The 72089-nt window shown below is 42.1% G+C and overlaps 2 protein-coding genes across 4 annotated transcripts in view; both read left to right on the top strand.

The window, feature by feature from the left end:
• The first annotated feature begins 17827 nt into the window (after positions 1 to 17827).
• Positions 17828 to 65584, top strand: dop1b (DOP1 leucine zipper like protein B). Of its 3 annotated transcripts, none has more exons than XM_080753424.1 (38): positions 17828 to 17995; positions 22005 to 22183; positions 24373 to 24554; positions 25406 to 25576; positions 26162 to 26351; positions 27324 to 27422; positions 27608 to 27737; positions 29601 to 29710; positions 30047 to 30158; positions 33047 to 33167; positions 34209 to 34328; positions 35356 to 35464; positions 36044 to 36277; positions 37047 to 37363; positions 39688 to 39947; positions 40396 to 40664; positions 41573 to 41725; positions 43527 to 43627; positions 45237 to 45427; positions 47475 to 49098; positions 49233 to 49332; positions 50026 to 50217; positions 51158 to 51280; positions 51514 to 51648; positions 52482 to 52537; positions 52878 to 52982; positions 53541 to 53610; positions 57263 to 57422; positions 57867 to 57949; positions 58637 to 58746; positions 59578 to 59727; positions 59952 to 60013; positions 61284 to 61412; positions 61499 to 61635; positions 62353 to 62408; positions 62528 to 62671; positions 63207 to 63339; positions 64296 to 65584. In XM_080753424.1, the coding sequence occupies exons 2-38, from the start codon at positions 22046 to 22048 to the stop codon at positions 64563 to 64565; spliced, it is 6846 nt and encodes a 2281-aa protein (XP_080609550.1). In that variant the 5' UTR covers positions 17828 to 17995; positions 22005 to 22045; the 3' UTR covers positions 64566 to 65584. The 3 variants fall into 3 exon arrangements, with proteins under 3 accessions (XP_080609550.1, XP_080609549.1, XP_080609548.1); XM_080753423.1 differs by having other exon boundaries at positions 21978 to 22183; XM_080753422.1 differs by lacking the exon at positions 17828 to 17995 and having other exon boundaries at positions 22022 to 22183; positions 57263 to 57410.
• A 3837-nt stretch (positions 65585 to 69421) lies between these two features.
• Positions 69422 to 72089, top strand: part of morc3a (MORC family CW-type zinc finger 3a) — a 19228-nt gene continuing 16560 nt past the window's right edge. Inside the window, exons 1-2 of the mRNA XM_080753225.1 lie at positions 69422 to 69516; positions 71826 to 71898. Coding sequence (XP_080609351.1) covers positions 69481 to 69516; positions 71826 to 71898 — 109 coding nt within the window. The 5' untranslated portion in view covers positions 69422 to 69480. The remainder of the gene's footprint in view (positions 69517 to 71825; positions 71899 to 72089) is intronic.

The following is a 72089-nucleotide window of genomic DNA, read 5'->3' as shown; positions in this document are numbered from 1 at the left end:
CCCATATAAAACCATGCGATCTCACTTAACCCTTAAGTTCTGTTCAGATTCACTACACCTTCGTTCTGTTCGGGTCATTTTGACCCGGTGGATATTTGGTTTAAAAAAAACAACACTAATATACATTTTAACTTAACAAATCATCATGATACATTGACTTTGACTCAATACCAAACAATTCATATGATATATTTGGTAAATGTTTGCATTTCTGCTTTGCTATATCACATTAAACACTGAAAGAGCTAGGCGTTTTTACTGATTTAGCTGAAATCCATGTAAAAAAAATACTTAATTTAATACTGGGCAATATTGCTCATGCTTATAGGAAGGGGGGGAGGGATCGGAATGGGGCTTCGGAAGGGGGGTGTTAGAAGTGGGGGTGACTGTGTGTCTGTGTTTTGGCATAATACTGTGTATTTCTGTGCTTCCGGGTCAAAATGACCCGAACAGCACTTAAGGTTCAAAAAATATGAGGGGGGTGTAGCATGGGTGTAGTGCAAAAATATATTTTTTTACATGTTCATCTCAGAAGAATCTTTAAGGCCAGTGAGTTTCAGGTGGAAACATTTTTAACTTCTGCCTTTTTTTTCCAAATGAAAATGTAAAACGGGTCAAAATGACCCGAACAGCACTTAAGGGTTAAATCAGATGTCACTGGAATAAAATCACTCACCGGTTTCCTATTAATATGCTAACGGAATGTTATTTCCACGCCAACAGGGATGATAATATGGATGAAGGATGCGTTGCTTAAACCGGTCCAGCTCTTCCTCTTTATTATACGGCTGAATGTCAGACTGAGTGTGTCAAACGGCAGCCTTTTACTAGGCTACAACACCCCACAACACGCCTGCCTCTTCTCCTTATATAGCCCCGATTTGGACTTGGCCGTACGACGGAGTCGATCGCCGGAAAGTAGCGGATCGACAAGCTCACAGTGAAGGGGCGATGGGACGCGCTGTGAGCTTGTACGTCTGCTCTGTCTGGCGCGCGACGCAGTACGATGGAATATACACCTGTCCTACACACTGTGGCGTATGCGTAATAAGACGCCCACTGGGAATTGTTCTAATTATATTGGAAAGCATTGTTTTTGCCCTGCATATATTAAGCCAACTAAATTTTAAAGTATGACACTGTCCTGGCAGGCCTTTCCAGAATGCAACTTAAAATGCAACATGACAGGACAGACATAGTTTATGTGATGTGTTTTGCTTTGTCCTGGCTTACACCTGGCTGCATCTCACAACCTCATAATTGTACACAAACTTTGTGTGTGTGTGTGTGTGTGTGTGTGTGTGTGTGTGTGTGTGTGTGGGGGGGGGGTGTGCGTGTGTGTGCGTGTGTGTGTGTGTGTGTGTGTGTGTGTGTGTGTGTGTATGTGTGTGTGTGTGTGTGTGTGTGTGTGTGTGTGTGTGTGTGTGTGTGTGTGATTAATTCACATTGATCACCTATTACTTGACTCTGCATCTGATGATTTATAGGGTCTATGCTTCAGACTGGAATATGAAAGCAACAATTAAAAATCAGTCAACCAGCCATCATTGTCAATTATCTAGTTTGCTTTATAGGCTATTAGAATAGATTTAAAGTTTTCAGACTGGCCTATTTTCTGCTAGGCTAATTTTCTGCAAAACATCCTCATGTATGCACTGCGCAACTGATCACAAAGGGAATCGGAGTGGCAATATAGTTTTTCTTTTTTTGGAGGATGGCAATAGAGTAAATTTCCATTCGCTCCCCTAGTGAGGTCTAGCTTGGAAATTTCCACTTCATGAAGACCTACATATCCCAGAAAGCCTCACGTCTTTGTGACGTATTGACTTCGCGACACGCTGCTGCTGCGTCATTGCTGCGCGAGCACAGGGGGAATAATCTTTTATACTCTATGGGAATAATCGGAATAATAAACGGACCTCTATGATAATAAACAATGGCAGCATTCAGAGTCAGACTGGGACTGCACGTAATTAAATATGTTTATATTGTAACCGTTATGGATTGTGCATGGTATTCTTCATGTGCAGATTGTGCCGTTTTATCGTACTGAGCATTGTGTTATTTCCCTTTGAAAGGTTAACCAAACCTTGAACTTGAAGTTGACATTACCAACCCCTTCATTTCAGTACGGAGTAAGGGAAAGTCAGCTGGACCAATCTGGGAACTAAATCATTTCCAATATCTTTCTTCACAAATGTGTTCATAAAGGTGTCTAATATCACCTCTGAACTTTCTCAATCACAACTCCCTCTGGAAACTTTGTGGGAGCCAATCAAAATTGGGGGTATCCCGAGGGCCTGTGATTAAAGGGGGGAAATTAAAATATTGTCAATATGATTGTATGATATGAGGTGTGTAATTAGGATATTTTGTGGCTGCTGAATCCATTCCAACCATTAGTTATCAGTAAAAATTACTCCTTGGCCATAAAATAGGCCACACTTACTTTTGTATGTCCATGAGACATATAATATTTGCAATAAAAAAATGGTTGGAGTAGGGTTTGAATTCATGAAAACTATTCAAGATCAGGTGGGTAAGCACACATCATGACACACAAGATAACATGATGCAATCTGACAAGCAACACTCAAACACAGGGTTTAAAACATAGGGACTACCAGGACACAGGTGAACTTGAATGACATGATTGGCTAAGCCTTAGCCAATTAGGCCTATTGTATGGCCAAGGAGTCATTTTAACTGAAAACAAATGGTTGGAATGGATTCAGCAGCCCCAAAATACCCTAATTGCACACCTCATATGCTCATATTGGCCATTTTAAATTTTTTCCCCTTTAATCTCAGGCTCAGGGTATCCCGATACCCCCAACTTTGATTGGCTCCCACAATGTTTCCAGAGGGAATTGTGATTGAGGAAGTTCAGAGGTGATAATAGACACCTTGATGAACACATTTGTGAAGAAAGATATTGGAAATGATTTAGTTCCCAGAGTGGTCCAGCATGAGGCTAACTTTCCCTATGTGCTGCGATCGATCACCTTCTTTTTGCCAGACCCATGAAATGGGTAGGCCTACATAAGCAAATGTCGGTCTGTCTGTCCGGGTTTTCTATATAAAGGGTATATATGATGATGACATGATGATGACATGCCTACAAAAGGCATGATGTCATAAATGATGATGACAGACAGGGGGTCTGGCACAAACAGGTTGACCTGGTCTAGTTTTTTTACAGAATGTTATGTTACAAAATTATGTTAATTATATACTACTAGAAGCTGGGCCGCCCTTCGGGCAGCCCAGCGTCTAGTCGGCGTCCTGGCCAACTCGGAACAATGTAAATAGGGAATGAATACCCCGCCCTTTAATGCAAACTAGGGATGGTCCGATCAGGTTTTTTGGAACCGATAAGCGAGCACCGATCACAAAAGTTTGATCACCCGATACCGATCAATCACCGATCCGATCAAGTTATTATTTATATTTTCTAAATGTTAATGTTTTAACTTTAATTCATTCATTCACTCATGAATTCATTTATAATATATTTGCCTTATAGTTATTTACCAGCATTACTATGTATTTATTATCATAGCAGTAACTAATTATTCCTTCAGCACTGTGGAAATCAATACCCCAAAATGGCCTCAAGTGGGCATACTGAACGGCTGGTTGATCGGATGCACCGATCCGATCGGATCGGTGAATTTACCTTTTGATCTAAACCACCGATTATCGCCGATCACGCTTTGATCGGCCCGATCCGATCCATTGCCGATTGATCGGTAACATCTCTAATGCAAACCCCATTATACCTTTTTTCATAGGACCCGTTTTGACCATCTGTCTGCCTGTGTCCATTTACATTTATGCCCATATATGGAGATATCTGTATCTGTCTGTCTGTCGGCGTCCATCCATTTAATGTCCATATATGGAGATCACTACAGTTATAGTTCTGGGTCCATTGTATGCCCATATATGCCCATATATGGAGATATCTGTCTATCTGCGTCCATTTTATGCCCATATATGGAGATCTCTGTATCTGTCTGTCTGTGTCCCTTTTATATATGGAGATCTTTGTGATTCTGCATCCATTGTATGCCCATATATGCCATATATGGAGATATCTGTTTATCTGCGTCCATTTTATGCCCATATATGAGATCTCTGTCGCTTTTTCAAACAGATGGTCAAAACGGGTCCTGATGACAACAGGTATAATGGGGTTTGCATTAAAGGGGGAACCGGCACTGTGTCTGCAACACAGTCGGAGGCACAGACAGATACAGAGATCTCCATAATGGGCATAAAGGGACACAGACAAACAGATGGAGGAGGAGACAAACTTAATGCAAACCCCATTATACCTGTTGTCATAGGACCCGTTTTGACCATCTGTTTGCCTGTGTCCATTTATGCCCATATATGGAGATATCTGTATCTGTCTGTCTGCGTCCACTTTATGCCCATATATGGAGATCTTTGACCATCTGTTTGCCTGTGTCCATTTATGCCCATATATGGAGATATCTGTATCTGTCTGTCTGCATCCATTTTATGCCCATATATGGAGATCTATGCAGACACAGTGCCAGTTCCGGAAAATCCTGATGTCAGACATCAGAATCCGAACCTTTCGTGCTGGTGCCGAATTTGAAATAGGGAATGAATGCCCCACCCTTTAATGCAAACCCCATGAATACCCCACCCTTTAATGCAAATCCCAATATACCTGTTGTCATAGGACCCGTTTTGACCATCTGTTTGTCTTTGTCCACTTATGCCCATATATGAAGATCTCTGCACACACAGTACCGGTTGCGGAAAACTCTGATGTCAGACATCAGCTCCGCATACGGGCATTCATTTTATTCCCATATATGGAGAACGCGCGTGCCGGTGGGACGAACGGTTCTCGAGATACGCGGATTACATACATACATACACACTCACAGAGATTTTTTGTTGATTTTTTATGATGTGATGTCACAATGAGTCAGCGCTTGCGCCGATTTCCTCCGGAACAGCCTGATGTCAACAATCAGCAATAAGGAGATTCCGAACGTTTCGCGCCGGTTAGGGAAAACCGCGCGTCGGGTCGGGTCGAGGCCAGGCACTGCACTCGCGTGCCGAATCTGAAGCCGGTGGGACGAACGGTTCTCGAGATACGCGGATTACAGACAGACACACACGCAGACAGACACGCAGAGACTTCTCGCATTTATAGATAGATTATATACATACTATATAAAAAAAAGTGCTTGTTGAAGCTAGTAGCCACCTATTGTTGCGACCGTCAGGGAGCAGTTTACTATGAAAACCTCCACCGGCCGTCCGTCCGTCCGTCCGTCCGTCCGTCCGTCACACCTTTGTGACCATCAACAAACGTCACACCTTTGTTGATGTTTAAATCGAAGAGTCTTGGTCAAATACTTCTGTTGGTTTCTGCACTGATCATTTATACAATTCAGCTGTGTTTGCTCGTGTCATCATGATGAGGTCATAAATCAGCCATGCCCAAATATAGATTTTACGGGTTTACATGCTTACTCAGTTATTCGTTATGTGAAAGTCCTATGACGTCTATGATATCTGACATCATCATACATACATTCCCTTTTATGCCCATAAATGGAGATCCCCTCTGTAGAACCAGCCACTGACATCACTGTAATGTCAGGGGAACCAAATCCCTTTTATGCCCATATATGGAGATCCCTGTGATGCCAGGGGAACCAAATCCCTTTTATGCCCATATATGGAGATATGGAGATCCCCGTGTTGCCAGGGTAACCAAATCCATTTTATGCCCATATATGGAGATCCCTGTGATGCCAGGGGAACCAAATCCCTTTTACGCCCATATATGGAGATCCCTTATGTCATCAATATTAAGCCCATATCTGTGAATATCTTTGGGTACCAGATGTCTCCATATATGGTTAAATGGTCCGATATACATCACTGGCCAGAAGACCAAGAAATGGTGCAACCTCGCCCTTTGCTTTTCTCCCTATAGGCATCTTACTGGTAGGTAGTTTAATGAGGAATGCAGTATGGTGGTAGGTAGGTAGTTATGGCCTTTGATGTAAGATTTTCACTTTCTAGGATAACTATATTTGCTATTCCCAGATGATGCCCTTTTAGGGTACCCCTCATGCCCATATATGGAGATCCCCAGGTTTTACTAATTAACATAAGTTTTATGCCCATATATGGAGATCATTGTCCCAATGTCATCAGATATATGGGCATAAATGGACACAGGCAAACTAGATGGGCTGTATGGATATCCAGATGTGTGATGTAAGTGTTTTATTCCAAATGTGGCACCCCACAGACATATTTCCAGAAACAAAATCCCTTTCATGCCCATATATGGAGATTTCTGATGTCATCAATCCCAGGCCCTGTAAAAAACATGGTTGCTATGGTATGAGCAACTTATGTCTCCATATATGGAGATTCAACTTCAATGAGTAACCATGGCAAACTGTCAACTGCCTGTATGTCTTGATAATTGGTAAAACAAACTTTTGGCCTATTTGGGGGAGTCTTACTGGTATAGTGATCTCATCTGCTTTGCTTAGCAAAATATATATGTTTTAGCATTTCTTTTTTGTTCTCTACAGGTGCGACAGCCGGCCTGCAACCAAGCTTGTTAAAGGAGTTTAGTTCACCCCCAAAATGACTTTTTTTTCCATTGATTACTCACGCCATGGAGACTTCCTAACATTCCTAAGACAATAATTTGATTACAATAAATTGACCCCCATTGAAAATCAATACAATGAAGAATTATTAAAAATAAATGACATTTCCTGTCCTATCAATGAAGGCATAAAAGCCCCAAAACAAATCTAAAAGAAAATAAAAATATATATATATTATGGAAAAACACCAGCCCACGTATTAGGAGGGTATTATCAATCAATCAACTTTATTTAGAAGACACAGGGTCCATTAAAAACGAGACACATAAAAACACATAAAATAAAATAAAAATAAAAACTGTACAGAATCATAAATAAAACATCATCTATACACAAGACAATCATACCAGTGTTCCCAGAAAGGAGACTGGTACCTGGTAGTACTGAGGCAGGGGTTGATCAACAACCCAATAATAGAGTTTTGCGACTCATTCAAACGACACATAAATCTATACATTAAATTCCTCCGAAGAGCTTGAAAAGTGCTTATACCCAGGTTACAGAACAGCTCACTAGCACTGCTCCACCTAGGTTTTCTCAGAAGTATACGTAAACAGTCATTATAGGCAACCTGAAGTTTATGCATGCTTGCCTTCTTGAACTTAACCCACAGGGGGGCGGTATACAAAGGAGTACAATATGCTCTAAAGAGGTTAGCTTTCACATTAACAGAGCAGAAATGAAATTTCCTCCCCAACATGTTAGCTTGAGCATATAATGCTCGTCGCTGCCTATACAGATCATCATCATCCGTCAACTGGTCATTTATGACATGTCCCAAATACTTGGCTTTGCTACATACAGGTAACACTTGGCCTGCCAGGTAGAAAGATGGAAAGGAAAGATTTTTATCATCCCTCGTCCTACAGGTCATGACAACACTCTTCTTAGCGTTATATTTGACATCAAAAGATAAACCATACGCTGTACAAACATCGAGCAACTGTTGAAACCCAGCACTACTGGGAGATATTACTGCCAGGTCATCCGCGTACATAAAATGATTAATTAGGGTGTCCCCAATCTTACAACCTGTTTTACACTTATTTAAAGACACAGAGAGATCGTTCATATATAAATTGAACAGGGCTGGCGAAATTAATCCCCCCTGGCGGACGCCATTGCTAACAGAGAAGGGAGCAGAGACCCCACTACCCCATCTGACCTGCATACTCTGGTTAGCATACCAGTATGACAAGATGCGAATTATGCTATCAGGAACACCCTTTTCTTTAAGCTTTAAAAACAGTTTATGATGATTGACTCTGTCAAAGGCCCGAGACGCGTCAACCAACCCCACTAGAACAGAGGAATTCTGACTTTTATATTTTTCAATGACTTCTTTCAGAGCATACACACAGAGATCAGTACCATGTTTTGCCTTAAACCCATACTGATTGTCAGTAGTATCAAAAAAAGAAGAAAGTCGATCAATAAAACTCTTTCAAGGACCTTGGACATTACACTAGCAAGAGCAATAGGTCTGTAATTGTCCAAGCTCCCAACCTTGCCAGCTTTGTCTTTGATAACAGGCACCAGGGTAACAGACAGCAAGGAATTTGGCAGTACCCCGTGTGTCAAAAGACCAGTAAAACATATAGCCAGAAGAACAGCTACCTTTGGACTGGCACGTTTAAGATGCTCAGCAGTGATATTATCAGAGCCACTGGCTTTGTTATCCTTTAACTGTTCAATAGCTTTACGGACCTCATTAGTTGAGACACCAGTGGCAGAGCTATTGGTAATCTTGTCAATTTTATATGTGTCACTTTTGACACAATTAAAAGCATGTGAGTAGTGCTCCCTCCATAGCTCTGCTATATTATTCTCCCCAGAAACACCCTCCATGTTGCAAGGTAATACAGCATTATTTCTGTTCAGAGTTCTCACCTCCTTCCAGAACCCAGTTACATTATTGCCAAGGAGCTTAGCTGCCATGGAATCTGCTCTCATACTAGCTTCATGCTTACTAATGTAACGCACCGCTGATTTATATTGCATGTTGGCCATCTTTTTATGGTCCAGGATTGGTCCCTGTCTGGGGCGACCAGCCAGGACCCACGCCTTATGGGCCTGCTTAGCTTCTGTATGGTGAGCTGCCACATACTTATTCCACCCTGGCTTAACCTTTGTCTTACTTTTGTTTTTAATATACAAGGAACTACTGGCCTCATACAAAGCCCCCACTATACAGTCATAGAAGGTACAGAGGTCCTTGCTATGAGTATTAACTTTACAATTCACATCCGAACAAAAAATTGCATCATAGGGCAACAGTAGATCATTGAACAGCTCATTAGTTCTCCCAAAATAAGACAGAATATCATTATTTGAAAGTTTGGACCAATCTAGTTTAGTTTTAACAGCACTATTAACCTCTTTGGTCATTTCAGGAAGTCTGTCAACATCAAGCACCAATACCACAGGGACATGGTCAGACATGGATGCCTCATAGATTATTTCCATAGATTTTAAATTAGCATGCGCATCAGCAGTACAAATGCAATGATCAAGCCATGAAGTTGTGTGCCATGCTTCACTTATGTAAGTGTAACTCTCTGCAGGTAACAATAACTGACTAGATAATAAGAGTCCACATAAAACATAATGGGTGTTCTTGATTGCAAACGAATGGGCATAAACATTATGTTGTGATGTCATGGGAGCCACTCTAACAGAATCCCTTTTATGCCCATATATGGAGATCCCTGATGTCATCAATATTAAGCCCATAACGGGACTTCGTATGGAGGAAGACAGCCCATATCTGTGCGGCTGGTTCAGAAAGGGATCTCCATGTATGGGCATAAAAGGGATGTACGATATACTATCTCCATATATGGGTAACTGGTCCGATTCACTGGCCAGATGGCCAAGAATTGGCACGACCTCGGTCGCATGTCACCCTGAGGCGTTGTACTAGTAAATCTAGATGGTTAAAATTGAGTGGGAAGTTACAATGGGTGTGTATGGGGAGGGGTCCTAGAGGAGGAGGGCCTGGTAACATTTACATCAAATATCTAAATATTGAATCAAGCTAATTAAAAACTGTTCAGGGTGTTAATAAAAGCCAGATTAGACGATAAAATGACCAAAAGTTTTTTTTTTTTAATATCCCTTTAATGGCATAACGTTTTTAGTTTTAGCTTTTGTAGGTTTAGGTTATCATGAGAATGTAGGCTAATCTATGATCGGCAATTTTAAACAAACCTGTCCCACAACAACCTAGCTCCAGCCCCTGAATCGCTAGCCTTGCCCATTAAAAGAAACTATTCTGACGAAATGTAAATGTCAGGCTTGTCCAAACTCTCAGGAATAGAGGGGGAAATTCCCAGTGGAACAGATGGATCACTCCTTAAAAGCTGCATTTCATGCTGTGCTGCATTCCATTTGTCTTCTCTTGTCCTGCCTCACAATTTGCAGATGATCTCTTAGCTGTAATAATATGTCAGATTTGTTCATTACGTTTTGCATTGGAAACTGTGTTTGTGTTGTCAGATGTACTGTAGGAGAATGGCCTTCTAACCCTGACACCGATGTCATCTGTGCATTTGGCAAAATGATGAGTGCTCACCGTGGGGAGGTCATTTGCTCTGTCATTACAGGTAACATTTGTGCTTAGTTATCTATTAGTATAGGTGCCATAATGAACTGGATGAATTCATTCTGAATAAATTAATATTTTGAACAAGCTTCTTGAAGATGTGCTTTGTGAACATCTCATAAAATGCATGTATTTTGATCATTGGCTTTTCATGCTTTACAATACTGTAGGACAATTTCAGTCATCGATTAATTTCTGAATTTGATTATTTGTTTTATAACAAAACTTTGGTTTCTGTGTCTTTTATACCGTAGTTCTGTTCATAATAAAGGGTTAGGGTTAGGGTAGATGTGTTTTGTAAAGTTTTTGAAAATAAATAATTTCACCTGCCATTATCTGAAGTGGACCATGTACTTGTACTACATACGGTAAAACGGCTCCATCTAGAGGTGTCAATTTGTAATTTTCAAGAGTGGCAGTGCACACTGATTGATTGATTGAAGAATTTATTAGAAGTTTGCAATAGAAAAAAGTACAGTTTCATGACAGTACAAATCACTGGTACTAGAAAGCCGAGGCTTATTTCCACAGGAACCACACTAAGTATCTCATATAACATTGAAAGACAGACGGATAGAACATAGTACTTTATCTAGGATAATATCAGTTTCAAAAGCATAACATCAAATACAAAGGCAGAAAGAAAAAGAAAGAAAAAAAGGGGGGGGGGCATGGGGGCTTAGTCTATTTACAAGTCACGGGTAGCAGCTGTCTGAAGGTGACTTTTCATACCAATTTTGAAGGAGGCTAGGGATTTGCTCTCCTTTAGGGCTTGAGGAAGGGCGTTCCACATGTTGATGGTGTAGCAGGAGAACGAGTTAGAGCCTTGTTTAGTGTTAAATCTACGTTGATGATGATTAGTGGAGCTGCCTCTGGTGTTGTGATTGTGAACATCCTTGACCTTTAAGAAGTAGTTTGTCAGGTACATGGGAATCTTGGAGGTGTAGTGTATCTTGTACACCAGGCCCATTGCAAGATGCTGTACTCTGTCAGCTACTTTGAGCCATCCCACGCTTTCGTGGTGATGATCGGTAAGGTGGGTCAGAGGAGGGAGACCAAGCACAACCCTAATTAGTTTGTTTTGGGCTGTTTGGAGCTTTAACTTTAAGGCAGCTGGGGCGTCGCGAATCTCGCGATACCAGACAAGGACTCCGTAATCAATGAGGGGCCCAATAAGAGCACCTCCTAGTGTCTTTCGGGATTTAATATTGATCAGCGGGGCAACCCTTTGCAAGAAGCGAATTCGTTGGTTGACTTTATTGATTACCTTGGTGGTCATTTTTTCACTGGATAGGTTAGCCTCCAGGATGCAACCCAGGTAGCAGATGTAGTTTTTTCTTTCTATCACAGTGTCACCTACTTTAATTGTGAAGTTCTCAACTAGGCTAAGTTTCTGACTAGATCCAAAGAGGATACATTCAGTTTTGCCTATGGTGAATTGAGAGTCTGTTGTCATTGAGCCAGGTGCAGATCTTGTTAAGTTCACAGTTAAGGGCCTTTTCAACCTGCGATATGTCTCTGCCTGAGACTAGGAGAGCCGAGTCATCCGCGAACAGAAACTGCACTGCACATGAAGTGCAATTTATCAATGGTGGGTGCTGAAACCTGCCAAAGTGATTCAATGTTGTGTATGTGTGGGTGTCTAAATGTGATAAAAGTCAAATGTATTTCATTTAGTTTAGTTTACAGCATAATACAGACTAAACTAAACAAGCAATTATTTTGGGGTGCCATGATCCCCTCCCCCCCCCCCCCCCCCCCCCCCAAAAAAAAAAGGGGAAAAAAAACAAAAAACAACATGATCAGGTAGACCTATTAGGCTCCGTACAGACATTTGTGTGAAACATCTTCTCCGTATCGTCTGAGAATGGCCACTGGGGGCACCGTACTAATGCATTGTCAATGGAAGGTTGTTTGGTGTTTTGTCGTTGCCGTGTCTCTTGGCCAAAAGACAGGCTGTGGTTGAGCTAGAGACACGGCAACGACAAAAAACCAAACAACCTTCCATTGACAATGCATTAGTACGGCGCCCCCAGTGGCCATTCTCAGACGATACGGAGAAGATGTTTCACGCATATGTGTGAGTCCAGCCTTATGATTATACTAGGAGAAAGATCTTTTCCATCAAAGTGTACGGAAAGTGTTAAAATTATGTTTTTATGTGGTGACCAAGCTGAGGTTAGCCACACCCACAGTGGGTGTATGGTAAAAGGGCAGGGGGTGATTTTATGATGTCATTAAATCTGTGTTTTTCGATTTGGCCTTTTGACTCAGTGGCTTTCAGCTTTCAGGAAGAAACCAAAAATACACAGGGAAGTCAAATTTGTACATTAAAATCCCACCCGGTGGTCTATTAGAGCAAGGGTCTTCAACAGGGGGTCCGGGACCCCTAGGGGGTCCCCAAACTTACTACAGGGGGTCCTCCAAATCTTTGTATGATAGAAACTTTTTTTCTCCTTTTTTATATTAACCACTTGAACCCTAGAGTAGATAAATTTAGCCAAAAATAGCAGATCTACAAGCTCATAACGTCTGGCGCTGCAAGGCTTTGTGAGCTTGTAGATCGGCTATTTTCGGCAAAGAGGTTTGGTGTAGATAGTAGGGGAGCCTATGTATCAGATTCTGTTGGCCGTAATTTTGGAATGTTAATTTTTGGAGACATGTATATCTTGATTCTTGGGGTTCTCAGAATGCCAAAAAAACATGTCTCCAATTTTTCTTTTTGGGTTTAGCTGGTGTAATTAGCATAATTAGTCAATTAATTGCCCAAAACAGGAAATGGCAATAACTTTGCTTCTAGGTAACTTATAAAGGTGATCTAAGAGTCTAAGTCGATGTTTGTGAGGTCCAGAAATTAATCTGTTACCATTTTGAAGTCATACAAACTTTCCTAATTAGCATAATTAGCATAAATTATGCAACAACGAGGTGAAAATAAGCAAATTGCTTATTTTTTTCAGTTTTAGTCAACTTTGAAAGCTTCTCACAGACTTTAAGATGTAAGTTTACAAATCATCAATTATCATCATCCTATAAATAAATCATGCAACCCTGTATCTGTGTAATAATTACGTAATAATCACACCAAAACCAGAAAGCTATATTTCTTTGCTTCAAGTTAATTAATAAACATGATCTTACAGACAGTGTAAGTCTGTTTGCAAGACTAGAAAGTATTCTCTTTCCATAACTAGGATATCTAACCTTCCCTTATTAGCTTAATTTGCATATATATCCTTCATATAAAATAAAGAACAATATGAGAAATGGTCACAGAATTATCAGATTGTTTATTCTCAGAAAATATTGTAAACACATTTAAATAGAAGGGTCTCCATCTTTTTGTCGTCAACACCAATTCCCAACACCAATGCCTTGCTTACATTACAACACACCTATTCATCTGCCCCACACATGCACATCTCAGAGCAGTTAAAACGTTAAGATCGACAAGAACAATGTGACACGCACTGGGATTTCTTGCAGCCACATTTGATCAGTTGGGTATTATGGGTAATGGTGGCTGGAGCTGGGGGTTCCCGTGTTGTGACTGGCACCAGTTGTTCTCCCTCAGCCTCCATCCATATTCAGTTACTGGTGGTATCTGTGGGTTATGTACGTGGTCCTGACTCCTCATACCATATTGCCTTGTAATGGGAACGGGCAATGGCTTGATGTAATGCTCCTTGTGTAGGTGGCAGCTTATCGGCTTCTAATTGGTTCTTTGTGAATAACCTCCACCTGAGCTCACCAACATCCACAAGATTTGTACCGGGCTTGTGCAGCTGGCAAACAAATGTTTCAACCTTTTTTTCTGTGTCAGAACTGAGCTTTTTTGTAATACCTAGAGTAGCAAATGCAAATGGGAAAGCCATCATGGATCAAGACATGTTCCCAGTGGGCTGACCACTTCATAGCCACACTGGACAGGAACATAGTGAGACTCATGTAGTATTTGACCGCTATGGCATTGCATCTTCACTGAAGGATGCCACATGTAAGCGACACCAGGGTGGCAAGCCCCCTACCACTTATGATGTGGAAGACAACACACCGATAGGGAAGGTGTCAGAAAAACTATTCTTGTCAGGTATCCACACCAAAGATGAGCTGATTGTCTATCATAATCAAGGCAAGATGTCCACTCAAACTCTATTGATGTACAGTAAAACATACCAGGGTATGAAAACTTACCAGGGTTCCATGCCATCATGGAACTGACCAGACAGGCCATTTTGTTGGCAAGGGAAAGTTAACCTGTTGGCAAGCTCTAAACCGATGTCCTGTGGGGGTGGTATTTGCATTTGATACTCTAGGCACTACAAAAAAGCTCAGTTCTGACGCAGAAAAAAATTAATAATAAGATTTAAGCATTTGTTTGCAAGCTGTACGAGCCCGGTACAAATCTTGTGGATGTTGGTGAGCTCAGGTGGAGGTTATTCACAAAGAAACAATTGGAAGCCGAGAAGCTGCCACCTACACAAGGAGCATTACATCAAGCCATTGCCCGTGCCCATTACCAGGCAATGGTATGGTATGAGGAGTCAGGACCACATACATAACCCACAGATACCACCAGTAACTGAATATGGATGGAGGCTGAGGGAGAACAACTGGTGCCAGTCACAACACGGGAACCCCCAACTCCAGCCACCATTTACCCATAATACCCAACTGATCAAATGTGGCTGCAAGAAATCCCAGTGCGTGTCACATTGTTCTTGTCGATCTTAACGTTTTAACTGCTCTGAGATGTGCATGTGTGGGGCAGATGAATAGGTGTGTTGTAATGTAAGCAAGGCACATCTGTTGGGAATTGGTGATGATGACGATGGAGACCCTTCTATTTAAATGTGTTTTCACAACTTTCTGTAAATATTAGAATAAACAATCTGATAAATCTGTGACCATTTCTCATATATATATATATATATATATATATATATATATATATATATATATATATATATATATATATATATATATATCCATCCATCCATCCATCCATCTTCAACCGCTTATCCGGAATCGGGTCACGGATATATATATATATATATATATATATATATATATATATATATATATATATATATATATATATACATGCAAATTATGCTAATAAGGAAAGGTTAAATATCCTAGTTATGGATAGAGAATATTTTCTAGACATGCAAACAGACTTACACTGTCTGTAAGATCATGTTTATTAATTAGCTTAAAGCAAAGAAATAGAGATATTTCTGGTTTCGGTGTGATTATTACATAATTATTACACAGACAAAGTGTTGCATGATTTATTTATAGGATGATGATAATTGATGACTTGCAAACATACATCTTAGAGTCTGTGAGAAGCTTTCAAAGTTGACTAAAACTTAAAAAATGCAGCAATTTGCTTATTTCCACCTCATTTTTGCATAATTTATGCAATTTATGCTAATCAGGAAAGGTTGTATGACTTCACAATGGTAACAGATGAATTTCTTGACCTCACAAACATGGACTTAGACTCTTAGATCACCTTTATAAGTTACCTAGAAGCAAAGTTATTGCCATTTCCTGTTTTGGGCAATTAATTGTCTAATTATGCTAATTACACATGCTAAACCCCAAAAGAAAAATTGGAGACATGTTTTTTTGGCATTCTGAGAACCCCAAGAATCAAGATGTACATGTCTCCAAAAATTAACATTCCAAAATTACGGAAATACATAGGCTCCTCTACTAAGAGGGGGGAAAGTTTATCGTGTATTGACGGTTCAAGTGGTTAAATATCTGAAAACACATGACATGAATCCAAAATACACTGATTATTGTGCTGTCAAACAATGAAACTACTGTATATGGAATCTATGAACAGGTTGTGGGGGTCCCTGCTTCATCTCTCTCTCAACTAAGGGGTCCTTGGCATGAAAACGTTGAAGACCCCTGTATTAGAGTAATGTTAACTCCATAGACACAAAACTGAAAAAGTACAAAACTATAGCACCACCTCTTTAACATGTAGGCTATTTCTCACTCACACCACCATGAGCATTAGACATAGTTAATTTTTTAAAACAGATTAAAACGTGTCTCTCAAATTAAATACATTGAATGTGTGTGTTTAATCCTGATAATGTTGATATCAAAACAAGGGGTCGTGTGTGTCTTTATAAGCACAAAGCAGTTGGGTACAAGTCTGCCCCCAAATATCTGACAGCGAAGTGAGAGGTTTGTAAACATTGCACATCCTGGACTGTACCAATAAAGCAAGTGGGTTTTTAGAAGAAAAACGACACCTCTTAATAGAGGCGTTTGTGGAGAGACAGGTTTAATTTTTTGGCTTCAAGCTTCGAATGAGCAGCACGTCATGTTCGTACAAACAGCTGTAGGGAAGCTGCAAGCTTTGTTGACTTAAATGTGGAGGAAGGCTTTGCAGACACATTAGCGTTAACATGGAGACACCCCACCCCCTTCATATCAGGAAGTGCGCTCTTCTCTTCGTTTTCAGTACTGATGCGACCTGGCGTTTACCAACCGGTCTGAGGCCTTAAACTAGATGCAGAATTACCAAATTAAGAGTGAACGTTTTAAACTCAAATCTTTAGGCCTACATCTGGGGATCCCTGTAACGAAATATTTTGGGATGGGCTCCGTGGACCAAATACATATAATTTTGGGGGGCCTTGACATGGCCCAATACATTTTAGGGTCCTTACTTATACTTATTATACAAAGGTCTTATAAATCCTTTTTTTTATTATAAAAAAACAAACAAAAAAAACGTATGTTGCTATATCAGTGGTTCTCAAACTTGATATGTATTTGGCCGCGGACCCCATCTCAAAATATTTTTGTTCCAGGGAACCCCAGAAGTTAAAGGGATATTTCATTTTCAAAAAAACTTTTTGTAATTTTATCATCTAATCAGGCTTTTATGAATACCCTGAACAGTTTTTAATTAGCTTGATTGACTATTTAGATATTAGGCCAGGGCCTCTCCCCACACACACCCATTGTAACTTAAAACTTCATTTTAACCATGATAGATTCATTCAAAACACCCATTATTTTTTCTGGTGACTCATACTACCCTCGTGAGCAGGCCGTGTTTTTCGATAATTTTTTTCATTTATTTGTAATAATTATTTTTTTGTATTTCATTTTTTCCATTTTCCCAAATAATTGTAAAAAATAAATGAAAAAGTTATCTAAAAAACACGGCCTGCTCACGTATTAGGAGGGTAGTATCCATGGGTAGTATGAGTAACCAGAACAAAATAATGTGTGTTTTTAATGAATCATGGTTAAAATGGAGTTTGAAGTACAATTTTGGGTGTGTATGTGGAGAGAGGCCCTTCCACTGCTCCCTGTTGAAAGTGGAATATCCCTTTAAGCCCTAAAAGCTAGATGCAGAATATCTATTCTGCATCTAGCTTAGGGCCTCAGACCCGTTGGCAAAAACGAGCACGCATTACTTTTACTGATCAGCTGAGTCTATGCTCCCACCCCGTTGCGTTATTATGATTGTCTGTCTCGGATACTGAGGAATGGATGTACAGCTGCTCTTCACCTGACGAATAACGAGTGGTTTGCCTGTGTTTTTTTTTAAATGTAACTTTATCCATAATAACTGATCGATGCGCGATTTGGCCGGCCATCGCTTATTTGAATGGGATTTGACTGAAGTGCTCGACCCAATCGCGGGCTTGTTTCGCAGTTGGTGAGTCATGTTGATGCATCATCTTCTATAGCTTAAACTGTTGTTGTTGACAGTTGACCACCACGCCATCATTATACTTTGGCCACAGCGCAGGAATTGTTCTTTTGGTGCGTAGAATAGATTGCTTCATTATCTGGAGAGAGAAATGATTGATATACCCTTTGAATGGCGAGCTATCGCAGAATACCACGAGCTACTCCGCAATTGTTGTAAAGTATTATTAAAATGCAGCGCTCGTTTCAGTATGGTGAAGTGTTATATAATGTTTATAGTCACTTAGTTATTGCACATACTGTGGTCGATAAATACTGGCATGGTTGTCATTGATTTTCTCCTGTATACAGTGCGTTACTGGCACAACTGCAGGGCACACAATTACAGTAGCCTAAGCTACTGGAGGCCAAAGCAAAAGCCAAGGCAGTGTCATGGTTTCATTTGGCAGTCTTCATTGATGTAGGTTAATATCACATTCTATCACTGACGTGTGAGAAATGTATAGGGAAACCCTGAATAAATTAGTATAGAAACACAATTAATAAGCTGCTTATAAACAGGTAGCCCTACCGATGATACATTTAAGAAATGATCATCCTATTATGTTACTGGGGGAAAAAAGTCAAGATGGCAAAGAGAAAGATCCAAGTGAGTGGGTGTGATGTCACATGGCAGGAGCTTCACATAATGAGAGGTAGAGCAGAACACAAAGGCACTGCTCTACAGACGTGTAATAAAAAGGGAAATGGTCAGATGAGTCACCCATCACAATATTCGCTAGTTGGCAGGTGCATGTTTGGCACACCATGACAATGGTACAGGCCTGTTTCTGAATGCTTGTCTCTTATGTTGGGGGGGCTTTTTGTCCTGTCATAATTTGGGCCTGGCATAATTTGGGCCCACATGTCTCCTTAGAGCAGGGGTCTTCAACAGAGGGTCCTCAGAGTTACTACAGGGGGTCCTCCAAATCTTCCAATCCTTTTTTATATTAACAACTTGAACCCTATAGTGTCCATATTCTGAGAATGCCAAAAATAGCAGATCGCAAGGCGTTGTGAGCTTGTAGATAAGCTATTTTCGGCAAAGAGGTTTGGTGTAGAAGGGAAAAAGAGCAGGCTAAGTACAGAGTGAAAGGTCAGGTTTATTAGGTAATGACGGCTCAAGTAGTTAAACATCTAAAAACACAAATTTACATGAATCCAAAATACTGCTTATACTGTCCCTGCTTCGTCTCTCTCTCAACTAAGGGGTCCTTGCCTGAAAACGGTGAAGACCCCTGCCTTAGAGGGAAGGGTCACTGTAAAGGCAATACAAAGTTATAATTGTCAGTGATCACCTTTATCCTATGATGACATTTCTGTCCTGATGGGAATTATGTGGTAGTGAGAGATAGGGTTGGCATCTGGAACAGGAGGAATCGAGACGAACCGGATCCAACATTGAGGAACTAGAATCGGTTCCATTACATTTGGAACCATTTCTGGAACAGTTTTTTATCACACTGTCAGAGCTGGTATGTGGACTTCATTACAATTACAATAATACTGGTGGTTCTCAAACGTTTAAATTTCAAGGACCATCGCTACTGAGAGTGTACAAATGAAACCAAATGGACCATATGTGGTCTTGGACTGACATAATGTTAGACATTGCTCCCCTCCACATCATCCAAACACCAAACGATGGAATATTATTTAGTTAGGAATTAGAATGGTAAAAATACTACTAACAACTAAATAAGCAACACTTTATGTTGGATTTTCTTTTAATCTCGCTCTCTCTTTCTTTCGCACACACACGCAAACACACACACACACACACACACACACACACACACACACACACACACACACACACACACACACCGCATTATCACCTGGCCATGACATGTTGACACAAGCTGGAAGTGAAAGTGTTTATCTTTCTTCTTCAACTTGTTCTACATAATTTGTTTATCTAGGGCACAGTTTGATTTGCATTGATAATCTCAACGTTTTCTTTCTAGCTTAATGTGTCATCGCAATCCTTAACATTTCCATGCTCGCTGCTACTATCATCACTAGTTAACTGTACATCATGCCAGACGGTCAGAGTAGTGTGATTGCAATATTGTTACAGTATATTCAATGTCGGCATTAGATGCTCCATTTCCCCTGGTCTCTCTTAGGGATGGGACGATACGCGATATTATCGTTTATCGTGATAAAAAACACTCACGATAATCGTATCGTGGAGATTTAATCTATCGTGAAATCGTCCGGCGTCATGCACTGGAATCAATTCACCTTTTATTTGTGGAGCTTCATATCCGGTAAACCCTCTATAATTGGTAAAGGGTACATATAATATACGTACTGTTTTATCAAATGTCTTTGCCAAAAAATAGCCGATCTACAAGCCCGCGTTGTGAGCTTGTAGATCTGCTATTTTTTGCCAAATGTTCCGCCCCATGATAATGGATTTTGATTATCGCAATATCGTAAATCGTGATTTATTTTGTCTCGATAATCGTGATATGAAGTTTTCATATTGTCACATCCCTACTCTTTCTCTCTCTCTCTCTCTCTCTCTCTCTCTCTCTCTCTCTCTCACTCTCTCTCTCATAATATATGCCATTTACTGTATCTATCCTCCTTCACTGTCCTGGGGCAGCAACTGGATCAGGCAGAGCCCTTCTCTTAGCACGTGTTTTAAGGGTTGATGACAAAGCCTCTCTCAGCTCAGCTACAGGGAGTCCAGATGTCCCGGCTGTCTTTATGGCTCTAATCCCGTCTCTTTTCATCCAGAGAAATACACAGATCACAGCCTTTGCCACGTGCAATAAAAACTAAATGGTGGAGGATATTGTATCTAAAATTCTCTGCTCACTACGATGAATCTATTCAAACATGCATTCAGAAAGATACATAGTGATCGTGTGGCTTTAATATCTCCATTAGGCATTTTTAGCCTAGTGAAACATTACTCATGCACATTAATCAACATTTAATCACAGAATGCCTCCCCTAATGCCCCACTCCGGGCGATAATACAGAACATTTAGGTGCAAAAGAGCTTTATTTTAGGAAAATCCTGATACCTGCAGTCATAGTTGGCCTTAAAAAGCCTCACTGAACAGGTCTGGTGTAATTACTGTTTTGTATCGCTGTTGTTACTGTGTGCTCATGTTTGCTAAACAACAAAACAGGTGCAACGGTTAATCAAACTAATCGATTGTGAAAAAATAATCCATTTTAATAAAATAATCAAACATTTTTAATTGGATTGATTAAAAAATATATCGGAACATGGCAGATTTACAAATTCACAATGCATCAGATCAGAATCAGATTTGTGTACGTTTCTGGTGTACAACAAAGAATAACATAGGGCTTGCAGTAAGTGGTTAATCACTAATCGATTTAGTCGATTATATATAATTTATATATTTTTAAGCCTTTTTCGGCTATTCGATTCATTGAAAAAGGAATCGATTTTGCATAGCAAATAATCAGTAGTTGCAGCCCTAGTGACACATACTGTACCTGTACAGTGCCATCCCCTTGTGGGACAATGAAAGTCTAAAGTCTGTCCCATTCTGGTTCTTGCATCAACCCCAAGGCATCTCGCTGTGTGGATGCAGGATGCAATATCCTTGTTTGTGTTATCCTGGGTCAGTCCCAGCTTGTTTTCTTCCTCATGGCAGTGCATGCAGTGTGCCTCTACTATTTGTGTGTGTTTGAAGGAACTCCTCCTTCCTCCGAATGAGAGGCCGGTCAGCAAGACAAGTAAGTCCCGGCTGACCCGGGGCGGCCATGAATGAAAACGTTGTCCCCATTGGCCATGGGTTTGTGTCAGTGAACAGCACAAATTGGCTAATTTTGTTTTCCACAAACAGCCCTCAGACGCCGCAACAGGACAGGACACAGACAGTGGAGGGGGATTGATTCTTGATGATGATACTTTGATAAAAAAAACCTTCCTCACTTTTGTCCCATTCTCAACCTAGATATTTGCCTCACCTGCTCCTCCCCAGAACGTGTTATTCTGAGCATGCTGGGACGAGACTGATGCATCATGGATCCTGAGGAGCTCGAGCTGCAGAATGACTACCGTTACCGTAGTTACGGGGCAGTCATCGAAAAGGCGTTGCGAAACTTTGAGTCCTCCACGGAGTGGGCCGATCTCATCTCCTCCCTGGGCAAGCTCAACAAGGTATGGTTCATATCATACCCCTCAGCTCCTCGTGACATTCTGCAGATGGATTAAACTTGAATGAAATTGCTAAGCAATCATCTCAATGCATTTTCACAATTGTGAGAAAGAAAATAAAGACTGTTGCAGCTCAACCACCAAGGAGCTTGAACAGCACAGTGCCAAAAGCAAAGAATTCTTCAACTATTCAACAAACTGAAACCAGCGTTTCATGATTACAAAAATGTCATCTCAATGATTAAAATATAATTAAAATTCGACGATTCTTTACATTTTGCCTTATAGTTTGTAACTCAATGAAGGCTTTGAAACGTGAATGTTTCATGATTAAAGTTTATTAAGTTCTCCCAGGTGTTGCTGACATTCCCCTTTCGTAGTGGTACAATTGTGATTTGTGAGTTTCAGTTACTGAAAAATGAGCTATTTGTGGATATGAATTTTCTTATACTGTATTATGTTGAACAATCTGAGTTTTGACTGAAGTTGGGTGTAATATTTACAGTATGATGACAAATCCAGTGTAAATTTAGTGCTGAGTGCGTAAAAAAAAAAAGTGAGAGAGAAAAAGGTCCAAATTCGTACATTCTGAGTTGGGCACTGATGATTTTACTTTTATCATTCAATTAGAGGTGTGGTCTCTAGACAGACAAACAGTATTTAAACATCAAAGTTATATGTTGACGTATTGACTCAAGTTCTCTAAAATCATGGGGTAGTTGGTGTGTTGGTAGTACATTCTCTCCCTCAACAGCAGTTTAGTGGTCAGAATGGACTTTGGACTATACGTTTAGCTTTATGTTCACAGAGTTTGTTTTGGAGTGTCACTATGTGTGGATTTGTAAGAATGATAGCTTACAATTAGCCTGCTTCCAGACCAGAGACCCCGCCCACTCTCAGAGTGGACTCTTTCTCTGGTCTGGAGCTTAGTACATGAATCGGTTTTTATTTTCGGCTGTCCAATGAGCGCGCAGGGTGGGGGTGGGGGTGGGGTGGGTCTAACGAATATCCAATCCGCGCAGCAGTTAAAACGATTCAAACGAAGTTCACACACACACACACACACACAGGCAGGCAGGCTGAGGAAGGCACACACACACACACGCACGAGCGCACTGATTTCACCAAGCTGTTTAATGTTGATTACAAGTTTCTGGTCGCAGTTCTGTGTGGAAGCAGTCACTGGCACAGACAGAGACACACACACAATCACACACACACTCCCCGACGGTGCGTCGCGTCCACCGTGCGTCTCGATCACCGTGCGTCGCGATCACTCGCGCGCGGACACACGCGTGCACGCTCGCAAAAAAGTCCCCCGTAAATCGCTCAGAATGGAGCACAGTTTCAGACTAAAGCGTGAGCTGAGTCTGAAATCAGGCTAGCTTACAATACCCACACGAAGAGGAATGAGTGAGGAAGAGATAATGAACAACTGTTCTAGACTTGAAACATTTTGTTGTTGTTCCCACCATAACTAAGCAACAGACAAATGTGTGCCCTTGGGATGGGACGATAAGTGATATTATTATCGTTTATCGTGATAAAAAAAAACACTCACGATAATCGTATCGTGGAGATTTAATTTATCGTGATATCGTCCTCCGTCATGCACTGGGATCAATTCACCTTTTATTTGCCGAGCTGCATTATCCGGTACCATTTAAACCCTCTATAATTGGTAAAGGTACAGTACTTATAATATAGGCCTACGTACTTGACACAGTCTTTTTTCACTCTCTATCAAATGTCTTTGCCAAAATAAAATAGCCGATCTACAAGCTCACAACGGTTTGCAATGCGACGCGTGGTGAGCTTGTAGATCGGCTATTCTTTGCCCAATGTTCCACCCCAGGATAATGGATTTTGATTATCGCGATACTATCGTAAATCGCGATTTCTTTTGTCACAATCGTCGTGATATAAAATGTTTGTATCGTCCCATCCCTAGTGTGCTCTACAGTAGTTTCCTTTTTGAGATTACGTTTTTCTTTATTTAAGTTACAAGTCAATCATAAAGCATTTTAGTCAGCTGTGTCTGTTTTCTTATTCCACTGTATTCTGTCTCATTCTGAACCTCTCTCCCTCTCCTTCTGTCTATCTCTCCCTTTCTCTCTCTGCCTCTCCATCCACCTTCTGTTCTCTCTCTCTCTCTCTCTCTCTCTCCCCATTCCTCTCCCTCTGCGTATCAGGCATTGCAGAGTAACCTTCGCTACTCTCTGCTGCCCAAGAGGCTGATCATCGGGAAGCGTTTGGCCCAGTGCCTGCACCCTGCCCTGCCCAGCGGGGTGCACCTCAAGGCCCTGGAAACCTACGAAATCATTTTCAAAATCATCGGGACAAAATGGCTGGCCAAGGATCTGTTCATTTACAGGTGAGTGAAGCGGGAACAGACCTGAGACTTCTTATTACTCCGGGAGTGTAAATACCGATATATATATATGGGTAGGGCTGTCACGATTATGACATTTTACATGATGACTACAGTATTTTCTGGACTATAAGGCGCACCTGACTATAAGGCGCACTGTCAATGAATGGTCTATTTTCAAACTGTTTTCATATATAAGGCGCACCTGACTATAAGGCGCACATAATAGACGCTACCGTTGCGTTATGCATCCAACAGATGGAGCTGTGCTAAAGGGAATGTCAATGAATGATCCATATATAAGGCGCACTGGACTATAAGGCGCACTGTAGTTTTTTGAGAAAATTAAAGGCTTTTAAGTGCGCCTTATAGTCCGGAAAATACGGTAATTGTCACTCAAATAATTATGGCAGATATGACACGTAACCTAAATATACAAAGACATTACTGACATATTTGACAACTTTATACTTAAAGAAGAACATTGATAGTGTAAATCTACATCTACAAGCATCTACAAGCTCACAACGTGTCGCGATGCGACGCGTTGTGAGCTTGTAGATCTGCTATTTCCACTACCTTTTGAAAGTGTTTGAAACCATATTAACACTTCTCAACATGGAAACAATTATGAAAAATAATCACGATTATGTCAAATAATCACGATTAGACGATTATGTAGTAATCGTGACAGCCCAATATATGGGTCTGATTCTGTCCATGTTTACACTCTTTAGAGCTACAAGAACACTGAGGATTTATACTGTGTGGTTATTTACGAGTCTGTGCACCAGTGTCTCTGTAGGACTGATGTCACAATATGTTGTTTGTGTACGTTTCATTTCCTTCCTTAGCTCGGGATTGTTCCCATTGTTGGGCCACGCAGCGATGGCTGTGAAGCCTGTGTTATTGACGTTGTACGAGCGCTACTACCTCCCCATTCAGAAGGCCTTGCTGCCCAGCCTCCAGGCGTTCATAACAGGACTACTGCCTGGACTGGAGGAGGGCCTGGAGGTCTATGATAGGTACACTCACTCTCTCTCTCTCTCTCTCTGTGTCTCTATGGGGCCTTTTCTACCGGCAAAGAACCGGTTCTGGTTCTTTCTCCAAGCAAGCCGGTTCGCAAGAACGAACCAAGGTTCCAAGAAAGTTGAACCGGCACTGGTTCTGGAACCGGTTCTTTGCTGGTGGAAAAGGCCCCTATGTGTGTCTGATTTGATGGCAGATTCCAACAGACCGTGCACCCCTGCTTCCCTAGTTAATGGTTCTATAGAATGCTTTTTATAGATGCTAATATATTTTGCCTTATGAAATGCGTTGCGCTCTAAATTATTTTTGTTCTGTTATTCATACAGTAGGTTCATACAGTATATGTTGTTTGTTGTAAGTCGTAACATTTTGTACTGCTGCTATCCCTCATAAAATAGGTCTTGTAATGGGATTCTGTATAAATAAAGGTCAAACAAAATAAACACACTCACGCAATCTTAACTCTTCAGCTGTCATCCAACCAAAGCACCAAAACAGTTGTTAGTCTACCAGACAGGTGGTTTCATTATTCAGATTATATACCTTTATCTCTTACCCTTTTCGTTTTCCTCCCCACTCAGGACGGATGCCTTGCTGCTGAAGCTGTCGGTGCTGATGGGCCAGCAGGTGTTCTATGGCGCCCTGTGGGGCAGCATGCTGGTCAGCCCCCTCGTCCGGCTGCCCGCCACTCACTTCATCGTCAAACACTTTGACCGCATGGCGCCCCCGTACCAGCGGGCACAGATGCTGGGTTACGACCACCAACTGGTGGTGAGTATCTGTCTCTGTATGACTGTGCGTGTGTGTGTTTGTTTGTTTGCCTCTCTGTGTGTGAGCCAGTGTTGTTTTTGACAGCAGATTTTGATTTAGTTTTAATCATAGTCTTTGGAATAAAATGTCATTTAGTTTTAGTCATAATTTAGTCACCTGAAAAGTTTTAGTTTTAGTCTAATTTTAGTCGACTAAATATCATATGATTTTAGGTGACTAAATCTACAGTTCATTTCGTCAACTGAAATGTATTTTGGCGGGCCTTAATGGCATCGTAATGACTGATTTTAAACTTGTTTGAGTGCTGAAATTAGCTGATTGTGAGCTTGTGTTGAGAGCAACCAAACATAAAATGACTCTCTTCTCCACTAGTCCCTCCCTTTTAGTCTTGTAAAATTTTAGTCTAGTTTTTATTTTGTTGACGTAATTGTCAATATATTTAGTCTTAGTTTCAGTCATCACAGCTTAGTTTTATTTCGTTTTCGTCAGTGAAAAAAACACAGTCGACAAACATTTTTCGTCATAGTTTTAGTCGACGAAATCAACACTGGTGTGAGCTCCAAAACGCGCAGGAGTAAACTTTTTTAAAGAGATGGTGCCATAGTTTTTACTTTTTCTGTTTTGTATGTGTCTATGAAGTTAACATTACTCTAATAGACCATGGGGTGGGGTTATAATGTGCAAATGTGCCTTCCCTGTGTATTGTTGGTTACTTCCTGAAAGCTGAAAGTCAAAAGGCCCAACTGAAAAACACAGTAAATTACATCATATAATCAACCCCTCCCCTTTTACCATACACCCAACACTGTGGGCGTGGCTAACTTCACCTGGGTCACCACCCACCTGCAAACCAGGCATACTTAATGAACCGGTGGGTGTGGTCACATAAAAACATAATTTTAACACTTTCTGTACACTTTTTTGGAAAAAATCTTCCTCCTAGTATCTCAGTTTGTCTCCGTCTGTCCCCAGGTGAAATCGGTCTGCCTGTGTCTACAGGACACTAATGTCCTGGTCCAAAGGAACACATTGGAGATCCTCCTGTACTTTTTCCCCTTTGCTACTTGTCAGGTGAGCACACACACACACACACACACACACACACACACACACACACACACACACACACACACACACACACACACACACACACACACACACACACACACACACGCGATCCAATCGTTTTCAGTTTCTTACTCTACCCTCTGTGTCTTTGTAACTCACTCTCTGCAATTCTGGAATCCTGTTGTCAGTCCCAGAACCCAAAGGAGACCTGCATATCGATGAGTGGCGAGGACATGGTCACCGTGGTCTCTGCCGCTTCCCTCACGCTGCTTCGCAGAGACATGTCCCTCAACAGACGGCTCTACGCCTGGCTCCTAGGTAGAGCTCATTCCCATACACCAGGGATACTCAAATAGCTGAACCTGTGGGCCACATTACGAAAATGACAAGGGGCCAGTTGATAAAACATTAACCCATTTAGAACGGGTACACATTGTTGTGTATTATTATTTTATGCTTTAACTATTGAAAAATAGCAGATCTACAAGCTAGTGCCGCGCTGCGAGCTTGTAGATCTGCTATTTTTGAAAAATCTTGAAAATTAGAATTTTGACCCGATTCTATAAGTGTCTTTTGAATCCTTCTAAGACTTAAAAAAAAAAAAAAAAACTATGTCAGCAATCTGGCTAGCCATCATCGTCAAAGAAAAGGTCCTTCACTTAAATGGAGCTCAGTTAGTCTGTTCTTGCGAGACTACTATGTCAGTGGTGCTCAAACCCTTTCATGTGAAGGACCAACAAAAACTGATATTTATTTGGCCCAACGGACCCACATCTCAAAATATTTAGTTCCAGGGACCACCCAGAAGCAAAATTTGAGTTACAAACGTTCGCATTGAAAATACATTATATTCAATGATTTGCACACATTTTCAAGACTTTTTTAAAAATAGCAGATCTACAAGCTCGCAGCGTGGCACTCGGTGCCACGAGCTTGTATGTCTGCTATTTTTCACTGGTTAAAGCATTCTGGGTTAATGAAACTTAAAAACTTTTGTCTGTCATTGGAGCCTTATATTGTCGATCTTAACAACCGACACTGTTTTCTGTCAAAAAAAAAATTAAAAATGGTATTGAATTAGCATGAGTTAAAATAAAGGTTCTCTGCATCAACTCTTTCGGTGCTTGCTGAGGCTCACCTTTGCTGCTCTTTCCCCTTCCTGGATGATTATTCATGTGATAGTAATGCAATTAGGATAAAGTAAAGATAATAACTTCATTCTGTCTAAGAAAAAAAAATACGTTTTAGATTTTTCTTTAATCAAAGGACAACTTTCGTTTTTTACAACAAGGGTTCATATTTTAGATTGTAATTAAAGAATATAAAAGATGAGTGTTAAAAAAAAAAAATGCTATTGTTTTAGAGATTCTTATTTCAGTGGTTGGGGGCATGCGTACAAGTGGCTAAATATGTCATTTTACACAGAAATAGCCCATTCCCAAGATACAATGCAACCTTTCATGGTTGGATGTGACTTATGGGGGCTAGAAGTGTTACTGTAAATAGCAATAAAGAAACTGCTGGCTTATTGTGTCTAAAAAGACATATTTAGCCACTTGTACGCATGCCCCCATGCGTACGCATGCCCCACATTTTAGCACGGTAAATGCGATAAAACAATAGAACGAAGCAAATTAAAACATTTTAACACTCACTTTTTCTTTTCTCTAATTACAATCTAAAATATGAACTCTTGTTGTAAAAAAACAAAGTTGTCCTTTAATTGATTGGTGGGCCAGTAAAAATTGTGCCATGGAATTGCGCCGGAACTGGCCCGCGGGCCTGAGTTTGAGTATCACTGCCATACACGATGTGGTGGTATGTTCTGAAGTTGGCAACACAAGTGGTAAAACGCGCCAAACACTAGATTGAGCACAGAACTGGTGCAGAGCCAACACATTGTGAGGAGGTCTGGATACGTCATCAATGCGACCTTGTTAATTGCTGTGTTGTATAACGGATATCTAAGTAAAGAAGCCCTTTATTATGGAGTGCAATTATTATTTTATTTTGACCTATTCTGATCTACAAGCTCAGTGCAATGTGTTGTGAACCTATAGAACGGTCATTTTCGCTACTTTTGAGCAACACTGTAACATGACCATTTATAAAATAGGGAATTTAATGAAAAAACACAAAAGAACATGAAAAGTGTCTGACTGTTTTCTTTTTTGCGTTTAGGCACAGATATAAAGGGGGACATGGTGTCTCCACACCCGAGTTTCTCCAACACCATAGAGGAACATGTGACCTTCTATTTCAACACCTACTCCAGAGATCTACTGGTGCAGGTAACACACACGCGCACACAGACACACGCACGCACACACACGCACGCACGCACGCACGCACACACGCACTCGCAACACACCTCCCAAATTCTTTGCCGGTAAAAGAATTAAGAAACAATCTTTGAAGCATATTTCAGTTCTTCCCTTATCTCTTTTGTTCTTTATCCAAGTGTGTGTGTGTGTGTGTGTGTGTGTGTGTGTGTGTGTGTGTGTGTGTGTGTGTGTGTGTGTCCTGGACCTGTTTGTCCTGTGTACCCGTGTGGGCGTTCTCTCTCTCTCTCTCTCTCTCTCTCTCTCTCTCTCTCTCTCTCTCTCTCTCTCGCTGTGTGTCCTCAGGCTTTGATCAGCATCTTGAAGATGAAGGATGTGGAGGCAGACCCAGAGAATGTGATCAGTTACCTCAGGCCCTTCCGCATTATTATGAGCCTGCTGGATAAGCCAGAGATAGGTAAAAGCTAAAAGCATATTCAGGTGGGGGGTCAGATGACAGTGAAGTGACATTGAAGTGCCAATTTCCGGATTTTTAAGACCTTTTTTATACCAAAACAAAAAAGAAAGAAATGAAAAAAGACAATAACTGCATCAAAAGTAATCAACAAACGCTAATAACTGGTCAAACTTTGTTCAAATTGTCATTGTCAAATAATATAAGAAAGAGGCAAAGATTGTAAAGAATGTATATTGGCTATTTTCACTATTTAACTGTGGCTACCGAGTCAAACTAAATTGAACGCCTTAACTGCTGCAAGTCCAAGTGCTTGTCAGGGTGGGGGGTCCCCAGTTCAAATATGATTATTTTGGGGGGGTCCCTCACCCCAGTACAAATACGATTATTTTCGGGGGTCACGGCCTGAAAAGGTTGAGAAATAATGCTCTACTACACTGTATCTCATAGGGCTGTCACGATTATGACATTTTATATGACGATTAATTGTCACGCAAATAATTGCGATTAACGATTTAATTGTGTTTTTGTCGTTGACAATTACATTTCTGTTTGGCTTTTAGGCTTTGAAGTTGCACATGGCAGATATGACACATAACCTAAATATACAAAGAAATTACAGACATATTTGACAACTTTATTCTTAAAAATCACACCCGTGTGAACTGAGCGGTGGTTTACCCACCTCATAGATCATGTGTACCGATTTTTGTGACATTTGAAGAAAATATGTAGGAAAAGGAGCAAAAAGTGTGTTTTGGAGAAAATTCAAGATGGCGGAAAATCTATCCTGGCGCAAATGGGCGTGGCCTATATGGGGAGATGCGTCTTGACCCAAGGAATCCAGGGAAAAAAAATTCACTCGGCCACCATGAGGCCGAGTGATGTAATTATTTTTGGATTCATTCTTAAAATCATTATGAATCTCCTCTCCGAGGTTTGAAACTGTAGCTCCTATGGTTTACGAGAGAAAAATACTTGAAAGTGATTTCTTGCATTGTCCCATTATAAGTCAATGGGGACAATTAAGCGTCGTTTTTTGCCGATTACGTCTGCATGGTAAGGCGAATCGGAACGAAAGGTAATAGCACACCATTCCCGGCCGAGCCACACATTTTGATGTATATATTGCGCGAGTGGCGTAAATGGTGCGGCACTAGTTACGCGCCGAAGTTTAGGCTACATACAGACAGACACGGACGGACGGACGGACGGAGACCCACACACACGGCCACGTATAGGAGCGTTGTGACCACCGCTCAAAAAAGAACATTGATAGTGGAAATAGCCGATCTACAAGCTCACAACGCGTCGCGATGCGACGCGTTGTGAGCTTGTAGATCAACATTCAACATTCACGATTATGACAAAATATTTGCGATTATCTATACTATAATTTAGCGAATGTCTGTCTGTCTGTCTCAGCGTTTCTCCTCGGTGGCTGGAGCAATTGATCTGAAATCGCATCACCATCAGCATATGAATACACCTGACATAACTGTGAAGCCCGTTTGTCACTTTCACAAATCGTATGCCGTATAATAGCATTTTTATGGTCTATCTATATCTTTTAAGCCTACAGTACCTTTTGTGACCACACATGTTAAGGGAGGGGCGCTGTTGTTCAGGCCATGCACAATCACACACAAAGGGGGAGTGTGTGTGTGTGCAGGCGGGCAGGCGGGCGGGAGGGGGGGGGGGGGGGGGGATAGTATCTCTGGAGCCATTAAAAGAAACGGGTTTCTTACATTGATGCTCCTACATCATGCAAGCACCAGTTAAAGTTACTTTCCATCCCTCATATACTGTGTGCACAGTGCACATCCCATAACCCACACACTGCACATCATTTGGGAGCTCATATCTTTGAACGGGTAAGGGCTAGTGTCAAATAATTACGATTAGACGATTATGTAATAATTGTGACAGCCCTAGTATCTCATTCAGTTTCCTTTATATTGTACTTATGTAGTGTGGCGTATTGTGTGCAGTGTCACACACCAAAAATAACAGATCTACAAGCTCATGTGTTGCAGCGTGGCTATTTTTGTTGCCCAAATCTGTCTTTATGATCATAACATCTCGACCCCAACGTGGGGGGTGCGAGATCAATGCAAGAAAATGCATAAAATAATACAAAAGAATAACCTTCAAAAGAAGGGACTCCACACTTCAACTCAAATGCAGGATGACTTGCTTTATTGCACAATGCATTTTTGAAAGCTGTTTTGCAATAAAGCAAGTCATCCTGCATTTAGTTGCAAAGGTTGAGAACCACTGCTCTTCTTCATAATTCAAGGCTCAGCCCTTGTTGTTTATTGTCTATTACTCTTTCTTAACAGTATGTTTGTTTTCTGGATGTATTTGTCAGGGGCGTCACAAGGGGTAGGAAAGTGGGACTGAGTTACTGGGGCCCAAGGTGGAGGGGCCCTAATAACTTTATCTATTGAAAAATAGCAGATATACAAGCTCACAGCGTGGCACCGAGTGCCGCGCTGCGAGCTTGTAGATCTGCTATTTTTGAAAAGTTGTGAAAATAATCTTTGAATATATCTATTTTTTTAAGTGAACATTTCTAACTCAAATTTTGCTTCTGGGGGTCCCTGGAACTAAATATTTTAAGATCAGGGTCCGTGGCCAAATACGTATCATCTTGGGGGTCCTTGACATAGGTTTCTTGCACACATTTTCACGATTTTTCAAAAATAGCAGATATACAAGCTCGCAGCGCGGCACTCTGTGCCGCGCTGTGAGCTTGTATATCTGCTATTTTTCAATAGTTAACATTCATGGGGGGCCCGCAGTGAATCCTTGTACCCAGGGCCCAGAATTTGGTGGTATTTGTTCACAGCCATGTTGGTAACGACGGTGGCTGTGATGTTCCTCCTTAGGTCCCGTGGTCCTGGGCAGTGTGCTGCTGGAAGTGGTCCGAGCGTTCTACAGCTACTGCCGAGAGATGCTGGGAGAGGAAACCATCAGTAGTACTGGGCTCACCGGAAACCATCTGGCTAGGTGGGTGTGGGGATTGGTCACGCTTGAAGGACCATACTGCCATTAACACATGCCATAGTCTATTCATAGCTTTGGCCATATATTGTACTCAAACTTGGACCCATTAACACATCGGGTGCCCACGTGGTGTCTACAAGTAAATTTCTTTGATGTCGCTGGAGGCCCACGACGCGTTTGACGCGTTGTACAGTAAACTATACTGTACTGTAGCTACTGCACTTGGCTACCGCGGTGATGAAACAAACTCCATTTCCCAACATGCAGCGCGCAATTACGTCACCCGGACGTGCTGTGTGTCTCGTTGACTTCCTGTCTAGCGGCTGCACAAAAACGCTGTTTTCTCCTAATCTAGCTTTTAAATCACTTTCATTTCAAAACGGCAGCCTCTTCTACCTGCCGTAACACAAACACTGTGGCTTAGAAATGATAAAAAACGGTCCTGACTGAAAGAAAAGATTTTCGCGAAATAAACAGGACATACTCGGATTACATTTACTCGGATTACTTTTCTCGCCAGTACTCTCGCCGGTAGGTAAAATGACGCGTTTGCCGCGTTGCCATGGGCACCAGCAAATTAGACGTCAGAGATCACGTGGGCATCCAATGTGTTAATGGCTTTATTTTTAGACTTTACTTCAATGTTGGCTGAACATAATTAATTTGAGTGGTTAAAAATTCATGGATGTTTGAATTTTGTTCATAAATCTTTTCTCCAGGGACTATTTTTGTCTGAGTTTTCAAATGAATCTGCACATTAAAATGCAGCAAAAATGCAGCAACTAATACAAACTGGTATTTAGTGTGTTGTTGAGGTACAGTCAAACACACCATGCAAAATTATTGTCTGTGAATAATAATCAGTTGGCTAAATATGCCAGACCTCCGGTATCTGATTGTACTTCTGAAAATTAATTTAAATGTATTTTATTTTTGTTTTTGAGGTTTGTTGAAAGAATACTTTGCATAATTTCTTTTGTGAATACTTTTACATCGCACATAGAGAGAATGCCCCCAGTAAAAGTCTTGTGTTGTCTTGAGCAGTAAGATAAAGGAGAATAAGAATGCGTCGGAGATCATAAAGACGGTGAATATGCTGGTGAGCTCCATGAACAGTGAGTACCTGTGGGACTACGTGACCCGACGCTACTGCACCTCTCTCAGGTGAGACACAGTTACCGGAACTCATTTTGTTACAAAACCATTGCATGTCAACTATGACATTACCTTTGCTGTAGTGTTAATTCTGTCGACTAAAACTATGAAAGATGTACGTCGTCTACCTTTTTTCACTGACGAAAACTAAATAAAAACTAGGCTATGACTAATACTAAGACTAAATATATTGACAATGTCGTCAACAAATAAAAACGATATCAAACTCTTACGGAGATACTAGTGGAGAGAGATCCAGTAGAACTAAAAGACAAGTCATTGTATGTTTGGTTGCGCTCGGCTGTTGCACTCTGAAAATAGCAGATCTACAGGCTCTGCGGCGCGTTGTGAGCTTGTAGATCGACTATTTTCAGCATGCAACCCAAGTGTAAAATCGGTCATTATGACGCCATCAAGGCCCATCAAAATACATTTTTGTTGACAAAACCAACTGTAGTTTTAGTCCACTCAAATCTTATGATATTTACGACTAAAACTAGACTAGAAAAAAAAAAATCTTTCAGATGCCTAAAATATGACTAAAATGGAAAGACTATTACTAAACTAAATCTAAATTTGCTGTCAAAATGAACACTGCTTTGCTCCTGTTTGTTTTCTCGTGGCCTCGCTCCACAGTAGGGCTGTCACGATATGACATTTTACATGACGATTAATTGACACTCAAATAATTGGCGATTAACGATTTAATTGTGTTTTTGTCATTGACAATTCCATTTCTGTTTGGCTTTTAGGCTTTGAAGTTGCACATGGTAGATATGACACAAAACCTAAATACACAAAGAACCTAATGACATATTTGACAACTTACTACTTAAAAAATAACATTGATAGTGGAAATAGCCGATCTACAAGCTCACAACGCGTCGCGATGCGACGCGTTGTGAGCTTGTAGATCTGCTATTTCCACTATTTCTGACATTTTTCAACATTCACGATTATGACAAAATAATTGAGATAATGTCAAATAATCACGATTAGACGATTATGTACTAATTGTGACAGCCCTACTCCACAGTGGCTCCAGTGATCCACCCACGCCTCCCCACCAGGACCGCTGCCACGCCGCTCCCTCCGTCACCGAGATCTCCACGCTCATCATGTTCCTGTTGGACATCATACCTCTGGTATGCAAAACACGCAACGTCCAGTGCACCATTATGTAAACGCAGTGATGGAAGAAGTACTCAAATGTTAAGTACTCGTTACGCAGAAGGTCCCATTTCACACGTTTTAAAATGTATAAAGATCCTTTGAAAAAAGCAGATCTGCAACCCCCCCCCCCCCCCCCCCCCCTTGAAAATTGGAAATAATCCAGTAAAAGTAAAAATACGTTGTACAGGTTAGTACAACTACAAACTATTTCTGATTAATAAATAAATAATACATGTATTAGCACTTTTTAAAAACAGACGTTTAATTGCTGAAAAATGCAATCCAGTAGAACAGTGCATAAAATACAACATAAGATGCAATTAACAAACGTAATAATACAATAAACAATTACAATGAAACATATGTAAAACAATCCAAAGGCATTACAATACAGTTATGCTTTTAACCTTTTCAAAACATCCACGCGATTGAGCCATCCCGATGTCACGGGGTGTATTTATTCACCCATATTTCTGGTTCTCGTCCACATTTCTGCTTGTGTGTACAGTAACAGCACGTACAGTAACAGATCTGTGTGTCTCCATCGCCAGGAGCTCCATGCTGACATCCAGTCCCAGTACCTCCCTGAGATGCTGGGATGCATGCTGCGGGCCCTGTGCACCCACATGGACACTCTGGACCTGGCTGAGCTCACACAGGGACTGCGAGCGTGCTTCAAAGTGCTGAGCAAGATTCAGATGCCCGTGGCTTACATGGACGTGGAGACAGGATCGCACGGCAAAGACATAGAAGCCCAGCCTCAAGAGGAGACAGACTTAGAGCAGGTTAGAGCAGTGACTCTCAAACATGTTTTATGGCATGTATTAACCCTAACTCTAATATACCAATTTCTCCATAATGTCATTGTTTTCATGAAAGAAAGAAACAAGGTGGGAGCAAGGAGAACAACAGAACATTTTAAAGATACATAATAATACTGACCGGTTAAGTGGCCTATACAAACAGCTTGGTAACAGCTGTAAGCAGGAGACCAGCAACTAAATTCATTTTGGTCCCTTATTTTTTATTATTTATCAAAGGCCTTCAAAAGAAAAATGTTTGGATCAGTGACATTTAATCCCTCTATTAACACATTTGAGGGTCAAGTCATCTTGTGTTCACTGCTGGCCAAACGTCTAATTTTGCAACAATGGAAATCAGTATATAGCCCTCTGTTTCAGCAGCGGCTTAGAGACTTGGGCAATGTGTCAAATATGGAGATAATTCGGTAGGCCTATGCAATCAACAAGAAAGATCACATCTTTCTGAAAATCTGGCAGCCTCCGTTGGATGGTTGCGACGCCTGTGGGGTGGTATCTCAAGTGCTTGAGAACAGTTTGGGTTTATTCTGGGTTTTTCCATAAACTTTCATTTGGATTAACAATAAGCGTATGCTGTCATCTAATGATTTCCAATCAGATACTCTTTTGGCTGATGTTTTGTTTGTTTGTTTATCACGGTCCATCTTTCCTGTAAGCTGTGACGATCCTTCAATAAAAAATTATGTTAAAACAAAATAAACAAACAGCTTGGTTTTTCTGTCTGTCTGTCCAGGCTGAGGAGGTGAAGGAGGGAGAGAGAGACGGCGCTGACGTCGGCCAGGTCAACGGCGGATATGAAAACGGAGAGCTGAACGGCGACGGGAGGCAAGAGGCGGAGCCTGTGGACGGCGAGTTCCCACCCCTCCGATCGGAAGACAGCGGCTTGGGCGTCAGCGCCTCGCCGTCCGCGCAGCACCTCCCCCTGGGGGCGGGGCCGGGGCCCGAGGGAATGGGGACCACCAGGGAGGGCGAGGACATGTGGAGGAAGGGAGGCAGCGTGGACACCATGACCCAGTGTCTGCAGGACATCCTGGCCTTCATCACTACCAGGTAGCTATTCCACAATATCTTTACGTTACATTTCTTAATTAGCATTTCTGCGAATTATATATTCTTAGATCAGGGGTCTTCAACGTTTTCAGGCCAAGGACCCCTTGATCGAGAGCGAGATGAAGCAGGGACCCCCACAACCCTTTCATAGATTCCATGTAGTTTCATTGTTTGACAGCACAATCATCAGTGTATTTTGGATTCATGTCAATTTGTGTTTTCAGATATTTAACCACTTGAACCGTCAATACTTAATAAAGTTGACCTTTCACTATGTACTTAGTCTGCTCTTTTTCCCCTCTACACCAAACCTCTTTGCCAAAAATAGCCGATCTATCTAGCAACTCTGAGGACCCCCTAGGGGACCCCCTGTTGAAGACCCTTGTCTTAGATGATTTGATTTATATTTATATTAAGATTCATTTGCGCGACCGTAAAGTCTAAACGGAAGTGGGGAGGTGGCTTCACATCCGCTTTATATTTTACTCATGATCAGAGCTTCTGTGTCCCAGACTGTATGGCCGGAAGCATTTGAAAATTGTGGGAGGCAACAGTCTGGCCACGCGAGACTACCACGAGGCGAACCATTCAGGCACCGACAAATAAAACAACTTCAAGTTACCAGTAAGACTCCCTAATCGGGAGATTTGGGAGTCTTACTGATTAGGTCACATGTATACACACCGCGTGATTTTAGGCAAAATCTGTAGGAGCAGTGTCCAAAAATCTGCCTGATGGTGGCGTTAAATGGGACAGATCCATGTTGATGACAGGACTCTAGACATACTGTGTGCCGCTTTGTGTGATTTTAGGGCGAAATCTGTAGGAGCAGTGTCCAAAAATGTGTTTTGCAAGAATCGGCCTCATGGTGGCGCTAGAAGAGGGCCATATGAGAAATGAGGGGTTTGGCATGGATAGGGGCAACGGTGGCGGAGATATGAGTAGGGGAAAAGTGTGACATGTGATGTGACTGACAGAGAGACTGACAGCCGGTGGAGGTTTTGATGGTAACTGCGATCTGACGGTTGCAATTACAGCTATAGTCTAACATTTATGTATACATAGACCAATTAAATGTTTTGTTGCAAGTAGGCTACTGTTGATAATAAATGGAATGAAATACAAAGAAAAATAAATCAACACCAATAACTTGAAATTAGATGGGCTGTTTAGTTAAAAAATTACTTATTTTCGGTCATCAAACTATGAGCTCAGGAATGCGACAAAAACAAGAAAATCTCCATGAATTCAAGCCTTCACATTGATAGAAAATAAGTCATTTATTTGGGTGAACTACTCCTTAACACATCGGGTGCCTAGGATTAAAGATTGAATCGGCAGTTGCCATGGAAACCCGCCATTTTACCTCTTTCTGCAGTTCTGTGGAAAAAGTAATCAGAGTAAATGTAATCCGAGTATGTCCAGGATTTTTTCACGATAGTATTTTCTTTCACTCAGGACAGAAAAATTACAATCGCAGGCATCAATGCTTTTGTAACGGCCGGTAGAGAAGGCCGCGTTTTAAACATGAACGTGATTAAAAAATTAGATTAGAAGATAAATGCACTTTGTGGACTCGTGACTTCCCAGTCACGTGATGCCCCGTTGCATTTCGGGAAATGGAGTGTTTTCTTCACCGCGGTTGGCTTGTACAGTAGCTACAGATTAAAATAGTTCACTGTACAACGTGTCGAACGCGTCGTGGGCACACAGCGACATCAAAGAGTTCAACGCGTTGGCACATCGTGGGCATCAAATGAGTTAAAGGGATATTTCACTTTAAAAAAAACCTTTGGTAATTGTATCGTCTAATCAGGCTTTTATGAACACCCTGAACAGTTTTTAATTTGCTTGATTCAATATTTAGATATTTGATGTAAATGTCCAGGCCCAGGGCCTCTCCCCACACACACCCATTGTAACTTCAAACTTCATTTTAACCATGATAGATTCATTAAAATCACCCATTATATTTTCTGGTGACTCATACTACCCTCCTAATATGTGAGCAGGCCGTGTTTTTTCGATAACGTTTTTCATTTATTTTTAATAATTATTTTTTTGTATTTCATTTTTTCCATTTTCCCAAATAATTATTAAAAATACATGAAAGAAGTTATGGATAAAACACGGTTTGCTCACGTATTAGGAGGGTAGTATGAGTCACCAGAAAAAAATAATGGGTGTTTTTAATGAATCTATCATGGTTAACATGGAGTTTGAAGTTACAATGGGTGTGTATGTAAAGAGAGGCCCTTCCACTGTTTCCCTGTTGAAAGTGGAATATCCCTTTAAGTTTTCTCATTTTCTTCCCTGCATCTCAGATACCTGCTGGTTCAGGTGGAGGACACCACCAGGGCTCCCGAGGAGGAGCCGCGGGCCGAGAAGAAGAAGGAGCGTTGTCGTACGACGGTGCTGGACTGGGGGGCAGGCTACATGCCCCGGGGCAGGGCGGAGATCTCGGAGGCCTGTCGACAGGCCTTCACCGCTACCCTCCACCTGCTGCTGGAGTGCACCACCTTCCCGGTGTACCTGAGCGAAGACGAGAGCTTGGCTCTCTACACAGACATGTTCGGTAACACAGGTCAGTGCACAAGCTCACGTTACCTATTGTGCACATTCCTAAACCAGTGGTTCTCAACCTGTGAGTGATGACTTAATTTGCAACGTTGTTTTCTCACTCAACACAGTAAACAAACCAACAAAGTTTAAGTGTATAGAGGGTATATGCACATTTCTAAAGTGACAATTTAAGGACTTTTTAATACCTCTAAAATGACAAATTAAACATTGGCCAAATTGTCAAATATTAGAGGCAGACATTATGAGAATAGCCGACCTACATGCTCACAACGCCTCGCAACGCGAGGCGTTGTGAGCATGTAGGTCTGCTATTTTCACAATCTAACTGTGTAATACAAAATGTAATGCCTCAACTCTCTCTCGCGGGCTGAAAAGGTTGAGAACCACTGTCCTAAATGACACATGAACATCATCTACATTCCTTTCTGTTTTGTTTTATTTCCTTACAGGCAGTGACGTGGGCCTGCCAGTGTGGCTGAGGTCCTTGATGACTCTGTGCTGCCTGTCCCGGGACTACTTCATCCAGCACACGGCGGTGGCCTCCCTCTTGGAACTCATCAACCACTCCCAGTCCCTGGCCCTGGTCATCGAGGACAAGCACCGGCGCTACCAGCTGTCTGACTCCAATCCCCTGAGCGGCAGACTGCAGATGGTCACCGTGCCACCCATCTACCCCGCGATGCTCAGCGCCATAGAGGAGGGCACGGACTTCTACCAGGTCAGAATGCTGCTGCTGCTGCCTCACTGGTCCCACTGGTTAGAGACATTATGTGGGAAAAAAATCACACCCGTGTGAACTGAGCGGTGGTCGTGGGGGGGGGGAGGTGGGGGGGGGGGTGCCTGTGTGTGTGGGGTGGGTGTGTGTGTGTGTGTGTGTATTGCAGTTGATGCTCAGGGCAGGCTAGACTCAACAGCACCTCTCTGGTCACCCAGGGTACTCAGGCTACACCAGAGGCTACATACAGACACACATACATACACGGATACACGGCCACGCTATGGAGACGGTGTGACCACCGCTCAAAAAGGAGTAGGATATGCAAGTCCCCACAGTTTCTTTAAACTCGATGAAGGCCTGCATGGGCAAAACGTTGTTGTTTGGTTAAATTAACTAGTCCTATTGAGTCTCAGAAGTAATGTCGGAGAAGCCAGACCGGTGCCCGTCCAGTTGTGCTATACCCGTTGTATCCACATGTCTGTCTGGCTGGCACTCTATTATGCCCATATATGGTGTGCCGTGGCCAGGCCAGTCTGTGATGTCATCTCCAAATTTGGGCACTGTAGTGATGTCAGTCAGTGATGTCAGTTGGGCATTGTTACCATGGTGGCGACACTGTTTAGTATCAGTGATGTCAGCATGCAGACAGACGGTCAGACAGCGGACAGACATTCGGTAAATTAATAGTTAGATAAAGAGAGCAACCTATCGTGTGCGGACATTTCATTTGGACATTTGGTTCAGACCAAAGATTTTGCAACAAGACTGAACCATTTTTATTCCTTTGTGTGTGTGTGTGTGTGTGTGTGTGTGTGTGTGTGTGTGTGTGTGTGTGTGTGTGTGTGTGTGTGTGTGTGTGTGTGTGTGTGTGTGTGTGTGTGTGTGTGTGTGTGTGCACCATGATCCAGCGGATGTCCCAGGTGCTGTGGAGCCAGTTGGACACAGAGAGGAGGGAACAGCACATCTCCTGTGTGGAGCTCTTCTACAGACTTCACTGTTTGGCTCCCTCAGCGAGCATCTGTGAAGACATCATCTGTCAGGCCTTAATGCGCAGAGACAAGGTGAACACACACACGCACACACACACTAGGGCATTCACGAATAGTGATTTTTAGTATTCGAATTATTCGGCCTCTAAGTATTCGAATAGTCGAATATTCTACAGGACCTGCCAAACTGTCAAATATTAAGTAAGCAAGAGGCGAACATTGTGAAAATAGCCGATCTACATGCTCACAACGCCGTTGTGAGCATGTAGATCTGCTATTTTCACAATATTTATCTGCGGAACCGAGTCACATTATCTATCTACACTACACTATCTAGCCAAGCTTTATAAACTATATATTTTTTAAAGAGAAAACAATAAAATAAAATAAAATAAGCGAATATTCGACTTCGGTGAACAACATCGAATAGTGACTTTGATATTCGAATATTCGGTGAATGCCCTAACACACACACACACACACACACACACACACACACACACACACACACACACACACACACACACACACACACACACACAGAGGCCCCTCTTTCTCCTTTGGGTATCTGTTCTTGTTGAGCCTAATTTTTGCTTTGGTGAAAAGTGAAAATGTGTTGTGTGACATACTCATACATAAATGAGGCTTTAAGCCACAATGCAGGTTGTGTGTTTGCCCTCATTGCGGTGCAATATAATGTAATATAAAGTTGATATCAACCCCTAGGCTGGAGAGAGGGAGGGCCATTTGCATAAGGTGGGAAAGTTCTATGATCACTCGTGTTCAAACTGGATACCGGAGTACCCTGGACTGGAGACCAGAGTACATTACACACAGAGCACACTCTGTACAGCCACAGCCACAGGCTCTCAAAAGGCAGAAAACATAACAATTGATATCCACACACACACACACACACACACACACACACACACACACACACACACACACACACACACACACACACACACACACACACACACACACACACACACACAACCTAACAGAGAATGGTTTCCACCTGCTTTTGAATATTTCGATATGTTTGCAGTGTTTAACAAGCAAACAAGGAAATCGTCATCTTCTTAAAATAATGGCTTTAGTAAAACATTTTAGGAAAATGCTATTTTTGCCTAAATCAGCTCTTCATGACACTGGACACCTCTGGTAAAATCGAACATATAACTCATGTTTTACGCCAATCAGACACATTGAAAAACCTGTGTTGGTCCCCAGCATGGCAGGTGTAGGACCCCATTGAATATCCTAATTGAAAAGGATTTTAGTATAATGGCCTATCCCAAGAGTGACAACATGTGACTTGGGCCAAGTCTGGAGTAAGTCATGTTACTCCACAAATAATTTGGCCTGAAGCTGGTTGCACACTGCTGGGTTTTTTTCGTTGCGAAATGGGTTATTCATGACAAGGAGAAAGAAAGGGATAGAGAGAGCAAGGGACCCAGTGGTCCGAAAATAAATACCAACTGGGCAAACTCAGTGTGCAAACGTGACTGACATAACGTGAGGTCGATTTCTTTATTTAAGTGCTCCGAAATGCGCTCCTATATTCGGCCGAAAAAAAGGTGTGCAACGACCTTAAGTCAGGTTTATGATTGCCTGAGTCAAAATAGAAATTGCCAAGTAATTTGATCCTCTTATGTTACATAACTGACAGATGGTGTTATTTTTATGTCAATAGTGATATATTGTTATAAACCTTTTGGGTGAAATGATTGAAGAAAAATGTATGCCATTATTTTAAGAAGGTGACAAAATGCAACTACAGCACCTTGTGATGCGCTGAGCAAACAAGCCTGGTCCCCCCGGGCTGGACGGGTGACGTTCTGTTTAATGCTTTGTTTGTCTGCTCCAGGCTATGAGGTTAGAGGCTCTCCACCGCTTCTCCATTCTGTGGCATCTGACTCGGGAGATTCAGATCAACAGGACCATGTCCCATAACCGCTCCTTTGACCGGTTAGTAGTTCTGCACAGCGGTTGAAATATGAGAGGGAAGCATGTTTCATTTCCTCTAGCTACGCAGTAAAAGCCAGTAAAAAAAACTCTGAAAGTGTATAAATGTGTGCACAGTATTAAACACGCAAATGTATCCAAAGGCGTCCATTTGGAGACATTTGTACACTTGGTTACAAATTGGTTACAAATGGATGGAACACTGAGGATTTTTCTGTGTATGTTTTGAGTAAGGTTACTCATGTAATGAAATGAAAACAAGGAAAGAAACTAAATGTAACATAATCAAATGTTCTCTATCAATAAGAGGTTTCTTGAAGATTGTTGTGAAATAAATAAACCTAGAGCTGCCATTCAAATCACATTTCACTAAACAGTGTGTTAGAAGTCTACCCGGAAGTCTACCTGGATTTTCAAGAGCTTTACCGGTATTTGGTATCTCAATCTGTGTTTTTTTTTTTAACTAGGGCTGTCACGATATGACATTTTACATGACGATTAATTGTCACTCAAATAATTGGCGATTAACGATTTAATTGTGTTTTTGTCGTTGACAATTACATTTCTGTTTGGCTTTTAGGCTTTGAAGTTGTACATGGTAGATATGACACATAACCTAAATATACAAAGAAATTACTGACATATTTGACAACTTACTACTTAAAAAATAACTTTGATAGTGGAAATAGCCGATCTACAAGCTCACAACGCGTCGCGATGCGACGCGTTGTGAGCTTGTAGATCTGCTATTTCCACTATTTCTGAAATTTTTCAACATTCACGATTATGACAAAATAATTGCGATAATGTCAAATAATCACGATTAGACGATTATGTAAGCAATTTACCCCGAGTGAGAGGACATTATGCTCTCATAATGTCCGCAGTGAGGGTGTTATCGGACGAGGCGCAGCCGAGTCCGATAACACCCGCACTCAGGACATTATGAGAGCATAATGTCCGACCCCGAGTGGTAAATAGCTTTTCTACCACTTTTTCCCGTATACATGAAAGAAAACACATAGTTGTAACTTGCAAGGATCTTAAGTTACAATCATTATTGCCTATAAAACTTCCGCGAGACAGCAGATAGTTCCACAAACAACATCTTCTACTCACCAACAGATGGCGCCAACTCCATAGTAATCCATGCGTCTAGCTTACAGCTAAGCTAACGTCAGTTAAAAGCACCGTTCCGGCCGTAAATAGAGGCTGTTCGCTTCCAGAAAGGCATAGGTTCAGAGAAAAGGGGCTTTAAAGTTGGCGGATTGCATTGGATCCAAATAAATCGGCGACGATAGTACGCACGTTAGTAAACATAGGACCGCTGCGACCTTCATTTGTTGGTTGGGGGAACTACCTCCTGAAGTCCCCGGATGTACACTGAGGCGCATTGATCTCGGACACACAACTTTGCGGCAGTTGTCCTCTCATAACCTCCGGAATTTAGCCAATCAGAATCCAGTATTTGAACACGTGACTCGAAAAAGTGGTAGAAGTAATAATTGTGACAGCCCTACCCGGAAGTCTACCTGGATTTTCAAGAGCTTACCGGTATTTGGTATCTCAATCTGTGGTCTGTTTTGCCTGTGTGAACGTGGGTCTCTGTCAGGTGCCTTTGCGTGGTGGTGGACAGTCTGAATGGCTCAGACACCTCCATGAGCGCTGCAGCTCAGTGCTGGCTGGTCAGAGCTCTGTCCCTCAATGACGTGGTTCGGATCCTGGAGCCCATCCTGTTACTGCTGCTTCATCCTTCCACCCAGCGCTGCGCAATTCAGAGCATCAAACAGAACCTCACTGCTGGTACGTATGTATGTCAATAAGCATGCATTGACAGGGGCTGAGGTGGTGCAGAGTTTTTATTTTATTTTTTATGTTGAATTTGCTTGAACATATTATTTGGAGAAATAAAAACATTTAAAAACATGCTGAGTCACTATACTGCCACTGAGCAGCTCCATTTTACTGAAACCAAGTTTGAAATTAGAATTGAACACACAGCATAACAATACGAAGCAACTGAATTAAAATGGTAGTGGATGGAGTGTCCCACCGAGTGTGTCCCACCAAGACACAGCAACCAATGGGTGTGAAGAGGGGCGGGACAACGGGCGGGACTTGACAAAGGGTGAATTGGCCCGCGTTTGGAGGAGGGAAGCCGGCGGGGAGGGTGATACTCTGCGGGCTGGGGCGGCACCTGTCAGCGGGGAGTCTTGTGTGGGAGGAGTAGGACGAAGGCCCCACATCCTCCCGGTGGGGGCTCCTCACTGGTAGGAGTCAGTAGGACAATGGTTCTCAACCTGTGGGTCAGGATCCCCAGGGGGGCCCCTAATTTATTTTGGGGGGTCCCCAGATGATTTACCTAATGTGCAACATTGTTTTCTCACTCAACAGTAAACAAACCAACATAGCGTTTAAGTGTATAGAGGGTATATGCACATTTCTAAAGTGACAATTTAACTTCTTCAGTGCCATATTTAAAGTGGGACCTCTTATATTGCCGGTTCGCCAACAAAGGGTTAAAAAAATAGTGTGCACGCTGGTGCACACATTCGTGCACAGATCATGCACTATGCATGTGCATGCTTTTCACTGCTTTCAAACAAAAAAAGAATCCGCTTGGAAATCCGTTCAGGCATTCAGGAGAAGGCAGCCCTTATGTTTTCTTCAAATGTAAACAAACATGGCTGCCATGTTTGAAAGATGGGGTTGGTATGGGGGTTAAACATGCAATTTCGCGATCGCGATCATGGCTAGTACACTGTTGGAGGTCCAAAAATTTTTTTTTTTATTATTTAAAAAAAAAAAGACCTCCAGAAGACGTCTGGCAGGGAGGTCCATAGTTAAAAAGACGTTTTTATTATAGAAAACGTCTTTTTTGGCAGGGTATGAGTTAAGGACCTTTTAACTCATTCTGTGCCAGATGCCAAAATGGCTCCAAGGTAGCTGTGCCGAGATTTTGTATGTTTTTCTTTACTATGCAATGAAAAAAAATGATTTTTTTTTTATAATTTTTTTCCCCACAGAAACAGACACAGTTGTTGTGATTCAGTGGCAAAAAGAATGTTGTCAATCGGACAAATGGTTCCAGAGATAGAGCTGTTTGAATGAAAAAAAGTGTCCATCCACTAGAATGGACACACATGAACACACATTTTCTCAATCAGCTAAACGAGGGAGCGAACACACAAACAGAGAAAAGCATCTCTCTGATCTCAGGTCATTTTGACATCTTTAAAAAAAAGAAAAAAAAAAGGGTTTTTTTTTTTTTTTTTTTTTTCTATGTAAAAAACACAAAAACCGTCATAAGCCGTCATTGGCACACATGGCTATTGGAAAAAAAAACGTCATAAGCCGTCATTGGCACAGAATGAGTTAATACCTCTAAAATGACAAATTAAACATTGTCCAAATTGTCAAATATTAGAGACAGAAATTGTGAAAATAGCCGATCTACATGCTCACAACGCCTCGCAACGCGATGCGTTGCATGCATGTAGATCTGCTATTTTCACAATAGTACTATGTAAATGCAAAATGTAATGCCTCAACTCTTAGTGCTCGTCAGGGTGGGGGGGTCCCCAATTCAAGTATGATTATTTTGGGGGTCGTGACCTGAAAAGGTTGAGAACCCCTGCAGTAGGATACAACAGTAGTGACAACACAGAAATGTGTGTGGGGAGGAATTAATTGGCATAACGACTAAATTGGGGAAAAAATGGTGTTCAAAATGTATTGGCTTCTCTAAATTAAAAAAAGAAATAATACAAAAATGAAAAGAATAAGCATTTATTGTCTTATCTCTTCGCCTATAAGTCTTGTTGTACGTTACTTTTCTTCTCCACTACAGGTAATCTGAAGATTCTGAGTAGCAGAAGTCGAAGCGCCACTAAAGGTGCTGGGGGGGCGTCTGTGGATGCCATGGCAACAGAGGACCACACCGCCACTTACATGAGCCTGGTGGACCGGGAGTCCCTGTGGACACAGTTAGAGAGCAGCCCGGAGGTCCCCCGAGCACCGGACACCGCAGCGGCGTCCAGGAGCGAGAGCGAAGACACGGAAGAGGAGGACGCGGTGGAAGAGGAAGAAAGGGAGGAGGAGGAGGAGGAGGAGGAGGAGGAGGAGAGCGAACACACAGAGTCGGCCGACACCAGCGGTGCCCAGGCGTCCACGGAGAACTCCAGCTCGGGTTCCGTCCCTTACCACGGCAGCACCGAGGAAGGAGGTGTGGCCAACGGCCTGCAGAGGGTGGAGTCCGAGCACACGCAGGCGTCCGATTCGCTGACGAGCGAGGACGAGGAGGACCTGGAGCTCGAGACCATGGCCAAGTCTCGCCTGTTGAAACAGGAGCGGGAGAAGAGGGAGGCCATCGACTCTCTGTTCCGCCACATGCTGCTGTACCCCGCAGCCGGCGGCTGGCGCCATCTGCTGCAAGGCCTGCGCCTGCTCGACAGTCTGCTGAAGAGCAGCGCCCAGCGCCATCTGGTGGACGCCCTGTCCTTCACCTCTCTGGACACCAGCTCTGCCGCCCACCTCAACCTGGTCTCCAACCTCTTGCAGCGCCACCAGCAGGCCCAGGACGGCATGGGCTTCTACGGCCCCCTGCTCTCCCCCGCCTCCACCCCCTCCGTGGCCCCGTCCCTGCTCATTGACTTGCTGGTGTGCCTGTGCCTGCGGATGCTGCGGTCGCACTACCCTTCCTACCTGAGCCTGGGTCCACAGGACCTGCAGGGGAACAGGGACGTGCAGGTGAAGAGCGTGGAGGTGCTGACCCGGCTCGTGGAGCAGCTGGGCTGCGTGGCGAGGGCGCAGGACGGCGACGGCCCCGGTCTGGAGCCCATCCGAAAGCTTCTCTCCGGCTGCAAAGTGCAGCAGTTCGCGCTGCTGACCCTCTCGGCGTCCATGTACGTCAGCCAGCGGGGGGTAGACAAGGGGGGCCCAAGGGGCGCGGAGCTTCTGGAGGACCAGGGCGGGCTGTCGGAGGAGAGCCTGGTGAACCTGGGTTCCGGAGGCGGACAGGATCAGTACCCCTTACAGATAGAGCTGCTCAAACTCCTCCGGGCCCTCATAGTGCTGGAGTACCACGTGTGGCCCGGCGGGGCCGTCTCCGCCACGGGGGCGGCAGGGTCGCCGGGGCACCAGGAGGAGCTCCGCAAGTCCCCCATTACCAGCACGCCCCTCGCCAGGGAGTGGCAGACGGCCGTTCTCTTCCAGCAGTCCATCAAGGCGGCGCAGTATGTCCAGAGCCATCCCATCACGGCCCAGGGCATGTTCGTGTCCGCGGCCGCCAGAGCGCTCCAGCCGCAGTACGGCTACACCATGCACCCCCACTGGGTGGAGCTGCTGTGCTCCACGCTCCCCTACCTGGGGCGCTCGCTGGGCATCATCGTGGCTCCCCTCATCGCTCAGATCTGTCGGAACCTGGACGAGCAGGTGAAGCTGTATGAGCACGACGGGGGAAAAACCAATCAGAGGTACGCCAACAGCATGCACTCACACCCAACACATCATGCCTTGTTTTTCACTTGTGCTGATCCAGCTGCTTGCTCTCTAGATCACGTTGAAGTTGCTGTGTGTTTAGTATTTCTTGTTTCTGTGTTCTGACCAGTCTGGGTGCCAGGAAAGAAAACATTGCCCCCGATTACCCTCTCACCCTGCTAGAAGGCCTGACTACCATCACACACCACTGTCTACTGGACCATAAGAAGGTGAGGACACGCACGCACACACACACACACACACACACACACACACACACACACACACACACACACACACACACACACACACACACATACACACACACGCACACACAAATGTGTAAATCCTTAGTAATTAACTTCTAATAACGTCTAATTAGTTCTAGCAGAATGAAGACTATGAAATAATTCACATAAACACCTTAATTCAAGTTTAAACAATAAAAGATAATGGAAAGGTGTATTTACATACAGTGCTGTATCATACATGCATGCAACACATTAAGCTGCGCCACACACAAATAATATAGAATATAATAATATAGAAAGACTGGTCTCACAGTGACAAATCAAAAACAGCTCTCCCTAATTTTGGTTCCCAAGCTGTAAAACATGGTAGAGTCCTTCTACCATGTCAGGTGCAGGAAGGCACTGCACGTTGCTTTCTCAGACAACCACTTGCAAAATGTTTCTATGTTGTAAAAACAGGGTGAACTCTGTGCTCTGTCACAGGACAATAGGCTACAAGATCTAAAACAAAATCAGTCATGCAGTCAAAGAAATGTCAGCGTGAGTCGACCGGGTAATCCACCAATCACATCACATCACATACATCACACAATATTAGAAAGAATAGAAAAATATAGATTTAGCTGTGAACTTTAAACGTTTGCTTATGGTTTTCTTCTCTTGCTGTGCCAGTCCCTGGTCACCTGCGATGCTGCAGATGTGCGCAACGCGCGCAACGCTGTGATCGAGGAGCTGCCACACATGCTCAGCAGCATGGCACTGTTATGGGGCGTGATCAGGAAGGAAGACTCTCTGAAGAGGAGCTCTGACTCCACCCAGTACATCAGGCATGCCTCTACCTCTGTCTACTTCAGAAGCACGAAGGTGAGGGAGAGCGTGTGTGTGTGTGTGTGCACGTGCGTATGTGTTTGTTCAGGAGAAAGGAACATAAAAAAAAAACATTGTTGGCCAGTAACTTCTTGGCTCACAACGCGTCGCATCCATGACGCGTTGTGAGCATGTATAGGTCATGTATAGAGCATGTAGGTCTGCTATTTTCTGCAAGCGACACAGTTATACGGTGAAGCATGCATTTTGGCATTAGAACGTAGCCTGTGAGCCAGCCTGTTTCGCTCCGTTCTGCGATCTGTTTAGTCTCTCCGCCTTTCTCTGGAAAGCCTTGTGTCTCCAACGGTCGCAGCAAACCGCGGCTTCTGATTGGCTGTAGTGCGGAGCAACTCTAACCCTACTCTGATTCGTTGGAACAACACCATGTGGCTTCCCATTTCTTGGAACAACACCACGTGGCTTTCCAGCCACCGCTGCTTCCATTGGTCTGTGTTGCGGGGCGGGACAAATACACAAGTCTGTATCGGCTGGCTGATGACGTAGCTACCCTAACCCTACTCTGATTCGTTGGAACACCACCCAATCAGCAACGACCTCGTTACGTCACAACGGACATTCAGAAGTGCGAGTCAACTGAGTCCTTTCCGCGTTATTTGGAATTGCACATGAGTTCTGGGCAAACCCCGCCCATGGAAGCTTTTGATTGGCTGAACTGGCGCTAGGGAGCGCTCCTTTTTGTTCGCTTGGACCGCACGGAGGTGGGATCACTTAAACCTAACCCTAGCTCTAACCCTAACCCTAACCTTAACCTCAGTAAAACTATGCCTAACCCTAACCCTAACTTGATGCGTAGAGACAATACAAAACGTGGAACAGAGCGAACAGGCTGGCTCCAGGCTAATTTGAACGTTGCAGAAGAAAAACCACAGCAGTCTGTTTCAAGAGCTAATCTAACAGAAATTATTTTGTTGTGTAGATATTACGACAGCGAATCCTGGAGTTCCTAATCCCTCTCACGGGTCAGTACGGGGTTCAACTGATGGCCTCAGTGGGAGCAGTGTGGAGCAGCAGGAAAAATAAGAGGAGGCACAAAATCAAGGTGAGCGCTCTACTCGCGTTGTGAGCTTTTGGATCACTATTGCACTATTTTTTTAAATGGTGCTGAATTACATTAATAATTCCTCCACAAGGAATGCATTCATAATAAGTATTCATAATGTATTTTTGTTAAGTTTGGGTACCGGGGAGACACCACATTTTTTTTAAATGGTTACATGTTTTTATGTATCTCTCTCTCTCTCTCTCTCTCTCTCTCTCTCTCTCTCTCCTTAGATTTTGCCAGTGGCCAGTGAATCTCGCCTGACCATAGTGGATCTGGTGAAATCTCTGAACACCCTGCATGCAGACAACATACTACACTTAGTCAAGGAGGTGGTGAAGAAACCACATCAGATCAAGGGAGACCAGGTAGAGACACACACTCTTATTCTCTTTAAAAGGATCCCTGGCTAAATATGCCTTAATACATTATAATTGCCCTCTATAACTACAATACAAAAAGAATAACCCCTTAAATAGAGGGTATGCGCGTGACATCATCATCGTACCCGGAAGTTATGTGGGAACACCTACTGAGTGGCAAAAAACAATGACTTGTGGCAGGCGTTTTCCCCCTTTTAAAAAGATTAACTATTTCTAAAATAAATTCAATATTTAGTTATAGACTGCAATTATAATGCATTAAGGCAAACTCAAATACACAGTGGGCCAATTTTTTTAAAATGGTACAAGTCGAGGGCTGGACTGATTCAATGTTTATTTAAACGCAGGCTTGCGGTCACTGGCCCTCGATACACGCAAATGTGCCAACTAGCAATGCATTGTGGGACTTGTAGTTTTATGGTGGTGCGTTTGTAGCAAGCAGTGATTCACTGCCACAGCTTGATGGCCTCAAAAGTCTAATATCTCCCCTAGTCCATAGGGATATCCCTTTGGTCTGATGGTTAAGATTTTGGACCTCCATGCGGGAGACTTGGGCTTGAATCCTAAAGCGTTACAAGTACAATATACGAGCGGGCCAGTTCTAATAGTAATTAAATATCATCTCGCGGGCCAAAGATAATTCATTCACGGGCCTGATTTGGCCCCCGGGCCTTGAGTTTGACATATGTGCATTAAGGCATACTTATACTCATTATCCAGGGGTCCTTTTTAATAACTCACTCTACTTCTCGTAACATGAGCTGATTCATATCACTTGATGTTGTACCTTTTCTTCTTGCGTCCATGATATCAATCAGAAGTCCACCCTGGTAGACATCCCCATGTTACAGTTCAGCTACGCCTATATCCAGAGGTACGTAACAAATCTACAACCTAGTTCCCCATTTCTAGTAAGGATATGAGTGTCCTTAACCCATTTAGGCCTAGAATTATTGAATGCTTTAGCAATTGAAAAATAGCAGATCTACAAGCTCACAGCGCGGCACCAAGTGCCGCGCTGCGAGCTTGTAGATCTGCTATTTTTGAAAAAGTCTTGAAAATGTGTGCAAATCCTTGAATATATGTATTTTCAAAGCGAACGTTTGTAACTCAAATGTCTAGCCACTGCCAACTAAATATACTGTACGTATCTCTAAATGTGCTCACTTTCATGTGCAAACTGCATGTGATCAACTTTGCCTTTCTGCACGTAGCATCTCTACGCAGGCTCTGCAGGAGAACATTGTCCCTCTCCTCAGCCTCCTGCGGGAGTCTGTCCAGCTGAACCTGGCACCTCCGGGGTTCTTCTTACTGCTGGGGTGTGTTTTACTTTATTTATTTATACATGTACACTTTACACCACCGTTTCCCAAACAGTGGTTCCTACATTTTTATTTATTTTAATGATTGTTTTTTTTTTTCTTTTTTTTTTATACATATCGTCGTTGTCGGATGGAAACCTTGTATGTCCAAGACCGTTCGTTTGGTATTTATCATTTAAAAAATTAACTAAACTAGTGAAAACAGCCGATCTACAAGCACACAACGCCTTGCGGTGCGAGGTGTTGTGTGCTTGTAGATCTGCTGTTTTCACTACTTTTGTGCGACAGCCTTGTATGATGAAGCAGGGCTTTGCTTTACCAAAAGACGTACACATTTGAAACTTGGAGATACAAGGTTTCTGCCCGACAGTGACGATATATATATCAATACTTTTATACATTTTAAAACAAACAAACAAGTTTGGGAACCACTGCTTTACACAGTGTATCATAAACTGCTTGTTTGACCTGAGCTGCTAGTAACCCTTTTTAATGGTCAGACCAATAAAAGGGTAAAAAAGACATGGTAATTAATACTTGGCTTCTGTCTCACAGAATACTTGACAACGTTGTTAACCGGCTCCCTAACCTGGACAATAATAAGAAGGACACTAGAGATCTGCAGGTATGATGCACCCTGGTAAAACCCTGGTAATATCTTTATTTATATATAGCACTTTCATAAAACAGGGTTTACAAGATGCTTTACAAAATAAAGGAACAATGTGTCACAAAGTGCTATACAATAGCATAAAGGCGGTAAGACAGCATTAAGAGATAATAATATCAGAAAAGCAAGAAATTAAGAAATAAAAAACTATAAAATCAGGAGTAGAAGAGTCAAATAATCACAACAAAGCCAGTCTATAGAAATGAGATTTCATCTCTTCAGGTAAGTCATTAAAGCAGGGCTTAAGCCATTTTCAACCATATAATTGGTCCACACTATTGCAGAATCAGAGACAGTATTATTGTCACATGGGGTGCCAATGACCAATTGGTTAAAGGGGAAGACCACCCATTTTCAATATTGAAATATGTCATTAATATACCTTAGAGGAGTTGTGTGGAAATAGAAAAAAGTCCCCCCCCCCTTCTGTGTTGCCTAGAACTGGAAGATTGATTTGGGGGTTTGTATTGTAAAGTACAATGTGTGATGTCATCAAGTTGTACTTTACAATACAAACCCCACAATCAATCCTCCAGTTCTAGGCATCACAGAAGGGGGGGAACTTTTTTTCTATTTCCACACGACTCCTCGTCGGTATATTAATGACACAGTTCAATATTGAAAATGTAGAAAATGGGTGGTCTTCCCCTTTAACTCATTCCCCGCCTCCCCCGATAGTCCCGAGAAAATCCCAATGTCGTTCCCCGCCAGGCCCGATAGTCCCGAGAATTTGCTTTTATATAATGTAATGTTTAATTACATTCTTCCACAGCCCATTACAAAGTCTGAGCCTTTTATCTTAAAGGGAACCTAAAATATCACACATCAAAGTAAGTGTGTTTGAAAAAAATACTGTAATAATGTATAAATTGCAATACAAATGTTTAAATCTCCCCATAACCCACAGTGAACTGGCAAAAGACGCATTTGAGCTCAAAAGGCTGGCTGCCGGAAAAAAAAAGAGAAGAAAAAAAGTGTGAGAACAGCTGTGTGTGTGTGTGTGTGTGTGTGTGTGTGTGTGTGTGTGTGTGTGTGTGTGTGTGTGTGTGTGTGTGTGTGTGTGTGTGTGTGTGCTTCCCTCCAGGACCACTATATCTCTGTTTCAGTGGTCCCTGTTGGACCCCCTGATGGTGTTCAGTCCCATAAAAAAACAGTGATATCAGTGAGATCTGCCTCTCTCTCTCTCTCTCTCTCTCAAGACACAAAACACACAATTATCGCCAATTCGCCATATAAATGCTTCTAAAACGTACCTGATAATGATGATGGTTGATTTGAATCCACACCCTGGGTTATAATCCATATATCCAGGCTATAATATTAGTTTTGTAATGGTATTTAGTCCACAAACAAGCCATGATCGCCTTTGCAAAGGTGGGGGTCCCTGGTCGCCTTTCTAACGGAACCAATAAGGGCGGGTCCAACGCTTCGCCGACCTCCCAGAGCAGTGCGGAGTTACATAACATTGTAAAATCAATCAATAAGCCATCATTTGTTACATAAAGTTCACATGATCCAGTTGCAGGGACAAGTGGTCCCTGTCGATGGGGTCTCACAAAGGGGGTCCCCTGGTCTCCAGCCAACACTTAGGGAACCAGGTGGGCGTGGGGGTCCCTGGCCCACGCTCCACCAAAACAAGCATCAACTACAGCCAACAAGCGATCGTCAACTACAGCCTCGCCTCGTTAGCAAACTGCGTCTGCCCTGCTCTTGCCAGGGCAGTGCAGAGGATTTTTTAGGGGCAGGGGGAGACATTTTCTAACATGTGCTAGAATGTGAAAATAGCAGATCTACAAGCTCTACAAGCTCTCAAAGTGTCGCAGAGCGACGTGTTGAGAGATTGCTGATCACCTTGTTGAACAAATGTCATAGCAATCCATTCTAGAGGTGTATTCTAGAAGTGTTATTGCGACCGTCAGGGAGCAGTTTACTATGAAAACCTCCACCGGCCGTCCGTCGGTCGGTCACACGTCACACGTCACACCTTTGCCCTGCTCATATCTCCGCATCAGTATATAGGGCTTGTTTGTTTATTGTATGACATCACGCCACATCATCAGCTGTGGACTCTGTGATGTCATCGTATCGCATCAGTATATAGGGCTTGTTTGTTTATTGTATGACATCACGCCACATCATCAGCTGTGGACTCTGTGATGTCATCGTATCTCCATATATGGCCATCTCCGTATATGGAGATATAAGTCGTCCATGCCCAAGTATGGGCTGGTGAGGTCAGACTTTGTGTGATGCGTAGGTTATCTCAATATATGGAGATTCAACATTCCAGGCAATGCTCTCTTCCCTGGTGAGAATTGCCCCTTTATATAGGGCTTGTTTGTGTATTGTATGACATCACGCCACATCATCAGCTGTGGACTCTGTGATGTCATCGTATCTCCATATATGGCCATCTCCGTATATGGAGATATAAGTCGTCCATGCCCAAGTATGGGCTGGTGAGGTCAGACTTTGTGTGATGCGTAGGTTATCTCCATATATGGAGATTCAACATTCCAGGTGTAACTATGGCTACCCGTATGACGTGAGAGGTGGAGGTTGTGATATTTGTGGAGATAAGCGACCAACGGTCGCTTATCTCCCGATTAGGGAGTCTTACTGGTTGTAAAGACTCATGCCCCCTTTGATGTCAATGTGTGTGTGTGCACCTGTAGGCCTACAGAGCGCAACTAGCATTTACACACAGAAACAGAGAGACAGCGCCCCCAAGTGACTTGTAGCAGACTTGTAGAATACTGTAGCAGTAATAGTATATCAATGTGAACTTGCTGTTTTTGGTCAGACATAGCATATAAAAATATTTTTCTCTGCATTTTTCTAAACAGAAAATTCTAAAAATAATTCCTATTACATAATTACATTAGTACACTTATCTGATAAGTGCCTGACGCCATAAATACAAATATCAACTGAGTTATTCGCTCGAAAAGCCATCAATCACAAAAAGGTCAATATCTCCAGTTCTTTCAATTATAGCTGGATTTTGGTCAAAAATGGCTATTTTGAGATGGCTGCAACTATAGAAAAAAAAGCTTTTTATTTATTTATTTTATTTTTCGGTGAGACTAGAGTTTGTCCTGTTTCATTTGAGGTTCTGTATGACATTGTCGAAAAAATACAGAATTTAGGAAAAATGTCAATATAAAAAAAATATATCATTTTTTTTATTAAACAAAATGGCAGGAGAGCCATACAGTCAATGTTAAAATGGCGGCCAATGTGTTAAGGCACGTACCACAGGCTCTGATGCAGCCTGACAGCGAGTCCCCGGTTTGATTCCCGAGCCTGATGGACCCTGTTACTTCCAGACTCTCTCCCTGTTTCCGGTCAATCTCCACTGTACCATCAAATAAAGGCAGAAAAGACAAAAACTTAAAATATATTGAATTTGAATGCTTTTCTTTCTTTTTTTTCTTTCTTTTTTTTTTTGAGAATTTTACTTGTGACATCGTGATAGTACTTCTTATTTTGCGGTATTGTACTTCTTCCAGCATTGGTGTAGGGCTTCTTAAATAAATGGTGCATTTATATATATTTATAAATGACTGAGCGTGTATGATAACGATCATTGGCAATGATCACACAGGAAGTGACTCAGCGCATCCTGGAAGCAGTGGGTGGCGTGGCTGGATCGTCTCTGGAGCAGACCAGCTGGCTCAGCCGCAACCTGGAGGTCAAAGTGCAATCACAGGTGTGCCCTGAGACAGAGGAGCCCGAAGACGCAGAGGCCGAAGGTGAACTTCTTGGTAACTTTGGATGTCAAACACAACATAGACCAATGAAGACACAGAAAAAGATACAGACATTTCACTCATACTTACAGTTGATGTATGCATTAAGACATGCAATGTTACTGCACACAGGCATATGTCCATTCATACATACTTGTATGAGTCTCTACATAGGGTACACAATTACACATTAATTGTCATCTGTTATACCAGGTTGCAGAAATGGTCAGTTCTTCAACAAGAACAAAAACAACACATTTTGTATATATTTTCAATACACTTCTGTGTTAAGTTTACTAATTAGCAATCAAGAAAATGATGTCCATGTGCGTTCACTTGAAGCAGCATTCGTGAGTGGTTGTTACGGCAGCAGTACTGTAGAGGACAGCTGAATTGAGAAGTTGCCTACAGTTATTCTTCCACCACTATCCATTCTATCTGCTCCTGTCTCTTCTCCAGACTCGGTGGCTCAGGGCAGCACCATGGTTTCCTCTTCTGCCCCCTCTGTTTACAGCGTGCAGGCCCTGGCACTCTTGGCTGAGGTAAGATAAACTCTGTGCGTGTGCGTGCGTGTGAAACAGTATCATTTGGGGATAGGATGATGGGTCACTGTGGGACATTTTGGACCGACATGTTGGACCGCTCTCTCGATCTCCACCGTCCTCATCAAAACACCCAAATGAGGGAATAGCTTTTGGAAGAATGCTGTGCTATCCTTCCAGTGCAGTCCTAGAAACGTTATGCCAAGGAGCAAGTGAAGCTGTGTAGTTCCAAAACCTTACGAAGACACTTAGTTTAGTTTTTTTTCCCTTTAATTCAGGGTTCCCCAATTAGTTTTCCCCAAGGGCCGAATTATGTCTAGGGTACCAAGTCGAGGGCCAAAACATTGCAGGGGGCGACAGTGGCGTTCCCGCTACTCCAGTGACAGTTCAGATATTGTCGTTGTCGGCTGAAAATCTTGTATGTCCAAAACCGTTAGTTTTGCATTTTATCATTTTAAAAATGATTTAAACTAGTGAAAACAGCCGAACTACAAGCACACAGCGCCTCGCATTGACGATATACTAGTGTTGATGCTGCTCTTATACCACCATTATTACTGGGGTTGGTGGGGGCCAGACAGTAGCCCCCCGGGCCGCAAATGGCCTGCGGGCCACCTATTTGGGAACCCTCCTTTAATTTGTGATCTCTCTGTTAAGTGTTTTTTAATATGCTTTCTATTTGCGTAGATTCTGGCCCCGCTACTGGACATGGTGTATCGCAGCGATGAAAAGGAGAAAGCAGTTCCGCTCATTTCTCGGCTCATGTACTATGTTTTCCCTTACCTGAAGAACCACAGGTAAGCATGACTTCAGGTTCCCTGTACTGTACGTGACCTAAGCTAATTCTGGAAGGCTTAGTTTATATTCTAGCTGGTACAAGGACAAGCTGAACTATAGCAACAACAGGATGTACCAAAACAATGGCTATCAGGCCTAGTGGGGACATCTTGGCTCCTGCAAGCTACAACATATCATGTCATAGTCATATCATAATGCACTAATAGAGTGTAGGTTTGATATAAGCAACCCCGACTCTTCACAGTTCGTTGTTGAGAAATAAATCCAGACACGGTGATTTGTGTGTGTCAAGAGTCTTTATCCCCCTAAACTTTAGGGAAAGAAAAAAGAAGAAAACCCATGATTTAGGGCCTAAAGCATGGGTTTTCTTCTTTTTTCTTTCTTTTTTTTTTGCCTTTTTTTGCTACTCTTCTTTCTTGCATGTTAATAATATTTTGACAGGACTTGGGCTGTCATGCTTGGTCCAGTTAAAAATGTGTAATTCAAATATGACTGTATCCAATTGGATAAGAACGATACCCCTGCTCTTTACTGGTAATGAAATGCTTTGAAAACTGACACTATTGTGTCGGGTGGGTCTATGATGGACCCACCGACACAGTAGTGGTGGTCTCCAGTTTGCTTATTGGACATTATTGTAGTTCGGACATCGTTGCAATTATCTTTCTCCTTCTGGAGACATCCCCAATCCCTACACAAAATGTTGGAATTGTAGCTTTAAATCGTCCTTGCTTTTCATTGATATACACTGGCTGCACGACAACTCTCCACTCTACTGGTCTCAGTGCAAATGATTATTTTCCACACCGCTTCTCTTCCCTATCTTTTAGTGCCTACAACATGCCCAGTTTTGGAGCAGGTGCTCAGCTCCTGAGCAACCTGAGCGGGTACGCCTACACCAAAAGAGCCTGGAAGAAAGAGGCCTTTGAGCTCTTCATGGACCCACTCTTTTTCACCATGGACGCCTCCTGCACACCGCAGTAAGGATATGGGTGTCCTTAATTTATTTTAACAGAACAAATCTAAACAACTCATTGTTTCATTGAAACTGAGCAGTTAATTGTTGTTAAATATAAGTGTTGTTTGACTTCTCAGTGTGCCTTTTGTGTATAGAAAATACTATTTGTTCTGTCTCTGTCAGGATTAGATTAATATATAGCATGACTGAATTCATTAATCTAACGGCCGGTGCTTGACTCTACAGCTGGAGATCGATCGTTGACCACCTCCTGACCCATGAGAAGACCATGTTCAAGGACCTCATGAGTAAGTACGGCCTCCAGAAATGAGTATTCAAAAGTTGAGAGCTTATCTCAGAGGCAGAGGTGTTGTCACATTTTAAAGGACAACTTTAGTTTTTTACAACAAGGGTTCATATTTTAGATTAAATTAATAATATAAAAGATGCGTGTTAAAATGATTTCATTTACTTCTTTCTATTGTTTTAGAGATTCTTATTTCAGTGGTTGGGGGCATGCGTACAAGTGGCTAAATATGTCATTTTACACAGAATAAGCCCATTCCCAAGATACAACGCAACCTTTCGTGGTTAGATGTGACTTATGGGGGCTAGAAGTGTTACTGCAAAAGCAATAAGGAAACTGCTGGCTTATTGTGTCTAAAAATACATACAGTATTTAGCCACTTGTACGCATGCCCCCATGCGTACGCAACTACGCATGCCCCACATTTTAGCTCGGTAAACACAATAAAACAATAGAACGAAGCAAATGAAAACATTTTAACTCACTTTTTCTTTTCTCTAATTACAATCTAAAATATGAACTCTTGTTGTTAAAAACCAAAGTTGTCCTTTAAGAGTAGACGAAATAGACAGGAATGTAAATTAGGAATTGGCACTTTTTTTCAGAGTAGACAGACAATATTTCTGAGACACCTTTTATAATTTAATACTTTAATTTACACCCAGGTTTCTGCAATTGATAGATTATTGCTATTGTTACAGACATAGCTACACTCATATTATGACTTGATGTACGCAAATTGAGCTCACAAAAGGCCTGCACGAGTCCCCAGTAACTAACTGTACCTCCAGCCACCTGCAATATTATATCAGTGCATATGACCTAGATATGGGTTCAGCCATTAATGATCGACTCTTTGTACAATTTCATTGCTTTTGACTTTGCTAGATTGACCTTTTCCTAGCTTCAATATGGCCTCAGCCTCATTTCTCCTATAATATATACTTTACAATTATCTTCATTTTCATGAATCTTTCATTAGTTAAGCCTAGCCTGAGTGCGGTTGTTTTGTTTGTGAGCATGAATGGTTGTTTTTGGATCTGCTCACCCACTCCCACACTCCCTCTTTACATGGAAACAGAAGGAAGCAATGTGGATTAAGGTGCGAAACCATCACAGAGCAGCATTGAGGCTGAAGTCAATCACATGTGATATGCACTGTAGTATAGATGTCATCCGTCTCCGATTCAAATGTCAAATGCAGTTATATGCTTGGATATGTGTTGTGTTTTCCACTATATGTTTGCCTTGTGTGCATGTGTGCCTTCTAGGTATGCAGAGCGGCTCCCTGAAACTGTTCGCTAGTGCAGACCAGAGGCCCATGCTGCTGAAGCGCCAGGCCTTCGCCATGTTCAGTGGAGAACTAGACCAGTATCATCTCTATCTTCCCCTTATTCAAGGTATGCGTGTGAATGTACTTTCAGGTTGAACAATACTGACAATACAAGGCACAATACTGTATATTTCAAAGTGGCTTTCTCTTCAGAGCGTCTGACCGAGGCCTTGCGTACCAGCCAGACTCCCGCCGTTTCCGCTCAGATTTTCCTGATGTTCCGCGTCCTGCTACTACGCATCTCACCTCAGCACCTCACCTCCCTCTGGCCCATCATGGTTACTGAACTGGTAAGATCACACCCTTATATTCACAATGACTATATCTTAAGGATTGAGATTTTGTAATTACGTCTGGATATCGAGCAGGTGCGCTTCCTCTGATGGTCATAGATGCTCATAGTCTATTTTAAACCTAAACTTACAAAAATAAACGGTTTACTCAAGGTTTGCCCATTTCTACTTTTCTACCTCAGGCTAACACATTTTGGAGCTTTCATCAAAGCATATTAAAAAGTTGAGATGGGTAATCTTTCATTATCATAACAGTCTTAGGGCCGATGCATGCTCCACTTTTAGAGCAGAGTTGAAATCGGTTCAGTTCAGGGTGTCACAACATCTCAACAGCACCTAACAGCCGAAGGCACCGCAAAGGCACCGCTCACTTCACACTGGGTGTGATTTTGCTACACTGCCTGGCTTGCACCTATGTGCAATGAATAATTATTATATAGGCCTGGAAATTGGATACATGGAAACAGAAGGAAGCAATGTGGATTAAGGTGCGAAACCATCACAGAGCAGCATTGAGGCTGAAGTCAATCACATGTGATATGCACTGTATATATAAATATTCTGGAAAGGTTTTGGTAGCATTGGTAAAAATGTGCGGGAACCCTGAACATTTCAGAGAAAGAGTGTCAAATTGCCAATGTTTGATTCCTTAGCCTGTAATAAAATGTTAGTTTTTTATTTTGTTAAATACTTTTCTGCACTTTCTTTCTCCAGATCCGAACGTTTGTACGGCTAGAGAAAGCCCTTCAGGAAGATAAAGAAGTTTCAAAGTGAGTTTGTCATCAGTCTTTTATGATGGACAAAACTCTGCTTCATTATTTTGTGTCACAAGTTTTACATACATATACCAGCTTCAAATACGATGTATATTTCCCTGTGTACGACCTAGGCTGGCCAAAGTGGTGCGTGGTGCACTCGAAAGGAATGGCCCGGTACATTTCTCCCAGCCAGAGTTGAATATGTATCTGTCGGCCTGCAAGTTTCTAGATACTTCCCTGGCTTTTCCTCCAGGAAGGATGCCCCTCTTTCAGATGTAAGAAGCACAACACTGGAACATGTTGCTTGGGTGTCCTGCTTATGTATTTCATTTATTTTGCATCCTATCTCTGAATGCCAACCTCTAAATATTTGTATGTTTAGGGCTGTCACAATTATTACATAATCGTCTAATCGTGATTATTTGACATTATCGCAATTATTTTGTCATAATCGTCATAATCGTGAATGTTGAAAAATGTCCGAAATAGTGGAAATAGCAGATCTACAATTTCCGATGCGACGCGTTGTGAGCTTGTAGATCGGCTATTTCCACTATCATTGTCCTTTTTTAAGTAGTAAGTTGTCAAATATGTCAGTAATTTCTTTGTATATTTAGGTTATGTGTCATATATACCATGTGCAACTTCAAAGCCTAAAAGCCAAACAGAAATGTAATTGTCAACGACAAAAACACAATTAAATCGTTAATCGCAATTATTTGAGTGACAAATAATCGTCATGTAAAATGTCATATCGTGACAGCCCTATGTTTGACAAGCAGTGTATGGGGCTGGGTTGTCTATGTGCAGGTATCGCTGGGCATTCGTCCCTGAGGTGGATGTAGATCGCTACAGTGGCCCAGAGAGTGCTCTTCTGGAGGGAGAGCAGGAATCCAAGCCTCATGTGGCCAGAGTACTGGAAAGAATACAGCAAAGATACGGGGTAGGTAGACGACACATTAGGCCCATTTAGGCCTGAACACATTATGACGCAATATTTTATGCTTTAAATATAAAAACATAGCGGATATACAAGCTCCCAGCGCGGCACCGAGTGCCGCACTGCGAGCTTGTAGATCTGCTATTTTTTTTATCGTGAAAATTTGAATTTTGACCCGATTCTATAAGTGTCTTTTGAATCCTTCTAAGATTTTTGGAAAAAAAAACGATGTTTCTATGTCAGCGATCTGGCCAGCCATCGTCAAAGAAAAGGTCCTTTTCACTTAACTGGCGCTCAGTTAGTCTGTTCTTGAGAGACTACTATGTCAGTGGTGCTCAAACCTTTTCATGTGAAGGACCCCCAAAATGATATGTATTTGGCCACGGACCCCCATTTCAAAATATCTAGTTCCAGGGACCACCCAGAAGCAAAATTTGAGTTACAAACGTTCGCTTTGAAAATACATATATTCAAAGATTTGCACACATTTTCACGACTTTTTCAAAAATAGCAGATCCACAAGCTTGCAGCGCGCTGTGAGCTTGTATATCTGCTATTTTTCACTGGTTAAAGCATTCAATAATTCTAGGCCTAAATGGGTTAAGGGTCTTTTGCACACTGCTGCGTTTTTTGTCCGAATATCGGATCGAACTTCGAAGCACGTAAATTAAAAAAAACGACCTCACGTTATGTAAATCACGTTTGCACACTGCCGCCCGTTTCGGAATTTATTTTCAGACCAGGGTTGATTTTTTTTCCAATTTTCGCAACTGCCACTGGGTCCCTTGCTCTCTTCTCTCCTCGGCCTGAAAAGGGTTTTTGCGGATTCCAGATTTTCCAAAACGCAACGAAAGAACGCAGCAGTGTGCAGCCAGCTTAACACCTTGTGTGGGTGATGATCAGGCTCAAAACATAATGACCATGTCCCATACTGATGATGTCATGTCATTCCATTTCAGACGCTAAACGGGTTGAGCGAGGAGTCCTCCACAGAGCGCTTGGAATTCCCGCTCCTTACACAACGCTCCCTGACGTCCATAACTCAGCTGGCACCCTTCCTCTGCACGCTTTGTGTTTCCTTCCAGGGCCCTCGCCTGGATAGCTCCTCGCCAAGCAACTCTTCGCCCCACCTCCCAGTAGCGGTTTACCCAGCAGCCAGCACAGATGCAGTCCTCAAGAGGCTGGAGCTCATCACTGAGGAAGAGTTCTTAGACTCCACCGAGAATTAGGTCCCATTTAAAAATCAAGCCTTCTTTTTCAGCTTTTTTTTTTTTGCTACCCTGGGAAATTTGCACTGGAGGCATAGAAGTGGGAAATCTAGAAAAAGGCACACAACCACTGAAATTGTATAAAAAGAAAAGGAAAACGCTTAGGAGTACCATTTTAATGTGGAGTTGTGTCTTACCAGGTCATATCTCTCCACGTTTACCTCTGACGTACTCCCATGCTCAATCTGTTCTGGATGATATTATGTTTGCAAGTGTCACTTTCTGGATATTGTGATGGGTAACTGCTGTAAACCTGCTGATGGGATGCTTTGTTTTCTTTGTAGGTTCAGTGGCATCTCCATGTTCCACATTCAGATTACATACCGGTACTTTCCCTTTCCTTTGCATTGTTTATTCCCAATTTGAGCAGTGAAGATGGAACAGGGTCTCTTTTAAAGGAACTGGTTTTTAAGACTAGAACATTCAAAAACATTTGCCTTACTGTAACAATAGTGTTGAGTGTTGATGCGAATATTTTTTGTACCACTGACACTAACCACAGATTCAGTGTATCAGTGATGTCCCCCTGTTAGTGCTTGTAAGTTGTAACCTTCCCTTAAACATGCTCTGTCCTTTTAGCATACAGTACATCTGTCTGACTGTAGAATGTAATGAAAGACAATGTGAAGGCAGGACAAGACTGGATATGTAGCTTGTTTATTGTGGGATAAACAGTACTGGGCCTTTAAGCTCCAGTAGTTGAAGTCGATGTGAGACTTGTGTGGGTACGTTATTGAATGTGATTTGTGTGTACACTGGAAAAAAAACGTTTAAATATCTATAGTAATATACATAAAATACATGCTTGGCATTTATTGGTATTTGAATTAAGGGAACTAGGTCTTTGTTTCTAATTGTTATAATGTATAACTTTTACCATTGGCCACAATTTTATTCCTCAATTGTTGAATGTTTATGTAATTTATTTTGAATGCTTAATGATCTCATGTTTTGGATTAACAGAAGCACATAAATAAAAATAAGCCTATTAACTACTGTGTATTCAATTCAATTTGCCTGAGCTGCCTCGACAGAGCAGGAACTGAAGGCCCGAAGGGCACTTCCCTTGCCTGAAATGCCTTGTACGGGATAAGGTGAGTGGCAATCTGCGATAGATGACCTCAAGAGGTGGCTGTTTGTGGCTTCAGTAGATTCAGTACTGCTTTATGGGGCTGAGAGATGGGACACTCACTAATACAGCAGGAAAGGGCCCTGGATGGCATCTACACAAGAATGCTATGAATGGTATTTGATGGCACATGGGAGGACCACATCAGAAACGTGAACCTCTACTTAGTAAGGGAAAGTTAGCCTCATGCTGGACCAATCTGGGAACTAAATCATTTCCAATATCTTTCTTCACAAATGTGTTCATAAAGGTGTCTCTACTATCACCTCTGAACTTTCTCAATGGCAACTCTCTCTGGAAACGTTGTGGGAGCCAATCAAAGTTGGGGTAGCGGGATACCCTGAGCCTGGGATTAAAGGGGAAAAAATAAAAAATGGATACCCTGAGCCTGGGATTAAAGGGGAAAAATAAAAAATGGCCAATATGAGGTGTGTAATTAGGGTATTTTTGGGCTGCTGAATCCATTCCAACCATTCGTTTTCAATTAAAATGACTCCTTGGCCATAAAATAGGCCTATTGGCTAAGGCTTAGCCAATCATGTCATTCGAGTTCACCTGTGTCCTGTTAGTCCCTATATGTTTTAAACCCTGTGTTTGAGTGTTCCTTGTCAGATTGTATCATGTTATCCTGTGTGTCATGATGTGTGCTTAGTAACTGCTTACCCGCCTACTCCAACCATTTTTTAATTGCAAATATATGTCTCATGGACATACAAAAGTAAGCGTGGCCTATTTTATGGCCAAGGAGTCATTTTTACTGATAACTAATGGTTGGAATGGATTCAGCAGCCCCAAAATACCCTAATTACACACCTCATGCGCTCATATTGACGATATTTTAATTTTTCCCCCTTTAATCCCAGGCCTTCGGGATACCCCCAACTTTGATTGGCTCCCACAAAGTTTCCAGAGGGAGTTGTGATTAAGAAAGTTCAGAGGTGATAGTAGACACCTTTATGAACACATTTGTGAAGAAAGATATTGGAAATGATTTAGTTGGTCCAGGCGTCCAGCATGTGGCTAACTTTCCCTTACTAACTGCATGGGGCCTCCCACAGGTCACAGACAAGGTCAGGGAGAGAAAGATGAGGCTGGCACACTGGAACACCGGAACTGATGGCGAGCAAACTGACACCCGGGGAGCCCAGCCAAAGGCCCGTCAGCATATTTGCTGCCTCCCACTGTTGGTGTTAGGTACTGTCCATAGTTTAATTATACTGTGGCACTAGTTACATGGCATCCTAGCCATTTAGGATTTCCCTGCATCGCAGAGAATACGCAAACCTCAAACCTTGTCATTATCTTTGTATTGGGTATACAAAGATCATGCCACTTCCTAGTTCCTTTATTAATCTGCAAGTCTATGCCCACGTCCACCTCCTCCCTTCTCACTGACGCTTTGGCTGTTGCATCAACAGCCACTAGTTCCAGCCAGGTCAACTCTGTAGCCTACGTGTAAGGCTGCCTGTGCCTACAGACAGTAAAACACAAAGTCCTTTCAGAGTTCTGGGAGGAGGCGGGGGGCAGAGACAGCACAATGCATTCCGGATGGAAGTCACATGGTTTGAAGTCTGATGCGAGTCCTTTGGTGTTCTGTGGTTGCACAGAGCATGCATCAAAGTAACACCATCCAACTTGCTTAGAACAAGCACAGAGACAGTTGTAGGCAAGCAGTAGGGGGCAGACAAGCTGCACTTGATGAGACAGAAGGGCAGGGTTCAACTGCCAACCAATAGGATAGAAAGGCCATGATGCAATCCCACACAGCTGTGTTCACTTGTAGTCTGTGTACTCCACAGCAGCAGAGCCGGTCTGCACTGCAGTGACATGAAACCTCCATTTCAGAACGAAAAATATTATAAATAAATTAAAGTTAAGTGTGTGTCACAGTAAACATTCGACAATAACAATGAATATTACAAATATTTCTTTACATGTCATACATAGCAGTGATGCCTACACAGATGCAATTGTTTAAATGTGCTATTCATAATAAATGTGAGCTTTTTGTCATGTACAGTGGTGGAAAAAATACTCAAATTAATTGCTTAAATAAAAGTATCAATACTGAAACATACAAATACTTTGTTACAAGTAAAAGCCTAGAATTCAAAATGTATTGAGTAAAAGTATTAGCGTTGACATCAGAATGTACTTCAAGTGCCTAAAGTAACTTTTTTAAATAGTAGATCTACAAGCTCACACAACGTGTCGCATGGCGGCACGCTGTGAGCTTGTAGATCCATTTTACGTATCACCAAAAAGCAGCAGGTACTCTGCCTTCACCCGATGACAAGTTGACAACTCCAAAACAACTACATGGTCAAATACCATATCTGTTTCCTCCTCTAGTGGAACCGCCCACTTCCCGCAAATCATTGTGGGAAATGCATTCTTCTTTCGAAGAGACTTTGATGCAACTTTGACAGCACACAGAACTTTGAAAGAACTAAGTGCGGAACTGTGTGAGTGCAGCCTTAGAAGTTCACAAATGAGGTCATTACTCCTTGCAGTCAGAGCCATCAAAGCAGCTGTGAGTCAGACTTGAGAATGACCACCTGTGACCTCACTTTTTCTAAGTGCCCATGTCAAGGCCACTACTTGTTACCAACTGTAACAGTTGGTTACAGTTAGGTAACACTAACTAAAGTTGTACGACTCTGACCTCTAATAGCCAGGACATTTCCAGGGAGGGTTTCTTGTTGCGTCTTGCTGTGTTTCCCTTTCTTGTTTTTATTCTTGTTTAATTTGCACTGACAAATGGACACTTATTGTTTGGCCCTGCACTGTTGGGTACTTGGTAGTATTAAGTACTATTGACTTATGATCACCTTTGAAGTTGTGCTTTAAGTATTGCTATTTGTGTTGTGATGACACTTACCGAGGGTTGAATGTTTTTTGACACTTTATTGTGACTGTTTTTTTGACACTTTATGTAGCCATATTCTTCTTTTATTGTGCCTTACTCTTTTTGACTATACACAACAGTACTTTTCGTTCCGGTTGGCGTTGTTTTTGTTCCCTATTATAAAACCAAACGGCTATCCCGAAATAAACACATTTTAATAACTGTAGGCCTAATATAAATGTAATAACTGTAATAATATAAAGGAGAGCAAATCCCTAGCTTCTTTCAAAATTGGTATGAAAAGTCACCTTCAGACAGCTGCTACCCGTGACTTGTAAATAGACTAAGCCCCTATGCTCCCCCCCCCCCTTTTTCTTTTTTTTCTGCCTTTGTATTTGATGTTATGCTTTTGAAACTGATATTATCCTAGATAAAGTACTATGTTCCATCCGTCTCTTTCAATGTTATATGAGATACTTAAAGTGTGGTTCCTGTAGAAATAAGCCTCGGCTTTCTAGGATGTCCTTTTAGTTGACCTTGTACCAGTGATTTGTACTGTCATGAAACTGTACTTTTTTCTATTGTAAACTTCTAATAAATTCTTCAATCAATCAATTAAAAACTCTATGATTTTAAACTAGGGGAATCATTTTGGATGCGCACGGGCGCCGGATGTTCCGGTTATTGGTTCCAGCCGTAATGTTATTTCCGCTCCGACCGGATCAGAAACCCGAAAACGTAATTGACCCCAGGCTATTATTCTCGTGCATGTCTCATGAGGCGAAAGCCCTAGCACTAGCAGTCCCACCCCGAGAGCATAGACACTCCCACAGGCTGCAGCGCGGGTACACTTGCCTTTATCTCTGCATGGAATTCCTTAAGTTTCGTTTCGTTCAGAAATGGCTTCATCGGAGAGGGGAGTTCCTCTAAGCGCTGTGAGTACAAACCTGTCATACATACTGTGTTCTAGCATGTTCATTTACTGGAAACTGTCGCGACTTTATTCTCTTGAGTGGAGTTGTGTTGTAAACAAAACAACCATGTCTAGCATGGTCTGTGCAGCTGCCTACACACCTCCGTATCGTGTCATAAGTAAAAATGGCCAATGATAACGTCTTTGGCTAATTAGCTAGCTTAGCTATGTTTTGGTGCTTGGGGGGTAGTTAGCTCTGGTCCAGAGCTAGGAGCAGGCTATCTTGTTCTGCCAACTAAAACATCATGCTAGCCTCTATGGTCGCTATGGTCGTGGAACTAACGTGTGTAGTCAGTGTTTCTCGATAACAACAACGTCGTTTTCAGCTAGCTCCTTACGGAACCTCTCCCCCAATACTGTCGTCGCGAGGAACTCATACGGAGGCACTTCCCATGTTAATTAATACGTCATTATTGATGACAGCCTGTGTGACAAAGATGCTGAGTTTCTCCAAGTGAGGGGATGTAACCTGGCATTCAAAATAAAATATGATAAATCCCTTTTGGCTGTATTTCACCCTAACCCTAGCCCTGAAAACATGACTATCATCATGTATATGATAGTCATGTATTCAGGGCTAACCCTTACCCTAACCTAAATTTATTTGATAATCATCATCATCATACTATCCCTCATCAATAGACACTTTCTTAACACAAAACACACAAATACTTTAACAGGAAACAATTTAGTGTTGCAGTATTTCTTTACTTCCTGTTGCTGTATTTGCATGCTGACAGGAAATGAGCCAAGATATTCCCTAGCAACAAGGTTTAGGCTCCCCAGTCCATTACTTACTGTAGTGTAGGCTACTAGCCATATAACTCCTGTAGAGAAAATAAAGGTTTAAGGGTTAGGAGTTATAAAGGAATATCATGTCAATCTTTTTTTTATTTTTTATTTAAGTGTCCAGAGCTGTCACAGAATAGTGGACTCATATTCAGAGAGTACAAAGTACAAGTTGAAAAAAGCTAATAAAACAAATTGACAAACATGTTGATGACCATATTAAATATTATGGAGAAATGGAAAAACATCAAATCTCATCAAAATCGGTTTAAATCTTCAATTTATTGGGAAGGGTAGGGAACACATTCAAATATGTAACATTGAAAACCTTTTGTGGTAGAAATATTTATAGAGTAACAAATATGTGTATGTAGTCTAAAGAAAATCTCACAAGGCTACTCACAAGGCTACTCATTTAGATGTACCTGCAGCTGTCAATCTAACAGCTGAGTTCTCTCCCCCATCTATGCTTACTTCACTCCTCAGCAAATCTGTATTCCTGTAATAGTTTTTATGTTGCTTTATCTTTAGTACACATCCTTATAAGACCATGTTTAGAATAGCATCTCTGTCAGAATGGACTATAAGAACTGTATGATGGTGCAGGGGAGGGTTGTGCCCGGAAGGGGCTGGCAGGACAGGCCAGGAGGCCTGCTCCTCTGATGTTGTAATGCTGATACTCTGTTCAACTTTTTGCCTCTTTGAATACATCTTTGTCAATTCTTCAAATCCTTCATCCTTGTGAAACATTAATTAATTTCTATAATACCTTTTTGTTGTGCTTCATTGGGTCACTTACTTCACTTCTAGTGTTTATGAGACTGGTTTATTCCATACTACATAACGGGATCCTAGTACCAACATTCACCGCATGGTCTCCTTAGGACCAAATTACTACAAATACGAACAATTAATCCTACAATAGTACTGTCCACAAAGCCATGGTTGTTGTTTGTCAAGCCAGGCTAATGGTGTTTCTGTATAAATCTTTCATCAACAATAAGGTTGGTGTTACTGTTACCGATTAAACCTCAGAGGAAGACCACATAGTTGATGTTGACAAAATGCTGAAAGCGTAGCTAGTTTTTGATGGCTCTGCTCTGACGTGATTTACTATGGAGAAGTAGACGTAGAAGTATATGACTGAGATTGGCCTGGTAATTGGTATTATGGAATATAGAAACCTGTCTCAGGGGGCGCCCGCTGGCCTGGTGGTCAAGGCGCGTACCATATACTAGGCTATGATGCCTGCTGGCGTCGCCGGTTCGATTCCCGATCCGGACGACCTTTGCCACATGTCATTCCCCATCTCTCTCCCCATTTCCTGTCAGTCTACTGTCCTATCGAATAAAGGCATAAAAAAAGCCCAAAAACAAATCTTTAAAAAAAAAAAAAAAAAAAAAGAAACCTGTCTCAACCTGTTGTCATTTGTCTATTGATTCACTAGTTATTTCACTTATTAATTGGCTCCTCCTCTTGCAGCTTTGCCCCAAGTTTCTTCATACCAACTCCACCAGCCACACCTGGCCTTTCAGTGCCATAGCTGAACTCATAGGTGAGTCTTTGTGTGAGTCATTAGATAATTGCTTGACAAGTTTCTCCAAAATGGCCTCGGTAGCATTTAATTACTGTGTAACCTTATATGAAAGCTGTTAAAGAAGTGGTCGCCTGTTTGCCTCGTTGTCATTTGCTGAAATGATGCAACTGCCAAAAGTTTTGAATCAGAATAAATCTGTATCTCTGTCT

This window comes from Nannobrachium achirus (assembly GCF_963921795.1).
Source record: "Nannobrachium achirus genome assembly, chromosome: 22".
Classification (NCBI taxonomy): domain Eukaryota; kingdom Metazoa; phylum Chordata; class Actinopteri; order Myctophiformes; family Myctophidae; genus Nannobrachium; species Nannobrachium achirus.
Note: the sequence above shows the minus strand (reverse complement) of the source record. Positions and strands in the feature narration are given on the sequence as shown.

Excerpts from the sequence above, each read along its gene's own strand:
- dop1b (XM_080753424.1), top strand. The coding sequence starts at position 22,046 with ATGGATCCTGAGGAGCTCGAGCTGCAGAATGACTACCGTTACCGTAGT. Across the intron at positions 52,983-53,540 it reads GGGTTCTTCTTACTGCTGGG|AATACTTGACAACGTTGTTA; the intron begins GTGTGTTTTACT and ends TCTGTCTCACAG. Across the intron at positions 60,014-61,283 it reads CATGTTCAAGGACCTCATGA|GTATGCAGAGCGGCTCCCTG; the intron begins GTAAGTACGGCC and ends TGTGCCTTCTAG.